This window comes from Myotis nattereri (assembly GCF_964212035.1).
Source record: "Myotis nattereri genome assembly, chromosome: 9".
NCBI lineage: Eukaryota > Metazoa > Chordata > Mammalia > Chiroptera > Vespertilionidae > Myotis > Myotis nattereri.
The window spans coordinates 3,728,112-3,784,016 of record NC_138084.1 but is presented as its reverse complement, the minus strand read 5'-3'; the positions used below and the strand labels follow the sequence as shown (position 1 = coordinate 3,784,016).

General features: G+C 53.6%; 2 protein-coding genes across 4 annotated transcripts in view; one reads left to right on the top strand and one right to left on the bottom strand.

Moving 5' to 3' along the window:
• LOC308525046 (phospholipase A and acyltransferase 3-like) overlaps positions 1 to 10,794 on the top strand; it is an 18,005-nt gene extending 7,211 nt beyond the window's left edge. For 2 of the 3 annotated variants that reach the window (XM_081099749.1, XM_081099751.1), the window contains exons 2-5: positions 3,502 to 3,610; positions 5,188 to 5,456; positions 10,209 to 10,369; positions 10,542 to 10,794. In XM_081099749.1, the coding sequence (XP_080955875.1) occupies positions 3,502 to 3,610; positions 5,188 to 5,456; positions 10,209 to 10,352 (522 nt within the window). In that variant the 3' untranslated portion in view covers positions 10,353 to 10,369; positions 10,542 to 10,794. Of the gene's footprint in view, positions 1 to 1,845; positions 1,985 to 3,501; positions 3,611 to 5,187; positions 5,457 to 10,208; positions 10,370 to 10,541 lie in introns of those variants that run through there. The other variant, XM_081099750.1, reaches the window with a different exon arrangement.
• Positions 10,795 to 18,218: 7,424 nt separating this feature from the next.
• LOC308524735 (phospholipase A and acyltransferase 3-like) lies at positions 18,219 to 37,090 on the bottom strand (the record flags this gene model as incomplete). Its single annotated transcript, XM_081099288.1, has 4 exons — positions 18,219 to 18,446; positions 23,203 to 23,471; positions 25,177 to 25,288; positions 36,992 to 37,090. The coding sequence occupies 4 exons, from the start codon at positions 37,088 to 37,090 to the stop codon at positions 18,219 to 18,221; spliced, it is 708 nt and encodes a 235-aa protein (XP_080955414.1).
• Between the last annotated feature and the right edge of the window lie 18,815 nt (positions 37,091 to 55,905).

Here is a 55,905-nt window from a genome sequence, read left to right as displayed (position 1 = left end):
CTGATTGGTTGGTTTCTATGCCAGTCAGCATCTCTGGGCCTATCTCTGGGCCTGATCATAGAGGCAGGGCTGATCAGCAGCTGCCTCAGGCTGCTGGCCAGCTTCTGAACTGCTGACCTCTGGGAGAGAGAGAGAGGCTTGTCTGCTGGCAAGGGAGAGAGAAGCAGGGTTTGAAACCCAGGTCTGTCTGACACGGCTCTTCATGCGTGTTAAAGGCTCTGTTCTCAGCCCTGCTGAAACCGCCAGGGTCAGTCCAGGAGGTGCCAGGGCATGCAGTCTTGGTCATTTTCTAAGTTTGATTTTTGCCATGATCCCTCTCTTTAGGAATTTCTTTTTCTCCTGGGAAGCTAACTTCTTTCCTGTTCCCTCTCACTCCTCCTCTCCCTTCCTGCACCTTCAGGACCATTTATTTTTTATGTGTGAAAACATTGGAAAGGTTCTAAGGTGCATGTTAATGCAAAAGAGTATATTCCACCCCCCTCCCCCCCCCGCCCCGCACCCCAAATTTGGAGACATTGCTTCATTGTCAAATAACGAATGCTCTTGTTGTTGAGAAGTCTGAAATGGTTCAGATTTTGGATCCTTTGTATGTGACCTATGTTTTCTTTCCAGAAGCTATAGAATCTTTTCGTTACCTTCAGTGCTCTGAAATCTCACGACGACATAGCTGTGTGGATCTCATTTCTGTATTGTGCTGGGCACTTGATGAAGCCTTTCACTCTGGAAACCCCTTTCCCTCAGTTCTGAGAAATCTCCCATTTTCTCTTCTCTCATTCTGAAACTCCAATTATTCCAGTGTTGGACCCCCAGACGGCTCCTATGATTTTGTTATCATCTCTGTCCTATTTTTCATTTATTTATTTTAAATGAGAACACTAACATTTATTGATAGATTTGGGTATAAAAGAAGTTTTTCTAAAAAGTAGCAATGACACTATCACATAAAAAAAGAGAAACTTATGCTCAGTAAGTCTGTTTTCATGATTGGTGATATTGCCTAACAAGTGAGGTCCTCACTCCCAGGTGGCTTTTACTTCAGGTAAATTTCCATACTCCTATGCAGCAATAAACTTGAAGTAAAAGTCCCTCTAGAAACTTGAAAGCAATAAGATACTCTATAAGTTCAGGGTGCTGCATTAGGAAGATTTGGTAGATTTATAGAATATCTCCTAGTCATCTCATTTTTCATTATTTTCCATTGATTATTAATAGACTAAAGAACAAACAGGTTTATATAAATGAAGAATTATGTGCCAATACAAAATTGTTACATAATTTCATATGTCACTAGGCATGAATAATATTCAGGGCAATTAAGTATAATTCCAACTTTGAGAGTAAAATAACTAAGAAATAGTTTACTCTATAGAAACAATAATTCAACTCTTCTTGCAAAATGAAGCATTGGAAATTGGACACGTCACACTTTTCTTCCTATGGCTTTAGCCCTATGCACTACCCACCCACGGGAAAGACAAAACAATGACCACACAGCAACAAAAAAACAGCATAAACAATTCTATTGGACCCCTTACAAAAAAAAAACAAAAACAGAATATATTACAAAACAAAAAGAGGTGCCATCTATACTGTTTTCAAAGATCCCCTCTTTCATTTCTTGGCGTAAAAATGAGGGTTTATCAACCTCAGTACTACTGACGTTTTGGGTTATTGACAATGGAGACAATTCTTCATTGTCATGACTTGCTCTGTGCATTGCCAGGTGGTTAGCAGCACCTGTGGCCTCTCCCCACTAGGTGTTAGTAGCACTTCCTCACTGCCAGGTATGAGGAACAAATGTCTGTAGCTGTTGCCAATTTCCCCCAGAGGGCAAAGCTCATCTGTCCCCAGCTGAGAACTACTGGCCTAGTGAGTAACGGTCACAATACATGATGTGAACAAACTAAATGTAGCTTCCACACGTCTCCCATCTCGTGAGGGTGGTGGTTTAGTGGACGCTGGAATGTCTAGCAGTGTTTCCTTGGTAAGTGCTGTCCAAGTGGCAGTCCCCTTTCCATTTCGCCCACGAGGACATTTTTGTTTGTCTTTAACAATCTGGTCAGTCATTATGTTTACTTGTGCTTTGCTCTTTGAAATAGATTAGATTTTCCTTCAACGGAATATTTATGACATTTAATTTACCAGTTAGAAAGGGCAGTAATGGCCCTAGCTGGTTTGGCTCAGTGGATAGAGTGTTGGCCTGCGGACTGAAGAGTCATGGATTTGATTCTGGTCAAGGGGACAAGCTGGGGTTGTGGGCTCAATCCCCCGTAGGGGGCGTGCAGGAGACAGGCGATCAATGATTCTGTCTCATCATTGATGTTTCTATCTCTCTCTCCCTTTCCCTTCCTCTCTGAAATCAAATAGCAGTTTTTGAAATAATATGGTGATTCTTTCGCAACCTCCAATGGTGACTAATGCATTTTTAAAAGTGTCATTATGAGCACATTGATGTCATTATTCACATACCTGCTATTTCTTTTTGATGCTCAAATTGTTCGATATTCGGTCAGGTTGACACGTGATGCCTGTAGTCAAGAGCTTTTCTCTCAAGCATGTCTCCCCAGCAGACTTCCGGTTGGCAGCCATCCTCACTTCACCCAGCAACAGCCACCAACTCTGGTCATGGTGGTCTGGCCCCAGTGACCCTTTTCAGCTGAGTCAGGGGAGGAGAGGTGCTGGCTGGCCTGGTTGGATCCTAAAATAGAACCTGTGTGATTCGGGCGTGTCTCACATTCCCAGTGGGATGAGGGCAACATACTTCCTGCTCATGCAAACTCCAGAAGGGCACTGCCCTGCCACCAACTCCAGTCACACCCTGGGGTCCCAGCTGGGTCTTGGCCAGGCGCCCAGACTTCAGCTGCCCCCGCCCGCCTGGGATGCTCTGGGATTTTAAGGGCGCAGCGTTGGTAACATGCAGACTAGGTTTGATCTTCCTATCTGTTCACTGGGTAAGGAGCTTTGCATGTTACCTAACCTTCCTGACAATCTTCTCATCTGTCAAATGGGGTCATGACAGTTTGTGGTCAAAGGAGTGATGGATATGAAATGTGGGCCCTGGTGAGCACCGTGTCTGGCTGTGCAGGTCGGGGCTCTATCACTCAGAATCACTCAGGCCCGGCGCAAGGTGGGGGTCGTTGATGGGGCATTTGAGACTTCCTGGGAATCATATACTCACTCACTGACACCAATATGCTCTGGCATAAAATGTGCTCATGCCCATGTCGGCCCACCTCTCGGCCACACCCCCGTGCTGCACACCCGCCCAAACCTCCCCCCCAGCCACCCTGCCGATCTCTTCTTTGTCCCCCAAAGAGCTCACTTCCAGCTCAGCAGCCCCAGTAAAGGAGGCGCTTTGCATCTGTGAGAGGAGAGCACCCTCTTGCATTTCCTGCAGGAGATGATCAGAGGGAGCTTGCAGGCTGGGCTGGGGCTCCTTACAGATCAGGTTCTAGAATGTTCCCTGTGAGGACTAACCTCAGTCTGTCTCTGATTTTTCAGTCACAGGCCGAACCAAAACCTGGAGACCTGATTGAGATTTTCCGCACTGGCTATGTGCACTGGGCCGTCTACGTGGGGAATGGCTACGTGGTGCACCTGGCTCCTCCAAGTAAGGATGGTTCTCCGCTGAAGCTCAGGGCAGAGGGGGGAGTGTCAGCGGCTGCACACTCACGCCCTGTTCTCACCCAGTGCCCGGATGGTGAGCTCTCCCTGGCCATTGGCTGCATGAGGTTCCCTGGTAGGTCTGCAGCCGCTCCTCTTCCTCAGCAGCGAGTTCGTGGAGGACGGACTGTTGGCCTTTGTTCCAGGTGATACTGGGGTTCACTTCCAGCCAACCCACTGTCCCAGGGAAGCACCCCGTTGTGTGTGCTCCATGTTCTGGGGGCAGATTAGTAGGACACAGCGTACAGCTGGCTCAGAGGCATGGAAGGAGCGTGGCCTCCCACTTAGCAGCACCCGTTTGGGGTCCTGGGGCCTCCGCTTGTGGAGCTGGTACTTGCCTGTGTGACTTGCCCCCTAGCTCAGCTGCACCCTCTGTAGAGCAATGAGAACCCCACCTCCCGGTCGTGCAGGGAGGGATGCAGGACAGCACGGGGGAGCCGGGCAGGGCCTGGCGGGTGCTGGGCCAACCTCCCTTCCCTCCCAGAGCTTCGTGGCATTAAAGCAAAAGCCGAAAGCCTGGGAACCACCAACAGCAGGGAACGGGCCAAATAAAATCGTTGGCTGCGTTTCATGGCGGAAGGTGCCACCGTTACAAGCAGCTGTACAGCAGGTGTGTGCATACACATGTGAATTTTAAAGCCAAAAGCAGGCTTTAAAAAGTGAAGCTTATTGAGGAAAAACTTACTGTTTTATTTTATTGTTAATCCTCATCTGAGGATATTTTTTCATTGATTTTTAGAGAAGGGAGATATCCGCCACACACACCCCCAAACACACACACACACACACACACACACAGCCAGTGAATGTAGAAGCTGGTCATTGGATGAAATGGCTGTTCAGAGATTGACGTCATACCAACAAGGTTTCTTGTGAGCCCAGCTACATCCGGCAGGTCCACTGGCTCCTCCCTGAGGGCTCCAGGGCCCATCACTCACCTTCTCCTGTCAACTTTCCCAGAAGCCTGGGTGAGGCAGGAGGTGGGCGTCCTGTTAGGGGCAAATCTGAGAATTCAGAGCTGGGAGAGTGTGGCCACCACCTGACCCAGGCCCTTCCATCTGTAAGTGATGACAGCCCCTGAGAGGAGAAGGACTGGCCTGAGGCCACACGGTGGGTGGGGCTCTGTGTTGCAGGTCAGGCCTGGGCTTGCCCAGCAGCCTCCTTTCCTACTATTGGAAACATGTCACCCTGGCCGCTGAGGGCCCACCCCGCTCTGGCTGGGCCGCACCTGGGGTCTTTGCCCTGTACCCTCTGCCCCTCCTGCATCTTTCAGGGACGTCTGTGCCCACAGGGGCCTTTAGGAGAATCCACATCCTCGGGTTTAGAAATGAGGAGCCAGAGTCCAGGGGCAGCTGTGACTTCTCCAAGGGCACCCAGGCGGGGTCGGCCTGTGTTTGAGGTTGAAGCCAGGCAGGGCCGGCCTCTCCCCAGCTCATCCTCACTGATGAAGCCCAGGGCGTGGGGCTGCCTGCTTGCCCGCTCTCAGCCCTGACCATCGGCCTCTTTCCTCTTTGGGAACCACAGGTGAAATCGCAGGGGCGGGCGCGGCCAGCCTAGGGTCCGTACTGACCGACAAGGCCATAGTGAAGAAGGAGCTGCTGAAGAAGGTGGCCGGGAACGACGAATACCGTGTCAATAACAAGTATGACCAGAAGAACAAACCGCTGCCTCCCGGCAAGATCGTGCAGCGGGCGGAGAAGCTGGTGGGGAAGGAGATGTGCTACAATCTGACCAGCGACAACTGTGAGCACTTCGTGACCACGCTGCGCTACGGAGTCTCCCTCAGTGACCAGGTGCGTCCTCACCCGTGTCCCTGTCCCCAGGAACCAGACCATTCCCTCCGCTGACAGTGGCCAGGCATCCGTGTGGGCGGCCGGGGCTGAGGTGGAGGCACAAATGAGACAAAATAGCAGGGACAGAATCCCTGCCCTCAAGGGAGTGACAGTCGGGGTAGGGATGAGGGTGGGGAGAAGTGCCAGTCGCTGTGCAGACCAGTGAGGTTCGGGGGTGATGTTGCAGCCATGACAGTCACCCTGGCCCCTCCCATAGCTCCAGAGGAGGGTTCACAGATGGGGAAACTGAGGCTCAGGGTGCTTTACTAGCTCACCCAAACTGATTCCACCACTAGGCATTGAGTCTCTAGCACCTGACAGCCACGTGCAGAGGTGGGATTTGAACCCAGGTGCCTGATCCAGGAGGCATCACAGAACAGGCGACGCCTGAGCTGAATCTGATTTAATTGCTTTGATTAAATTGAAGCTGGAAAATGAGCTGGAGATGACCAGGGAGTAGGGGTGACATGGACTACAGGCCGAGGGAGGAGGACAAGTGGGAGCCAGGAGGAGGAAGAGCCACACAGACGTTTTCTGGGAAGGGCCGGGGGGGACACCTTTTGGGCTCTGGACCACATGGGCTCTGTCTCTCCACTCCACTCCGCAGCTTTGTGCAGGAACGCAGTCGTGGACAATCCCTAATGGAGTGGGTGAGGCCGTTCCTAAAAAAGTGTTGTATGGAAACAGTGGTGGGTGTTAGAATCACCAAAGGAGGAACACACGAGGCCAAAAGGGGTAAAGAATCATGAGTTTATTAGGTCACCTGGAGACCAGATGGGCTGAGCCCCAAAATGGCGCCCCCACCCAGGGATGGGGGGGTCAGAGGTTTTAAAGGACTCCAGGCGGCTTTTCCTGGGCGGAGAATTTTCTAGGCGGGTCCTGAGGGGAAGGATAATGGTCTTAGCAAGTGGAATGTGGTCTAAGCAAAAGGGAATGTTGGCTGTGAAGTGGCCTAAAGGTCAGTGCCCAGGGCAGGGGGTATCACCTCAATCATGTGATCAGACCTGGCAGTGGCCTCGCTTGGGCCCCTGTGCCATAGTGTGTGGACTCCTGGTCTCAGATAATTTGAAAAACCACATACCCTTCACACATTCTTAGCTGACATCAAACATTTAAACAGTTTATAAATACTAAAGAGTTCAGAGGACGGCATTTTTGGTAGCTGGTACACGTGTCTATTTTCTCTACGTCCTTGGCGTTGCACAGTTAGCTCACGCAGTTAATGGAAAATGCCTGCATGTCATTTAAATAGTCAGAGCAGGCATTACTGCCAACCAGTCAGCCAAAGCAGACCTAATGTCATTCATTTATTTACATTTATTTAGTGTTAATCCTCATCTGAGGATATTTTTCTATTGATTTTTAGAGAGAGTGGAAGGGAGGGGAGAGACACAGAGAGAGAAACGTTGATGTGAGGGAGACACATCGATTGGTTGCCTCCTACCTGAGCCCCATCCTGGGCTGGGAATGAGCCTGTAACTGAGGTACGTGCCGTTGACCTGAATCGAACCTGGCACCCTTCTTTCCACTGTACCCACTGAGCCAAACCGGCTAGGGCCAGACTTCACTTCTTTTAGGAAAAAAGCTGGCTTCCCCCTCCCCCCAACTCAAATGAATACATTACAGCACGTTTCCATGGCACCTGTCTGGGGTGGGAATTCCCATCTAAAGTAACAGAGGTGGAGGGAGCCTCCCAGGGGGGATGTGGTCTCCTGGTTCTTCCCTCAGCCGGTCTGTCTGGAAGCAGCGGGTGCCCCATCCTCGCTGGAACCTTACGCCTCGGCCAAGGCTGTAGATCCCGGTCGGGGAGGACGGAGCTCCTCTTCTGTGAGGGGAGAAGGGCTGTGGTGAAAGGGGAGGGGCAGGGAACCCACTGGGAAGTGTCCCCTGGTGCCCCCGGGGACCCTGCTGTGGGGTCTCCCTCCTTTGAGCTGAGGTGGGAGGAGTGACAGCCTGAGGTCGGGGCTGCTTATCATGCATTTTTGCTGGAACCCCTAAGGGCCAATCTGGGAGACCCCAGCCTTTCAGGGGTGGTTGGCCGTCTGCTGTGCTTCCGAGGGACTTGGGGAAGTCTCTTCCCCTGAGCAGCTGGTCCCTGGCGCCTCCCTTCTCAGCTCCTTCCACGGCCGGGAACTCGGCCTTGTCTATCTGTCTCCCTCTTACTCCTTCCTGCTCCCTGACTCTGTCTACAGAGACTCCTTCCATCTCCCTCCTTAAGCGAGTGGGTGCCCCTAGGCCGGCCCCAGCCCCTGAAATGCCTGCGGGAGAAGCAGAAGACTGCCAGGAGAAGGGACTGTCCAGCCAACCTCTGAGCTGGGCCCTGAGCGCCTCTCAGAGCGCTTACTGACAGGGGCTGCCCCTGGGAACCCCCTCTGCCCCGGGACGGGCATGTGTGGCCTGCAGCTCAGGAGTGTCGCTCTCAAGGACCTGGGTGCCGTCCTGTCCTTTGAAATATCAGCCCTGGCCCAGTGGCTCTGTTGGTTGGGTGTCATCCTGCGCACCAGGAGGTCACCAGTTCAATTCCTGGTCAGGCACAGGCCCGGGTTGTGGGTTTGATCCCCGCTAGGGTATGAGCAGGAGGCAGCCCATCGATGTGCTCTCACACGGATGCTTCTCTCTCTCCCTCTCCCTTCCTCTCTCTCAAAATCAATAAACTATTCTTAACAAAACATGTAGAGAGATGCTGTTAGGGCAAAGTAACCAAAGGCGGGACACAGACCACCAAGCCCTCGGGAGATGCAGAAATGCCCCTTTATTCCCAAGGCAGGGCTGCTGGCTCAGGCGAATCAGTTTCCCAAAAGCTGAGCAAAACCTATTCTGCTGAACCCAGATACATGTATCCCTAGGTTCTCTTTCTTGTTTCTTGGTCTCTGTGTGCCTTTTTCTAAAAGCTATTTTGCTGCAAAGTAGGTTATAAGAAATCTTCTAGCTGACACCTGACAGGTTCAGAGTGGGCCAGGGTCGCGCACCTATGACATGAGGCCATAATGGATCCAAAGAGATTTGATTCCCGACACCTGGGTGCAGGTGGGCCGAGACAGAGAAAGGCATCATCCTAGAGAGCAGGGAGAGACAGGTCTATTGATCCTTGGTGGCTGCAAGCCGCTCTGCTGACGTGGGGGTCTGGTCCGTCCTTGGTTCCTCCCATGCCAGGTGTCCCCTGGTTATCTGAGCTGTGCTGCGCTCAAGGCTGCAAGCTGTCTGCGAGATATCTGCAAAGCACAACAAGTCTTTCTCTGCCCCGTTTTATTCTCTGTAAACCTTTCATTCCCACTGCAAACATCTATGTCTGGGTTTCAGTTCAGGCCTCTGCAAACTTACTATTCCAGGATGTGGGTTTGCACCGTGCAGCAGTGCGGGCTAGACTGATTATAGATCAGCAGCATCCTATCATGGCTGGGGGTTGGATTAAGCTGTCTTCACACTGTTCCTATCATCACGCCTGCTGTCCTTATCCATCACAATGCAGTGTCAGGAGGGCCCGGCCTTTGCCTCCACTCCTGTGGGAGCCTGGGAGCCTGGCTTCCATCCATCCAGCGGGCTGACACCGGGCCCAACCGCACTGATGCTCACCGGCCCTTTGCAAATTCTCATTTTTCGGACTCCTGAGCCCCCGCTGTCCCCCTCCGTTGCTCACACTTTAAAACACCCATCAGCTCTGTGCCAGTCAGAGTGGAGCTGAGGAAAGTCTGTTGATCGCCGACACGTGGGAGCGTGTCTGAGTGTCTCTGAATGAAGTGGGCGGTGCGGCTTTTCCTTCCCCAGCCGCTCACGTGGCGCCCAGTCACGATCTTCCACAGAAACCTGCCATGTGCTCTGTTTTGAGCATTTCCTTTTGGCGGAGGAGGCTTAGGTGGCCTTGTTAGGACACCAGGCGTCCTGGTCCCTGTCACTGGGCATGGGGTGGCTTTGGGGAGTTCTTTCCCCTGTCCCCCCTCAGTCTTCTCCTCTGTACAGTGGGCATCTAACACGGGTATCAGTAGGGTTTGGGGCAGATGGAGATGATTGAGAGCCGGGGGAGTCCCGCCCAGTGTTGACGCCTGGAAAGTAGCTGCTCTTGGGGTCTTCACCCGCTTCCCCAGCACAACAGTGTGGGCAGGGGTGGCTGACATGGCATTGCCAAGTGCATGACCCTCAGGGACCATCCTGACGTCTCCTCTGCCTCATCGCTGCTGTCTGAGTATCTGCTTCCTTGTCCAGAACCCTCCCTTGTCAGTGCAGAAGCAGGTGATCTCGCTCCATGAGCCGCTGCCCAGTCACGACATGGGATCAGCAGCTCCTCCCCCAGCGCCCACGCTGTGCCTGGGCCGGGCTCAGCTCCTGGGCCGCCCAGAACCATCCCGGCCCAGCCCTGGGTCCTGAGAGCTCACAGGGGGATTTCCCAAACTCTGCACTGGCTTCAGGCTCCCAGTGGCCAGCCCTAACCTAGACCGTCCGGGCACTGCCTGTGTCCTTCCCACGGCACCCCCTGTGGCTCTCTGAGCCTTCAGCACCTACAGGGCCGCTGTCTTGCTCACACCCACAGCTCCTTCCCCCTCCCGTTCTCTCCCCGCCTGTTCTCCGCTCTCCTGGTGGCCTGTTGCCCTGCAAACACCCACCCCTTCTGTGGTTCCGTTCGAGGGGACCCGGGTCTCTCCTGAGTGAAGATTCTTGGTGGGTGTGTCCGTGGCCAGGCCGCTGACGTGGGTGTGACGTCCTTCTCTTGTGCTGCAGGTCAAAGAAGGGTTCGTGGCAGTGGGCTTGGTGGCACTTGGCGCAGCAGTCGGCCCATCAGTCGGCATATCATCTTTAGTGGCAGCAGGCTTTGTCGGAACAGCCATTGTCATCAGGGGTGCCATCGGGTACCTATGGAAATGAGGCCAGCAGAAAGAGCGGTGAGGTCAAGGCATCATCGTAGCGGCAACCAGTTAGTCTGGAAAAGACTAGCGTAGCCAGCGGGGGTGGGGTTTGATTTATAGATTCCACTCAGTTTTATACTCATTTAGGCCATTGTTTTTAAAAAAATATGTTTTTATTGCCTTTTTTTTTTCTTTTTTTTTTTTTTAGAAACAGAAGAAGGGGCCGGGAAGAGAGAGAAACATCAATGGGAGAAATTCATCAGTGGCCGCCTCCTGCACGCTTCCTACTGGGGATAGAGCCTCCGGGAATTGAACCTGAGACCCCTTGGTTCATGGATCAACACTCAAGACACAGCAGCCAGGCCATACAGGCTGCTTTCAATGGAGCTATAAAAGCACAGGAAGATTTAATTGGGGAAATACGGCTGGTGTGAATGCTATTAAACACACAGTTGGGCTCTATCATGGACTCAATGCTTGTGTCCCCCTCGTTCCCCCCCCCCCTCCCATTCACGTTGCAGCCCTAACCCCCAATGTGCTGGTGTTTGAAGGTGGGCCTCTGGGAGGTCATGAGGCTCAGAGGAGGTCATGGGGTGGTGGTGAGGGTGCGGGGTGGGCATGATGGGATTGGTGCCCTTACAAGACAGACCAGAGCCCTCTCTCCTCCATGTGAGGACAGAGTGAGAAGGTGGCCATTTGCAAGCCAGGAAGCGGTTCCACCAGGAACTGGATCTGCCAGCACCTTCGCCTTGAACTTGTCAGCTTCCAGAACGGTGAGAAATGAATGTCTGTGCTGAGCCCCAGCCGGGGGGATGGCCATGGCAGCCGGGCTCAGTGCCGGGCTCTTCCCCAGCCGCCAGAGTGCGTCCCGGCCATTCTCTGCTTTTCTCAGGTTTCCTCTTGGAGGGCGAGGACGGGTGAGGGGCGGGAGACACACCTGTGAGGGCCAGAGCAGGTCCCATTGGCCCGCCAGGGCCGGGGCTCAGCAGCTGGAATTGTGTTGAGGATTCTCGGCCATGAATGTGGTGCAGCCCCAGTGGCCGAGGCTCCTTTCCTCCTGCTACTCTCTCCTCCTCTTGGATCTGGAACTATTAGTACCGTCCTCTCCCCAGCGTCACTGGTCCCCTGACTCCTCACTGCACGGCTTTCCTTTCCGCATCAGCTCAGCAGCATCTGTCCTCAATGCTTGTAGTTTTTGGGTTCCCTGTTCAATTTCCTGAGAGAGAATCTGATTGGCTCAGCTTACCACAACCTAGATAAGCCTCCTGATTGGCTGCTGTTGGGTCAGTTCTGACTGATGGGGCCAGTCCCATGGTTTGAACCTGACCCTGGAGGCAGAGGCAGTTTCACTTGAAGGGAATGTGGATGAACCAAACTCCATGGTTTGGCACCGCTGGTCCAGGGGCACTCAGAGGAGGGGGCGGAGCTGGCACCACCCTGGGGTCCCTCCAGAGCTGCTGGGAGCCTGGGGCTGGTCCCAGGGGAGATTTACTGCCTAGAATTAGAGCCCGGAGCTCACATCTCCCATTAGACCCGAGTCCCCGGATTCCCCGCCTCCCACGGCTATGGGGGAGCTTCGTCCCCGCCTGGAGTCTGTGCACCGAGGGCATCGGGGCCCAGCTTTCTCCTGCCGGGAAGGCGCAGCCCAGGGGAGGGGGCGCCCCAGGTCTCCAGTCAGAGTGTCAGGGGCTGTGCAGCCACCACGGAGAGTGGCCATTCAGTGGGGCCACTGGTGGCAGAGGCCAGGCGAGGAAGAGGAGGGAAAGGGTACCCGCCCCTTTAGAGACCACGCCCAGGGCACACTAGGTGCTAGCGGAGGGATATGCTGAGGAGGTTAATTTTTTAAAAAGACTTAATTTAATTTTTAGCGAAATTTTAGGTTTATAGAGAAATTGAGAGGAAGGCACAGAGATTTCCCATATGCCCCCACCCCCCACTCACACAGAGCCTCCCCCATTATCATCCTCCCTGTCCAGAGCGTGTATTTTTGTTATAACGGATGAACCTACATCGGCACATCGTAATAACGCACAGACCTTAGTTTAGCCCCAGATTCGCTCTGGGTGTGGTGCGTTCTATGAATCTGGACACGTTATAATGACATGTATCCATCCTTACAGTGTCACACAGGAGTCTCACTGCCCTCAAAGTGGGGGTGACCCATTTTCAATATTTAACCAGGGGCAGCTTGAGCCATGGCAAGTTGCGCATGGGAAGATGATTTAATTCCATGTGGTCGTCACAGATGGGTGAGGACTTGACCTTTGAGTTAGAAAAGAAAAATAAGCCCCATGGCTCAGTGGTTGAGCGTTGATCTATGAACCCTGCGTCACAGTTCGATTTGTGATCAGGGCACAGGCCCAGGTTGCGGCTCAGTCCCTGGTGTGGGACGTGCAGGAGGCAGCCGATCAATGATCCTCTCTCATCACTGATGTTTCTCTCTCTCCTTCTCCCTTCCTCTCTGAAAAAAATATGAAAGAAAAACAAAACTTCTAGAAGGAGGGCTGGCTGGAGGAGGTAGGAGGCACTGGAAAGACGCTGGGAGATGTTTACGCCTCATCAGGGGGTTCACAGACAGACGGCGGGGCTGCACGGGAGGTCATCGTGTGTTTCTCTTTGCACCAGGAGAGTAAATGAGTGACGGCTGCTGAGCACAGTGGTCAGTCTACAGGGAACAAGGAGACAATCCATGGAGCCCCTGCCACAGGCCGGACAGGGGCTGGGGTCCTCCACCCACCACCTGATCTGATCCTCACGGTGCACCTTCGAGCGGGTCACTTCCCCGGCTCAGAGAGGAAGGGACTGAGGCTCTGAGAGTCCAGAGCTTCCCCAGGTCACACGGACAGAAAACGCTGGGTCCCCACCAGGTGCCCAGGTGCTTCAGTTCAATTTTGGGCGCCACAGAAGCAGCGGGACCCCTCCCTGGAGGGTAGATAGGTTCACGTATGAATTCCTCAGTCTTGGCACAGTCAGTCCATCCTTCAGCCAGTGAGAGAGGGACAGTGAGAGACAGAAGGACAGGTTGCCCGAGAGCTCGGGTTAGGGGGACAGGACTGTGCGAAGTCACCTCTACAGCGGCTTCTAACGCTGGGTTTTATGCCCCTTCAGGCTGTCACTGGCGTTGGGATGGCTTCTTCATCACAGAACAGGCCACACTAGCCATAAATATGGCTCCAAGGCTCACACTTGCTCCGGTCACGAAGTTTTTTGCCTGAAAGGGAGCAGCCCAGGTTCAGAGTCCACAGCAAGTCCAGGCAGGTTCTTCCCCCTGCCTAAGGGCCTGGAGGTCACACTCATGCTCCCGCCCTCCTCAGGGGCCTGGCCTCTCAGAGATGCTGGCCTTGGCCCAACAACCCTTTTCCTGGGAAGCGGAAGGTGTGACCACTTGTTAGTGCTGGGCTTGTCCGGATGTGTCCTGACAACTGGCCGGATGGAGTGTTGGGATCCTTCTGTGAGAGCCTCCAGGGTGGGGCAATTTGGTCCTGATCAGGGTGAGTAGGGGAGGGGGCTTACTGCCTGGGCTCCTGGGGCCAGAGCTCTGGAGGTGAAAGTGGGAAAGGCTCTGTGGTCTGGGCTCTCCCTGGGCTCCAGCTCTGCAGAGGGAGGTGGTGGCAGTGCTGCGGGGAGACAATGGGAAGCCATGGCCTCAGGGATCACTGTGCTCTGTGTACTGTTCCTAAGTGCAGCCTGGAAACTTCTATCTCCACCCCCACCTCAGCCCTTAACTCCAGAGTCACACGTCCAACTGCTACTCAACAGGTCCACCTGGATGTCTAATGGTCACCGCAACACCCCACCTGAGCATCAAATCCTTAATTTCCCTCCCAAACCTGCCCCTCCTCCCCTCAGCTCCTCCATCCAGGCTGCCCGTCACCCAGTCACAGGGGCTGTGAGCCCTGGAGGAGCTGTGGTTCAGCAGAAAGAGCTGCGAGCACTGGGGATTCAACCCTGCTTCTGCCTCTTGCTCACTGTGTGGTTGGGACAATGAACTCAGAAGAGGGGCAAGGGGATGGGTTAAAGCTGTGCCCAGACCTCACAGAACATGTTCTTGAGCTCTTACATGGGCCACAGACCATGAGCATCTCCTGCCTGAGGGCTCTCTGGGGCCTTAGGAGACCTGTCATGGTCCCGGGTTGGCCCAGACTTTCCCTGACAGCAAACAGGGCATCGGGAGCTGCCTTTAGGGTGGATCTTAGAGGTGAAGGATCCTAAAGGGATAGAGGTGGCCAGAACCCCAGAGGTTCTCCAAACGCCCCTTCTTCTGCACATGGGGAAACTGAGGCCAGAGAGGAAGTACCCTGTTCAAAGCCTCCGAGTGGATTAAAAGCAGATGTGAGATTTGTTCTCAAACATCCTGACTCCCAGCCAACAATACCCTGAGAGCTCCCCTTTGAATTATTCAGGGTAATTCTTTCCACTGCCTTGTCACCCCCACCCCAAGCAGACCTCCAGAAGGAAGAGGGAGCCCCCCAGTGAGAGCCTTACCTGCGGCTGCGGGCCTTGCCGTATCTCAGATCGGTGACCAAGTGCTCACAGTTCCTGCTCAGAACACTGTACGCCAACTCCTTACCGACCATCTCCTCCGCAGAACCGATAATCTTGTTCACGGGCAGGGGTGAGTACTCGAGGTCCACGTGGTTATTGACCCGGTAGCGGCAGCCCCCCACCACGTCACTCAGGAGCTCCCTTTTCACCTTCCCTCTGCTGCTCAGCACGGAGGACATGCTGGTGGAGCTCCGCACATCTGTGACGACCACATGGAATTAAATCATCTTCCTGTGCCCAACTTGCCATGGCTCAAGCTGCCCCTCGTTGAATATTGAAAATGAGTCGCCTCCACTTTGAGGGCAGTGAGACTCCTGTGTGACACTGTAAGGATGGATACGTGTCATCATAATGTGTCCAGATTCATAGAACACACCACACCCAGAGCGAATCTTGGGCTATACTTAGGTCTGTGGGTTGTTATGATGTGCTAATGTCATGTCATCAGTTATAACAAAAATACACGCTCTGGACAGGGGAGTTGATAATGGGGGAGGCTCTCTGTGAGTGGGGGAGCATATGGGAAATCTCTGTACCTTCCTCTCCATTTCTCTATAAACCTAAAATTTCTCTAAAAATAAAATTAAGTCTTTTAAAAAATTAACCTCCTCAGAGTATCCCTGTGCTAGCGCCTAGTGTGCCCTGGGCGTGGTCTCTAAAGGGGCGGGTACCCTTTCCCTCCTCTTCCTCGCCTGGCCTCTGCCACCAGTGGCCCCACTGAATGGCCACTCTCCGTGGTGGCAGCACAGCCCCTGACACTCTGACTGGAGACCTGGGGCGCCCCCTCCCCTGTGCTGCGCCTTCCCAGCAGGAGAAAGCTGGGCCCCGATGCCCTCGGTGCACAGACTCCAGGCGGGGACGAAGCTCCCCCATAGCCGTGGGAGGCGGGGAATCCGGGGACTCGGGTCTAATGGGAGATGTGAGCTCCGGGCTGTAATTCTAGGCAGTAAATCTCCCCTGGGACCAGCCCCAGGCTCCCAGCAGCTCTGGAGGGACCCCAGGGTGGTGCCAGCTCCACCCCCTCCCCTGGGTGCCCCTGGACCAGGGGTGCGGAGCCATGGAGTTTGGTTCACCCACAGTCCCCTCCAAGGGAAACTGCCTCTGCCTCCAGGGTCAGGTGAAAACCATGTGACTGGCCCCATCAGTCAGAACTGATTGGCTCAGTGTGGTCACCTGACCCAACAGCAGCCAATCAGGAGGCTGAGCTAGGAATAAGCTGAGCCAATCAGATTCTCTCTCGGGAACTGGAACAGGGAACCCAGGAGCTGCAGGCACTGAGGAGGGAGGCTGCTGAGCTGATGCGGAGAGAAAGGCCGGGGAGCGAGGAGTCAGGGGACCAGCGCCGCTGGGGAGAGGACGGCACTGATTGTTCCAGAACCAGGAGGAGGAGAGAGTGGCAGGAGGAACGGAGCCTCGGCCACTGGGGCTGCGTCACAGTCATGGCCGGGAATCCAACCCAATCCCAGCCGCTGAGCCCCGGCCCCGGCGCCAATGGGACCTGCTCTGGCCTCACAGGTGTGTCTCCCGCCCTCACCGTCCTCGCCCCCCGAGAGGAAACCTGGGAAAAGCAGAGAATGGCCGGGACGCACTCAGGCGGCTGGGGAAGAGCCCGGCACTGAGCTCGGCTGCCATGGCCACCCCCCCGGCTGGGGCTCAGCACAGACATTCATTTCTCACCGTCCTGGAAGCGGACAAGTTCAAGGCGAAGGTGCGGGCAGATCCAGTTCCTGGTGGAACCTCTTCCTGGCTTGCAAATGGCCACCTTCTCGCTCTGTCCTCACATGGAGGAGAGAGGGCTCTGGTCTGTCTTGTAAGGGCACCAATCCCATCATGCCCTCCCGCACCCTCGGCACCACCTCATGACCTCCTCTGAGCCTCATGACCTCCCAGAGGCCCAGCTCCAAACACCATCACATTGGGGGTTAGGGCTGCAACGTGAAAGGGGGGGGGGGGGAGGCGAGGGGGACACACGCATTCAGTGCAAGACAGAGCCCAACTGTGTCTTTAATAGCATTCACACCAGCTGTATTTCCCCAATTAGATCTTCCTGTGCTTTTATAGCTCCATTGAAAGCAGCCTGACTGTTCTGGCTGGTGTGGCTTGAGTGTTGATCCATGAACCAGGGGTCTCAGGTTAAATTCCCAGAGGCTTGATCCCCAGTAGGAAGCGTGCAGGAGGCAGCCACTGATGAATTTCTCTCATTTTTGTTTCCCTCTATTCCTTGCCCCTTCCTCAATTTCTAAAAAATAAAAAAAAAGAAAGAAAATTTAAGAAAAACATACTTTTTAAAATTAGCCTAAATGAGTGTAAAACAGAGTGAAATCAATATAGTAAACCCCACCACCGCTGTCTAAGTGCCAGAAGCCAATTCCAGCATCGCAGCCGGCCTGAAGCTGGAGTGATAAGGGCATTTCCCCAAACCTGATAAGGATGCATTAAATTGATGGTTTGCTGCCAGACAGCTCAGGGCATCTTAACCTGCATATTACTGCCTCCTACTGGCTGAACACCTGAACAGCCGTAAGCTAATTCTTCCCATCTGACAATGGATTGTGTACAGGAAACCTGACCCTTTGAAGTGTATATCTCCGCTTCGCCTCAGACAATTTGTGTTAACAAAAAGCATGGGGTCCTGAGAGGAGATCTTAGTTTCTTTAGCTAGGCTCCTCTGACCCCCAAATGCCTTTCAAAATTATGCTTCGTCTCTGGATTAAGTTAAGCACAGCCCTTCTCCCGGTTGCTGAACCCTTCCTAATGCTGGGACAAGAACCCCGGCAGCCAAGCAGGTCGTCTCCATACCAACTGGCTGCCGCTAGCATGATTGCTTGACCTCACCGCTTTTGTGCTCGCCTCAGTTCTGCAGGGTCCTGTGGATGCCCATGATGACCGCACCCGTTCCGATGATGCCTGCTGCCATGCCAACTGGTATGCCCACTGCTGCGCCTGCTGCCACGCCAACTGGTATGCCCGCTGCCACGCCAGCTTGTATGCCGACTGCCATGCCGAGTGTAATCAGGCCGACTACCCTCAAGGCGGCAAGGAGCGCTTCGGTGACCTGCAGCACAAGAGACAGGCGTCACACTCCACGTCAGGGGCCCGGCCACAGACACACCCACCAAGAATCTTCACTCAGGAGAGACCTGTGTCCCCTCCAACGGAACCACAGAAGGAGCGGGTGTTTGCAGGGCAACAGGCCACCAGGAGAGCGGAGAACAGGCGGGGAGAGAACGGGAGGGGGAAGGAGCTGTGGGTGTGAGGGAGACAGCGGCCCTATAGGTGCTGAAGGCTCAGAAAGCCACAGGGGGTGCCAGGGGAAGGACACAGGCAGTGCCCGGATGGTCTAGGTTAGGGCTGGCCACTGGGAGCCTGAAGCCAGTGCAGAGTTGGGGAAACCCCCCTGTGAGCTCTCACGCCCAGGGCTGGGCCGGGATGGTTCTGGGCGGCCCAGGAGCTGAGCCCGGCCCAGGCACAGCGTGGGCGCTGGGGGAGGAGCTGCTGATCCCATGTCGTGACTGGGCAGCGGCTCATGGAGCGAGATCACCTGCTTCTGCACTGACAAGGGAGGGTTCTGGACAAGGAAGCGGACACTCGGACAGCAGGGATGAGGCGGTGGAGACGTCAGGATGGTCCCTGAGGGTCGTGCACTCGGCAGCGCCGTGTGAGCCACCCCTGCCCACAGCGCTGTGCTGGGGAAGCGGGCGAAGACCCCCGAGAGCAGCTGCTTCCAGGCGTCAACACTGGGCGGGACTTCCCAGGCTCTCAATCATCTCCATCTGCCCCAAACCCTTCTGATACCCGTGTTAGATGCCCACTGTACAGAGGAGAAGACTGAGGGGGACAGGGGAAAGAGCTCCCCAAAGCCACCCCACGCCCAGTGACAGGGACCAGGACGCCTGGTGTCCTAACAAGCCCGCCTAAGCCTCCTCCGCCGGAAGGAAAAATGCTCAAACAGAGCACATGGCAGGTTTCTGTGGAAGATCGTGACTGGGCGCCACGTGAGCGGCTGGGGAAGGAAAAGCCGCACCGCCCACTTCATTCAGAGACACTCAGACCCGCTCCCACGTGTCCGCAATCAACAGACTTTCCTCAGCTCCACTCTGACTGGCACAGAGCTGACGGGTGTTTTAAAGGGTGCGCAACGGAGGGGGGCAGCGGGGCTCAGGAGTCCGTGAAATGAGAATTTGCAAAGGGCCGGTGAGCATCAGTGCGGCTGGGCCCGGTGTCAGCCCGCTGGACGGATGGAAGCCAGGCTCCCAGGCTCCCATGGGTGTGGAGGCAGAGGCCCCGCCCTCCTGACCCTGCATTGTGATGGATAAGGACAGCAGGGCAAGTGGTCTGAGGTCCTGTATGCCCAGGCTTCTTACACTCAGGGACACCGCCTTCTCTCTGTCACAGCTGCTCTCCCTCACGATTTTCCTTCTTCACTCTGAGCCCCCAGAGGATCTCAGATCCTCCTGCTCCTTCACCGCTTTTGATCTCGCCGACCATCCCCCGGTCCCCTAGCTTAGGGCTCCTCCATCTCAGCAGCCTGAGAGCCCACCACCCTGCCCAGCAGATCCCACCGCCACCTCCCCATCTCACACCCGCTCCGAGCAGGTTTCACTCTCTTCCTCCCCCACTCTGGCACGAGCCTTAAAGTGTCCCCTTGGGGAAATTGCTGGCGCCAAATCTGGCTTCATGCCAGGGTCACCCAGATACCCTCCACCAGCAGGCCCCTGCCCCCTGAGCTGGAGTGGGTGCTGTCCCTGACAGGGACCCACTGTAAACCTATCAGGAAGGGCAGGCAGGTCTCAGGTCTCAAGACCACACTGTTCTCTGCCTAGAAGGATTGAGAAATGCAGCCCACAAAGCAGTTAATTACAAAAATCTAGTGGCCCAGTGCACAAAATTCCTGCACAGGAGGGGGCGGGCGTTCCTCAGCTCAGCCTATACCCTCTTCAATCAGGGACCTCTTGGGGGATGTCTGACTGCCGGTTTAGGCCTGATCCCACCTAAACTGGCAGTTGGACATCCCTCTCACAATCTGGGACCACTGGCTCCTAACCACTCACTTGCCTGCCTGCCTGATTGCCCCTAACTGCCTCTGCCTGCCTGCCTGAATGCCCCTAACCCCTCTGCCTGCAGGCCTGATCACCCCTAACTGGCCTCCCCTGCTGGCCTGATTTCACTCCCAACTGCCCTCACCTGCAGGCCTGATTTCACCCCCAACTGCCCTTCCTGTTAGCCTGATCACCCCTAACTGCCTCTGCCCTGGCCCTCACCACCATGGCTTTGTCTGGAAGGAATTTGGACATCCAGAAGATGGCCAGTCGATTCGGTCTAATTAGCACATTGCCCTTTTATTAGCATAGACTAGAAGTCCAGTGCAGTTCAATTGTGCGCAGTTAGGATCCCTAGGCCTAGCTGGAATCAGGGCCATGTCCACCGCCCAGCATCACTCCTCCACCTCCGTGGCCCCTGCCTCGTGAACCTCCATGCTCACAGCCCCTGCCCTGCAATGCTCCTCGGCCTCTGCTGCCCACGCCCCACGATGCTCTTCTGCCTCAGCAGCCCCATGAAGCTCCATGCTCATAGCCCCCGCCCCACCACACTCCATGCTTTCCGCCCCTGCCCCACAATGCTGCTCTGCCTCAGCCACCCCACAAAGCTCCACGCTCGCTGCCCTTACCCCGTGATGTTCCTCCACCTCAGCCACCCCGGGAAGCTCCACACTAACAGCCCCCACCCCACACAGCTCCTCAGCCTCAGCCACCCCCATGCAGTGACGCTCCTCTGGCTCACTGCCCCACGAAGCTCCATACTCACAGCCCCCACCCCATGACGCTCCTCTGCCTCAGCCACCCCGGGAAGCTCCATGCTCACAGCCCCCACCCCATGACGCTCCTCTGCCTCAGCCACCCCGGGAAGCTCCATGCTCACAGCCCCCTCCCCTGCAACCCTCCCTTCCCTACTCCCTCCCCACTCCCCACCCCCCACCCCCGTGAGGCTCGTCAGCCTCTGCAGCCCTGCCCTGCCCTGCCACACTGTGAGAGCCAGACTTCTCCTTTGGTCATTTGGGCCTACAACTCCCTCCTCCTGCCACTGCGCCATGGGCGGCCGGGGGCCCACAGCTCAAACTCCCTCAGCCCCCTAGCCTGCTGTTTGGTCATCCATCTGGTCATTTCGGTTGTGGTGGCACCTGGCTTTTTATATATTGTGATAGGTTATATAGGATAGGATTGCTTAAATTGGAGCGGGGAGCCTTTTTCAGCAGGAGGAGATGCTCTTGGCAGACAAAAATACATAATCCCTTTATCTGGACTGATAGCCAGCCATATGCGTTATACCGCCAAACCAGTCATAAAATTCTTACACTTTACACCAAACAGCTGTTACCTTAAAACCCCTCCTCAGCCCCCACCTTAGGTTCTGCTTTCGCAATTCACCCAGATTAGGTTCTGATTGGTCGGTTTCTATGCCAGTCAGCATCAGAAACTCCGCCTCCTAGGCAGCCATTGGCTCCTCGCAGTTCACCCAGATTTCATTCTGATTGGTTGGTTTCTATGCCAGTCAGTGTCTCTGGGCTATCTCTGGGCCTGATCAGAGAGGCAGGGCTGATCAACAGCCACCCCAGACTGCTGGTGAGTGGGCTGAAGTGCTGATCTCTTGGAAAGAGAGGCGCTGCTGCTGACGAGCAGCCATGGTAGCTACTGATCAGCCCCGCTTCTCTCTCTCCCCGAGAGGTCAGCAGTTCAGGCTGCTCGCCAGTCCCCGCCCACTGGAGCCTGCTGCAGGCACAGCCTGGCATTTGTTTGAGCCTTTGGTCATTAAGGACCCTGGGATTTTATATATTAGGATTAGCAGAGGTCACCCAGGAAAGTCATGAAAATCCGGCAATCTTCCTCTCTCACCTTACACAGGTCATGAGAAAATATACCAATCTTGACTCAAGAAGCCTAGAAGAAACAATCAATTTAAGATTCAAATTATCAGAGAGCAGGAGTCAGCAAGCTATCGCACAGGGGCCCAATCGAACCCACTGCTAGGTCTGATCAAATGATTGAATCGATATCCCCTCCCCTGGCCACTGACCTTTAGGCCCCTTCACAACCGAATTCCCTTTTGCTTAGACCACATTCCATTTGCTAAGACCATTATTTTTTCCCCTCAGGACCCGCCTAGAGAAATCTCCGCCCAGAAAACGCCCGCCTGGAGTCCCTTAAAACCTCTGACCCCCCATCCCTAGGTGTTGGCCCCATTTTGGGGCTCAGACCATCTGGTCACCAGGTGACCTAATAAATTCATAATTCTTGCCCTGACCAGTTTGCCTCAGTGGATAGAGCGTCAGCCTGAGGACTGAAGGGTTCAATGTTCGATTCCGGTCAAGGGCATTTACCTTAGTTGCCGGAACATCCCCAGTAGGGGGTGTGCAGGAGGCAGCTGATGTTTCTCGCTCATCGATGTTTCTAACTCTCTATCCCTCTCCCTTCCTCTCTGTGAAAAATCTATAAACTATGTTAAAAAAATAAAATAAAAAATAAATTCATAATTCTTTACCCCTTTTGGCCTCATGCATTCCTCCTTCAGCAATTCTAACACCCACCACAGTTTTCATAAAAAACTCTTTTAGGAACGGCCTCACCCACTCCATTAGGGAGTGTCCACGACTGCGTTCCTGCACAAAGCTGCGGAATAGAGTGGAGAGACAGAGCCCATGTGGTCCAGAGCCCGAAAGGTGTCCCCCCCGGCCCTTCCCAGAAAACATCTGTGTGGCTCTTCCTCCTCCTGGCTCCCACTTGTCCTCCTCCCTCGGCCTGTAGTCCATGTCACCCTACTCCCTGGTCATCTCCAGCTCATTGTCCAGCTTCAATTTAATCAAAGCAATTAAATCAGATTCAGCTCAGGCGTCGCCTCTTCTGTGATGCCTCCTGGATCAGGCACCTGGGATCAAATCCCACCTCTGCACGTGGCTGTCAGGTGCTAGAGACTCAATGCCTAGTGGTGGAATGAGTTTGGGTGAGCTAGTAAAGCACCCTGAGCCTCAGTTTCCCCATCTGTGAAGTGGGGATAAAACAACCCTCCTCTAGAGCTATGGAGGGGGCAGGGGTGACTGTCATGGCTGCGACATCACCCCCTAACCTCACTGGTCTGCACAGCGACTGGCACTTCTCCCCAATCTCATCTCTATCCCGACTGTCACTCCCTCAAGGGCAGGGATTCTGTCCCTGCTATTTTGTCTCATTTATGTCTCTGCCTTCACCCCGGCCGCCCACACGATGCCCAGCATCTGTCAGCGGAGGGAATGGCCTGGTTCCTGGGGACAGGGACACGGGCTGAGGACGCACCTGGTCGCAGCGGTGGACTCCGTAGCGCAGCTCGTTCACGAAGTGCTCACAGTTGTCGCTGGTCAGCTTGTAGAAAATCTCCTTCCCCACCAGCTCCTCCGCCCGACGCACGATCTTGCTGGGAGGCAGCGGGGAGTACTTCCGGTCATGCTTGTTATGGACACGGTACTTGCGTTTCCCGGCCACTTTGGACAGCAGCTCCTTCTTCACTATGGCCCCCTCGGACCCGGAGACCATAAATTTGGCCAACGTAATTCCCGCGATTTCTCCTGTGGTTCCCAAAGGGGAAAGAGGCCGAAGATCAGGGCTGAGAGCGGGCAAGCAGGCAGCCCTACTGCCCTGGGCTTCATCAGTGAGGATGAGCTGGGGAAAGGCCGGCCCTGCCTGGCTTCAACCTCAAACACAGGCCGACCCCGCCTGGGTGCCCTTGGAGAAGTCACAGCTGCCCCTGGGCTCTGGCTCCTCATTTCTAAAGCCGAGGATGTGGATTCTTCTAAAGGCCCCTGTGGGCGCAGATGTTCCTGAAAGACGAGGAGGGGCAGAGGGTACAAGGCACAGACCCCAGGTGCAGCCCAGCCAGAGCGGGGTGGGCCCTCAGCGGCCAGGCTGACATGTTTCCAATAGTAGGAAAGGAGGCTGCTGGGGAAGCCCAGGCCTGCAACACAGAGCCCCACCCACCGTGTGGCCTCAGGCCAGTCCTTCTCCTCTCAGGGGCTGTCATCACTTACAGATGGAAGGGCCTGGGTCAGGTGGTGGCCACACTCTCCCAGCTCTGAATTCTCAGATTTGCCCCTAACAGGACGCCCGCCTCCTGCCTCACCCAGGCTTCTGGGAAAGCTGACAGGAGAAGGTGAGTGATGGGCCCTGGAGCCCTCAGGGCGGGGCCAGTGGACCTGCCGGATGGAGCTGGGCTCACAGAAAGCCTGTTGGTATGAGGTCAATCTCTGAACAGCCAGTTCATCCAATGACCAGCTTCTACATTCACTGGCTGTGTGTGTGTGTGTGTGTGTGTGAGTGTGTGTACTCTTTAGTTCACCAGTTCTTATTTTCTTTTTAAAAGGGCATTAGACCCTGGCCAATGTGGCTCAGTTGGTTGGTGCATCGTCCTGTTCACAGAGCAGGTGAGAGAGAGAAATATCTCAAATTGAATGTTTCTCTCCCTCTCTCTCTTCCTTCTCTAAAAATCAATGAAAAAAATATGCTCAGATGAGGATTAACAAAAACATAAAGCAGTAAGTTATTCCTCCTCACTAAGCCTAATTTTTTAAAGCCTGCATTTGGGTTTAAAATTCACATGTGTGTGCACACACCTGCTCTACAGCTGCTTGTAACGGTGGCACCGTCCGCCATGAAATGCAGGCACCGATTTTATTTGGCCAGTTCCCTGCTGTTGGTGGTTCCCAGGCTTTTGGCTTTTGCTTTAATGCCACGAAGCTCTGGGAGGGAAGGGGGGTTGGCCCAGCACCCGCCAGGCCCCTCCAGGGCCCCCCGTGTGGTCCTGCATCCCACCCTGCACGACCGGGAGGTGGGGTTCTCATTGCTCTACAGAGGGTGCAGCTGAGCTCAGGGGGCAAGTCACACAGGCAAGTACCAGCTCGGCGAGCGGAGGCCCCAGGACCCCAAACGGGTTCTGCTAAGTGGGAGGCCACGCTCCTTCCATGCCTCTGAGCCTGCTGTACTCTGTGTCCTACTAATCTGCCCCCAGAACATGGAGCACACACAACGGGGTGCTTCCCTGGGACAGTGGATTGGCTGGAAGTGAACCCCAGTATCACCTGGAATAAAGGCCAACAGTCCATCCTCCACGAACTCGCTGCTGAGGAAGAGGAGCGGCTGCAGACCTACCAGGGAACCTCATGCAGCCAATGGCCAGGGGGAGCCCCCCATCCAGGCACTGGGTGAGAACAGCGCACGAGTGTGCAGCCGCTGACACTCCCACCTCTGCCCTGTGCTTCAGCGGAGAACCAGCCTCACCTGGAGGACCCAGGTGCACCACGTAGCCATCCCCCACGTAGAGGGCCCAGTGCGCGATGCCTAGTATGTGGAAAATCTCAATCAGGTCTCCAGGTTTTGGTTCAGCCTGTGACTGAAAAACCAGAGACAGACTGAGGTTAGTCCTCACAGGGAACATTCTAGAACCTGACTTGTAAGGCACCCCAGCCCAGCCTACAAGCTCCTTCTGCTCATCTCCTGAAGGAAACAGAAGAGGGCGCTCTCCTCGCACAGATGGAAAGTCCCTCCTTTCCTGGGGCTGCTGAGCTGGAAGTGAGCTCTTTGGGGGACAAAGAAGAGATGGACAGGGTGTCCAGAGGGGAGGTGTGGGCAGGTGTGCAGCACGGGGGTGTGGCCGAGAGGTGTGCAGACATGGGCATGGGCACATGTTAGGCCAGAGCATGTTGGTGTCAGTGAGTGAGTATATGACTCCCAGGAAGTCTCAAATGCCCCATAAAGAGCCGCCCACCTTGCGCCAGGCCTGAGTGATTCTGAGTGATAGAGCCCCGACCTGCACAGCCAGACCCGGTGCTCAACAGGGCCCACATTTGAGATCCATCACTCCTTTGACCACAAACTGTCATGACCCCATTTGTCAGATGAGAAGACTGAGTCTCAGGAGGTTAGGTAACATGCAAAGCTCCTTACCCAGTGAACAGAGAGAAAGATCAAACCTAGTCTGCATGTTACCAACGCTGCGCCCTTAAAATCCCAGAGCATCCCAGGCGGGCGGGGGCTGCTGAAGTCTGGGCTCCAAAGATGGAACAATTTGACCACTTGACCAAAGATGGAACAATTTGAGCATCAAAAAGACACATATCAGATATGTGAATAATGATATCAATGTGTTCATAATGACACTTTTAATATGTGTTAGTCACCTTTGGAGGTTGCAAAAGAATCACCATATTATTTCAAAAACTGGTAAAGGAAAAGATTCAAGCATTTCCTAAGTGAACCGTACTCAGACAACCAAGTTAAGAATGACAGCAAAACCCAAAGCCACAAAACAACACTTAAAGGCGGCTACGCTTCTATATGCAAAGGACTAGAAAACCCCTGGCAGGACACGGACGGAGCCACACAGAGGAGGGACTGTGTGCCGGGGGTGGGAGGGGGGGATGAGAAGGGGGCGTCCAGGGGACTTTAGCCTCAATGTTAGGTTTCCATTTGGGTTTGGGGGAGGGGGGAGGAGGGCTAACAAGGAAGATGTGCTCACATATGTGTAGCAGAGATTAAATAACAGCCTTTTGCGTGGTGTCGGGATGCAGCGAGAGTTCGGAAATGTGACTGTTACGGAGCCAGAAGGAAGCAGCAACACATGGAAGGGAAAGAGAGGGATGGAAAGAAAAGCAGAGGGAACAGGTAAGCAGTTTGGAGAGGAGGGTGGACAAGAACACTTCTTTCAGCTCCTGCCTCCACCCCACACTGCTGGGAGCCATTCTCCTGTCCCTCCCTCCCCAGCTCCTCCCAGCCACGCAGGACAGTGTGACTGAGGAGGTGGGACTGGGCAGTGGGCAGAGGCTGCCCGCCCTGAGCCCACCATTCCTGCCTCCTCAGGAAGCTCTGGGGAGCCCTCCCACCCTGGGTAGCAGACCCTCAGGCCTCAGCAGGCCCCGTGCCCCTCGGTGCCAGCGCTGCAGCCCAGCAAGGAGACCCACATCATCACCACTAACAGGATTGCGGTGTTTGAAATAAAAGCTTTCGGGGCACTTACCGGAGCCATCCTCCTGTGCAGCTGTGTCTGTGTGCTGCTGCCTCGGGGCCCAGCCTTCTATGATCAATAGTTTTGTTTTCCCTCTGACCCTTTCCTGGAAGACAAATACGTATATTTAAAGCCACACATTGTGGGCTGTGCTCCTCTGTGAGACATGTGCCCAGGTGACCTGCGAGGTATGACTCAGTGAGAGGAGGGTCATGTTCTTCACATTTAGGTTTAGCATGTATTACCATATGCTACTAATAAATACATAACTTTTAAAAAATAAAAATGCAAATCAAAGGTCACACAAAATCTGCTCTTTGTTCAATGCAGGGCCAAGGTACAGGCCAGGTAGACACATAGGCCTGGAAACCAGCCAGAGAGAAATCGAAGTCCATATGCAGAGTCAGAAGGATTCGGTGGCGGCCGCAGTTAGCGCCACGGCCATAAGTCACCAAGTCTCAGGGCCCAGAGAAGAGGAGACAGGAACAGCAGGGTCAGGTGGGTGTGGGGTGAGGAGGGATGGAGAGACAGAGGAGGGAGGAGCTCCCAGGAGACCTGAACACCGGGACTGACCATGAGCAGAACACACTAACAATCCCAGCAACCTCTAAGCAGATGGAACCAGACAAAACATGTCATCAGAAGCGCATGCCCCACACTGGGAACAGGGCGCCCGCTCGCTCCTCGCCCTCCCTCTCCCCCTCTCCCTTCCCCCAGTTCAGAAACACATCCCAGACCAAATGGAAACCCAAATCCACCACTGCCTCGGTGTGGAGAGGCCCATTTTTTGGCACCAGCGACCTACCCCCTCCAAAGCCCCAAATAAGATTCTCTCACTGACACCGCCTGTGGCTGTAACATCCTGGGCAAAGGGGTGGGTGGAGTGGGGAGGGCCCTTCGCATCCTCATTGTGTGGCATGGGGAGTTGTAGCCAATTTCCTGAATTTTGTGTCTATGATTGTCTTGCTCTTAGATAATATTTCCTGCATATAAATGTGTCCCTTAAACAACATATACATATTTTGTTTGCATTTTTTGAATGTGGTAAAATCAGAATCAAGTGTCTCACATTGCACAACTTGATGATGTTTGCCCAATATTAGGTTCCTATGGATTCATGTTCATTCCCATCATGTGGAATGCAGCACAGTTTGATCATCCTCTCCGGTGAGTGGACATTGGGGTGTTCCCAGGGGGTTGCATTACAGACAAAGTTGCCATGAGCATCCTCACACAAGCCTCCTAGTGCACCTAGAGTCTTCTCTAAGCAGAGGCTGTTCCACCTTTTTAACCAAGATCCACGGTAAGAAATACATTTTATAAGGAACCAGGAGACATAGAGACTTCAGGCATATTAATAAAAGTCTTACCAAAATCTAGATGAGATACACTCTGATAAATTCTGTTCTTTATTTTTTCTAACATACTGACTGTGACTGACTAAATTGAACTTATCACTGACTAAAGCAGTGGTTCTCAACCTTCCTAATGCCGCGACCCTTTAATACAGTTCCTCATGTTGTGGTGACCCCCAACCATAAAATTATTTTTGTTGCTACTTTATAACTGTAATTTTGCTACTGTAAACAATATGTAGTTATATATGTGTTTTCCGATTGTCTTAGGCGACCCCGGTGAAAGGGTCATTTGACCCCCAAAGGGGTCACGACCCACAAGTTGAGAACCACTGGACTAAATGGTCACAACCCAAAGTTGTTGGGTTGTATGGTATTGTTAGACAGGATAGATGGCTCCTAGGGCAGGAGGAGAAGAAGGGGTAGGGAAAGAGGGCATTTTTCTCACCCACTGAATGAAGAAGTCAGCAATCTTGGGACTTGCCAAGATAAAATTGCCAATTGTTCTCATAAATTTGGGGGAAAGCCACAACAATGTAAAAGGTGGACCTGGAAATCTAGTCTCTTGCCCAAGATATCCAGCAGGGGAATCTTGAAACCTATAAGAAGGGAAAATATAAAACCCTTGAAACCCCACCAGCTGGGGTGCTGAGACTAGCTGAGTTGTCAACTTGTGCTTTATTCCAAGTGTATTTTTAATAAATGTTCTTGCTTTGCTTCAACACTGCTTTTTGTCGCTCCCCTGAATTCTTTCTCAAAAGCGTGACACTATCCAGGGTGGGGTGTGTGGGGGGGAACCCCTCCAATGCAAGCAGCTCTGGAGTACCCTAACACAGTGCCCCTTCCATTTATTAAAAAACAAAATTCAACCTAGTAAATTTGAAGATCTACTTGGCTTTATTAAGGAATTAATGAATGGCACAACATCTCGTCTAGCAAGTACAAGGGCAATGTTAACATAAAAACGTTCAAACCTGTAAAGAATTTTTGTGAGTTTGAGCCCAACTGTCGACAATTGCCGGGAAGCAGAATCTAAATGGACTGGAACAATGCTCCAGAGAATGGCGGTTTTTCATCTAATTTTATACGTGTAATCAAAGGAGGGGATATGGGAAGGTTACAAGAAATCCACTGGTGATAGATTAGGGAGGCGGGAGAAAGCAAAATGGGGAATCCTCTGGGATTGGATAAAAAGTAAAAGATAGACACATACTTAGGTGAGTGCAGATTAGTTAACAGTCAACAATGAACATGATAACAACAACAATGAAGGAATCTGTGGTCTCTGTCCTGGCAACCAGGCACATTTGGTTGTGCCCTGAGGGGTCCAGAAAAAGGGAAGTTACAAGTTACCCAGACATTTCAAGGACATGTTAGCAGAGCTGCAGAAAGACAGATAGGCTCAGTTAAGGTAAAGGTTGACCTTGTCAGTGAAGATACCAGCCTAGGAGGTGACTACCCACCATCACTGCTTTTAGTTAAAGTTTAATTTCAGACCATCCTTTGTGGTTACTTTAGGTCTCTGAGTTTGCCAGACTGCCGTACAGGCCACCCCTGAGCTTGTCAGGTTAGCATGTGGCCCCTTTTGTCCATAGCACTCTGAGGGGTTGTACAAAATGAAAGGTGTTTTATAGGGAAAAGGGTAGGGCAAGAGAGCTCTTCACCAAAGAAAAGAAAGGATTATTTTTTAGATTAGGACCTGGGTTTGGGGGAAGGGAACAGCAAGGCTTTTTGTCATGCAGGTTGCCTCTTCTTTCTATGGGGAGGAGGACGGGGAATGAGCCCACAGGACAGATTGCTTTACCGGTGCCCGACCAGAAAATTCCAAATTGGTTGATTATGATTCAATTTCCGGAAGAGGTTGAGACCACAATCAAATCAGGTATTAAATCTAGGGTCGGTATCATGGGATTTTAGCACAAGCCATGCCATTTGGGCCTAGAGGTTTCTCTGTACAGTGTGTCAATACAAGAAAAATTCAAACTTGTAAGAATTTTATGAGTTTATTTCATCCAAACTGATAACAATTACTGAGAACAAAATCTCATCAGATTGAAAAAATGCTCTAGAAAATGGCAGTTTTACCACTTTATACATCAGAGAGAGAGGAAAGGAACCAGAGAAACATCAATGTATTGTTCCACTTAATTGACTGGTTCATTGGTTGATTCTTGTATGTGATTTGACCAGGGGTCAAACCCGAAACCTTGGCATGTCAGGACAACACTCTAACCACTGAGTCACTTGGCCAAGCCTAATGTTTGTGTTTTACTTGGCAAGTTTAACCCATTTACATCTATGGTGATTACCAATATATCTGGAATTGGTTCTTCCATCTTTTTTGGTTAATTCTACACATTCCAGTATTTTATGTAATTTGTTAATTTAATTTTTAATTGAACTGGGTGTTACTTTTTTGCTTTCTTGTGTTTTGAGAATGGAGAGAATAAAATGGAATAAACATTGCTAAGAGAGTCACTTAAAATGGAGGGAGTTGAGCCGGGTCGGTGTGGCTCAATTGATTGAATGTTGTCCTCTGCACAAAAAGTGCATTAGATTCCCAGTCAGGGCACATACCCAGGTTGCTGGTTTGATCCCCAGATGTGTGCCCAGCAGGAGAAAGCTGGCATGGAGCCACCTGTAAGTCCTGAAGAAGGGAAAGGGTGCCTGAGCTCCTCTGTTTCATCAGCAACCAGGGAAGAACCAGGGGCCTTACTAAGATTCTTTACTAACCGCAGGGCTAGTCACACACAGACCCTGCAATGCTTCCCCACTAAGGGCCACTGATTACCAGAGAGAGTGTCCGTCCTCTCTCCATCCTGATCAAAGAGTCATCTCAAGAGTCTCAAAGCAATTCCATTGTTTCCACAGCAGGAGGTTCAGCAGCGACTCAACCTCCTCTTTTCTATGCGTCCCTTCCAGCTGATGTCAAACAACCATGGAAGCTTATGTACCGTAGTCGTAACTTCTAGTGTCAAATGTACCTTCACTTACTTTTCTGCCTTCATAAGTCCCTCTCTCTCCTCCCAAGTCAGAGCACTGTTTCAAAGCCAGCCCTCAACAAGTCTTCAATAAAACTCTTTTCTTACATTTACAGAGTCCGTTTTCTTTTCCTTGACAGTCCTGTCCAGGATTCCAACAGACACATGGTCCCTGACACCAGGGCTGACAAAGGAAACATTCGCAGCACGAGTAGAGTGTCGCTGAGGAACCCACAAAAGCCCCTTTTAGAGAAATGGCCACTTTGAACACCTTCTAAGCCAGTGATGGCAAACCTATGACACGCGTGTCAGAGGTGACACGCGAACTCATTTTTTTGGTTGATTTTTCTTTGTTAAATGGCATTTAAATATATAAAATAAAGATGAAAAATATAAGTCTTTGTTTTACTACGGTTGCAAATATCAAAAAATGTTAAGTTAGGGTTTTTCAAAATGCTGACACGCCGAGCTCAAAAGGTTCGCCATCACTGTTCTAAGCCCAGAGAGCAGAAGCAGACCTCAAGGGACTCGCCACAAGGGGTCATTCCCTCCCCCAATCCCTCCCAGGAGGGTTGGGCAGCAGAGAGGTCAGGCTTGGGGCCTGCCACACCCCAACCCAGAAGGTGTGAGAAAACCACCATGTGACCTGGCCCCAACAGGAAAGAGCTGATTGGCCTAATATGGTCGGTCACCTGACCCAACAGCCGCCAATCAGTAGGCTGAACTAGGATTTGGTGAGCTGATTCTCTCTCAAGAATTTGAACTAGGAGCACCTGACAGACAGGCAGTGGGGCGGGACAGAGCTGAGCTGATATGGGGAGGAGGGGCCAAAGGAGGGGATGTGGGATCAGAGCCCTCGGGATTGACCCAAGCCCAGTGGTGAGGAAGCAGGAGTTCTGGGGATGGGGTGGGGGAGGGTGAAAGCAACAAGGCAGAGGAAAGATGTGAAGAGCAGAGGGGTAATAAGCTGGTTTTTAGATTGGCAAGAGCATGTATTGAGTTTCTTTATGGCAAAGGTTTGGTTTGGTTTGAACTCCAGTGAACGTCTGCAGACTCCGGCTGCTGAACCTAGAAGCCATCCTGGGTCTAGTTCCAGGCCACGGTCCTGACTCTCCCGTGGTTCCTGTTCTTGTATGTCCACCAGGTCTTGCTGTCCAGTGTCTCCTCACAACCAGAAACGCCCATCACTTGAGGTAACAGGAGTTGCGGCTGAGCCCCACGGCTACATGTCCTGCAAGGCACAGGCACCCAGCAAGGATTGATCTGGCTCAGGACGGCATTGGTGCTGAGGCGGAGAGTCTCTGCCCTAAAACCCTCACTAAGATCACAGAAGAGGAGGCCAGGCTGATGAGTCCATAACTGGGGTAAATGGAAACAAAAAATACTCAATTAAGATAAAAATCAGGCCAAAGCCGGTTTGGCTCAGTGGATAGAGCGTCGGCCTGTGGACTGAAGGGTCCCAGGTTTGATTCCGGTCAAGGGCATGTACCTGGGTTGCGGGCACATCCCCAGTAGGAGATGTGCAGGAGGCAGCTGATCGATGTTTCTCTCTCATCGATGTTTCTAACTCTCTATCTCTCTCCCTTCCTCTCTGTAAAAAAATCAATAAAATATATTAAAAAAAAAAAAGATAAAAATCAGAAGTAGAAAGAGAAGGGAATAGAGAAATTATAGGACAAGTAGAAAACAAACAACATAGAAAACAACATGTTTCTAAATAATTCCTGGGTCAAAATGAAGCCCTAAAAAAAGTGTTAAATTGAGGTGAGTTAATACACACAAATAAATATCCATAGATAAAAATCCATGCGATGCAGGTACAAGAGCAGTGACCGGGAAATGTGGATGGTCACCTGGGAGAAGAGGAAGTCCCCAATTACTATTAGCTCCACCTCAAGAAACAGGAAAGGGGGGGAGAAAACCCAGGCCAGGGCAAGGAAGGAAATAACACAGACGCCAGTGAAACTGAAACACAGACAGAACAGAGAAAATCCAACAAACAAACGCTGGGTCTTTGAAAACATCGCTTATGTCAACAAACTCCTAAAAAGATGACAAAGGAACAGAGAAAACACTGATTACCAGGATTGGGAAGGGAAGTGGAGCGGGGGTACTCGGGGTCATGGGGGTCATGGGGTCATGGGGGTCATGGGGGTCAGGCTGGGAGAGGCGGCGCCTTCCCGCGCCCCTGCACACAGAGCTTCCTGGTGGAGGGAAGGGCTCTGCCAGGTCCTCCGCTGGCTGCCCCCCTCCTGCCTGCCCTGCGGCTCCCCCTGAGGCCTGAGAGCTGGGCAGCCTCCCTGTGGCTCCAGCAAAGCCGCGTGCACAGGGGGAGGGAGGGGGGAGCACAGCTTAGGTGCTGGTTGCCTGGCCCATAGCCACCCCCCCTGCCCGCTCCACCCCACACGCACCGCACGCGCACGCGCATATGCATTGAATACGCACGCGCACGCGCATGCGCACGCGGATATGCATTGAACACGCACACGCACCCGTCACTCATCTCCTGGCGCCACAGCCCTGCCTTCCCTTCATTGGGCAGCACCGGCCCCTCCACAGACCTGGCTGAGCCCTGGGGAAGCCCCTGCCCGCTGCCCAGGACGGGTTCCCATGGAAACGGGCGCAGCCCTGCACAGGGAAGCGGGGCCGGGCCGCAGGGGGCTGTGGGTGAGGGTCTCCCCGCTCAGAGGGGACCAGGGAGTGAAAGCAGCTCTGATGCCCTTGGGCGGGGCCGGTGAGAATGTGCCCTGGAGGCTGCTGCCACCACAGCCACCATCGCAGCAGAGCGGGACCCACAGGATGGAGAAGCCTGGGCCCTGGTGCCCGGGAGCTGCTGGGCTGAGCCTGCGCCCCGCCCCCGCCTCCTGTTCCAGGGACAGCGCGGGCCAGGCTGGGGGGCCGCTCTCAGGGGAGCTCTGCTTCTCCCGCCACATGCACCCCGAGGCCACTGAGCCCTGGGCTCCCCGAGGGCCAGGCTCCCGCCTGCTGAGGCCTCCCCGTGGGTCCCGCCCCGAAGGCTGCCCGTGGCTCCTGTCCTCGTGGGGCGGGTCTAAGATCAGGGCCCACGCGGGCCTGGGGCTGACCGCTGGGCCGCCCATGCCCCGTCCTGCAGTGGGAGCCCGTGTCCAGGGCAGGGCAGGGGTAAGGCTTCCCTCCGACGCTCACCGCTTCCGGGCGGCTCCCAGGCCCAGCCATTCCAGGCCTTGAGGTGGGAAGTCATGGGCCGGTCCCCTGAGAAATGCTGACAGTCCCTTTAACCATTTAGTGTTCAGTTCTTCTGAATAAATAGGAAAATGAAAGCGAAAGTGTCCACTCGGGTATAAAACCTGTTGCCCTAGAAGCAGAAAGCAGACCCTGCCCTGGTGAACAATGGCTTCGGTAAGTCCCCAGAACTTTCTAGAACCGGCTCTGCAGGGGAGGGCAGCTCCCTGCATTACATGAAGGCCTGGGGCTGTGCTCCTGCTGGTAGCTCCAGGCTGTCTCTAAGGCTTCCATGGAGACCTGTATGTTGTTTAAGTCTCTTTCGCTGCAGGACTGGGAGGTGTTCGGGCAGAGGGAGCCCCGCTCTGGGTCTGGCACCGTGTGGGGTCGGGCGCCATGTGGGAGGATGTGCGGTGTCTGTGCTGTGCCCGCCTGAGCTGGTGAAGGAGCTGGAATGTGGGCTGATGAGGGACCTGGGACTTGGGGAGCAGTGGGTCCCGGCCTGTGGGCCTCAGCTGCTGCTGGGGTTCATGCCTCCTCAGCCCCTCTGTTCTCGCTCCTCCTTCCTCCCAGGCATGTGTCTGCCTGATGCCGCACATTCCACTCTCAGGGTCAGACAGGGACAGCTCCCCGCCCCCATTAGCCCTGGTGTCCGGACTCACACAGGGTCCCAGGAGGGACTGGCCCAGCGCCTGGTGTGCAGGGAAAGCAGCCAGCTGGGCGGGGCACTGACAGGAAGTGGGGTGCTTCCGGGAAGGCGCCTGCACCCTCCAGAGCTCAGTCCACCTGCTTCACTGCTCCTGGGAACCACTGCCTCCCCCAGACCAGGCCCCAGTTCACTGCCCTGCTCCTGGGACAGTGCCCAGGCCTCACCTTAATCCAACATTTCCCTTCAGAGTGAGAAATGCCCTTGTTCTCCCCCAGATGGACACCAACTCTGGGCCTGCCTGGCCTGAGCCCTGGTCCCCTGGCCCTCCAGCCCTCCTGCCCTCACAGGTCCTTCCCTCCTGTTCCACACCAGGCCCCTCTCAGGACCCAGGAGATGCAGGGAGGGGGGGCCGAGCACACAGGACCCCCTGATGGAGCTCAAAGCCCAGAGGGGGTGAGACAGGCACAGGGACCACAGCAGAGCATGACCACGTGGGGGGAGGTGGCGGTCCCGGGGCTGGGACCCTGAGAGTGGCAGCTGAGCCAGGCTGGGCCTTCAGGGCAGCTCCTCACAGGAGGGGTCTGTCTGGGGGGAGGAGAGGAGGAATGGGCGTGGGGCAGGGGCTGGGGGCAGAGAAAAGGGGGGTGCAGAGGAGAAGATGCCAGAGGGAGCTGTGGGGAGGGAAAGGCAAGGCCTTCAGCCAGCCCGGGGGGCCGAGGGCAGGGAGGGCGAGGAGGGGGAGGAAGGGTTAGGAGGAGCTGTGGCTGCCCAGGGGTATCCTGTGCCCTGAGGCCAGAGGAGGGCCATGGACAGATGGGACATGTGGGAAGGACACCGGGGGTCCTGGGGACTGGATGTGGAGGTGGATGAGGAAGTGAATCAGGAGAAGCGTCCAGGGTGAGTGTGGGCTGCTGGGCACCGGCTTGGAATGGGGCAAAGGAAGCGGAGCCCTGGCCTCAGGCTGGGCCGCCTGGGGTGAGCGCTGCAGGAGGTTCCTCATTGGCAGAGGTCAGACACAGAGACACAGAAAAGCTGAAAACTTCTCTAGTCATGAAGCAGAGGTGCCCTGGGCGGGCACGGAGGAGCAGGACAGAGGAGCTGAGCAAGGCAGGGAGGGAGGGAGGTAGCAGAACCAGGACGGGTCGGGGCAGAGAAGACCTGGCGCAGCCACTGCCAGCTGAGTGTCCCTGGGCAATTCCTTCTCCATCTCTGATCCTCAGTTTCCCCAGCTGAGCAAGGGGTGCTGCTTCCTGCCCCTGGGCTGTGGGAGGGTGGCAGTTATGGGGGAAATGTGCCAGCAGAGCCTGCTGTGTGAATGTGTCGGGCCACCTGCCCTCCCCCCACCTCCGGAAGCTGGGCAGCCACACTGGGGTCCCCGGGAAAGATCAGGTCCTGGTAAGTTGCTGTCAGTTCCTGTCCCTCAGGTCGGCATCTCAGAGAGTGGGTGACCCAGGGCTGGAGGGCAGAGTGTGAGGAGGCTCCTGATGGCATCATGGACACGAGGGTCAGTGTGAGGGCAGAGGACCTCGGACTCCCCTGGACAGTGTTGCGGGGGTTTGCCCTGGGCCCCAGCCTCAGGGAAGGAGGTTTACACAGGTTGTTATGTCATCACCCTCCGGACACGTGCACAATACACCTGCACACGCATGTCTGCATCCTAGCTGTGTACGTGTACACGCAACACAACATACACATGCACAATACACACCGACAGACAGCACACACACACACATGCATGACACACACACGCTGGACAAATACTCACTCTCCTGATGCACAAGGTCCCGATTCCAGGCTCCGCCCTTTGGGAAAAGATTCCCAACCCCCGGGTCCCCCAGGGCAACCTCTGGAAGCGGCAGGAGGGGGAGGACCTCACAGGGGACGGGAGTCCCCACCACACGCTCACCCACGGATGAACGTCCGTAAGGGTGTCCCCAGCCAAGCGGCAGCGCCACCACAGGGCCCTTGAGGCTTCCTGCAGTTTGGTCTGCACCCTCTTGGCCATTTCTCTTGCAGTTTGTTGAAGATCCGGAGCTGGAGGCCTGATTGAGATTTCCCGCATTGGCTCCTCACACTGGGCGCTCTAGGTGGGTGATGGTGATGTGGTCCACCTGCTCCCCCAGGTAAGGGGGGTGGAAAGTGTAACTCTCCAAAGCTTGGTTAACATAATGAGAACCATTTAAAGCCAAAGGCCACCCTGGAAACCCGCATGGGCTCTCCCTGGGCAGGGCTTGTGCTCACTGTACTTCCGTGTCCATTGGGAGCATCTCAGTGGTCCCTCAGGTCCTGACCCAGCAGGGAAAGAGGTCATGGGACCAAGGGAAGCCGAGCTGCACTTGCATTTGACGCTCTCCAGCTCGGGCCCATTAGCTGGGCGTGCAGACAGATTTCCCTAAACCAGCAGCGTCTCTGGGGGTCCCGCTCTCAGGAAGGGACTGCCTCTCAGTGCTGTGTCCTGTTGCTCAGAGGATGTCACAGAACAGGGCGTCCTGAGAGGGTTTCCTGAACACCCTCCACAGAGCAGCTCTCCCAGGTCCCACATCACAGAGAGTCTCACACAGACGCACACGAGCACCTGGAACCTGGATGGACCGCAGGGACAGCAGAAGCAGGATGACAGCCGGTCAGAGGAGCAGGCAGGCCCCACACTGTGTATCGTCCCTGAGAGAAAGGTGCTGGGATGAGACCGCGGGCTGGGAGCACAGGGGCTGGGGGCCTGCAGAGCAATGGCACCCACACCTCGGACAGCAAGCATTTGTGGTCTCGCTGGACAGAAACCGTCTCACGATCAGAAGAATCTGTTTGTCACTGACCAGGTTCTGTACGCTGTCACCTACACTGACAGAGTGGAAAACTGTCAGAATGGATGGCAAATAGTAAGCGAAACCCATCTAATGCTGTTATGGGTTGGCTCAGCGAGATAGACCCCCGACTCAGAATTTAAATTTAGGAACCTTTATTAAGCTGGCCAGCTGTCTGCAGTCCCAGCACTCCGCCAAAGCAAAGGCTGAACTGCAGCCATGACTGCAAGCATTACAGCCTATTTATTTGCAAAAACTACAAAGTTACAAAGCCTTGTTTACACAATTTGTTCCCGACACAGTATAGCATTATCACCTTCCTATCTATGTTTTCCGGGAACAGAGAGCACAGTATATTGAGGAGGGACCATGAGACCATATCTCAAGGCCTGACCTGATGTCAGTACCTTCCTATCTGTTCCAGGAACAGACAGTACAGTGCGCCCCAATATGCAGCCCAGTACAATGCAGACGGCACTTAGGAGGCTGGGAACAGGGAGCGTGAGTGTGAGGACCAGGTCCTGCTGTGTGAGTGCAGGTGGTGTTTCCTCAAGGACGGGTGCTGAGTGCAGCCTCAGCCTCGAGACTCAGCACATACAGGGAGCCTGCTGGTTCGCTTGCTCTTTAGCTCCCTCCTCTTAGACAGCAAAACCCGGCTCCAGGCTCAATGGGATTTGGACGCCACCAGCTGGAAGCGCTGTGTGGACTCTCCATGTGGCCAGAGCTGCCAGAAAAGCCTGATGATGCCTCAGGGTCCAATATCGGTTGTAAAATGGAGATGAGAGTATTTACCATAAAGTTCAAAAGGAGAATAAGTGAGGGAATATATGAAATTTGCACAGCAGAGTCTGAAACACAGTGGGTCTAGAACAACTTTGATCTCTTTCTGAAACACACACGTGCAAAAATGAACAAATACAATTTACTACCGTTGTTTACAATGGATAAGCTATGGACCAGCCCATAATAGGGACTTGGTCAACTAGATGGTGTCCATTCATACAATGGAACACAGTGGCAGCCACTGACCATCACAACATTGATTAACATGAAATGTCTTCACAGCTCGTTAAGGAAAAGAGCAAAATCACTGAATCCTCCAATCACATTGGTGAAGGGACAGAAACCAAAGCTCAATAGTGGATTCCCTTCGCCCTTCTTTCTTGGCTTCTGATTTCTCTCTCCCTCCCTGGCCTCCCCCTGCAGTTCCTGATACTCCTGTGTCTGATTCAAGGGAAGAATTCTGCGTCTGGCGCCCCCACCGGTTTACGGGTTGTGAAAAGGCAGCTCTGGTGAAGCGATGGGAAACTCCTCCGATAAGGTGGACAGCCAGGTGGACCACCTGTACGAACCACGGCCCATAAAGCAGATGATCAGTGCTGAGAAGGAGATGGTTGGTGAGGAGATGGAGGACAGTGATCTGAGCACGCACCCTAAACTCTTTGTCACCAACCTGAGATATGGCAAGGCTCATTTGCGGCAGGTAAGGCCCTCTGTGGGGGGCTCCCTCTCCCTTCTGGGGTTCTACTTGGGGTGGACATGACAGGCCTGTGCAGCCAGAAGAAAAAACTACCCCGAATGATGCAAAATTATGCTCCCTGCCTCCTGCTGGCTGGGAATTAGGATGTCTGAGCTCAAATATCAGGTCTGTTCCTGATCCACTCAGGGTCTTTGAACAGGTCCCTTCCTCTCTGGCCTCAGTTTCCCCATGTGCACAAGGAGGGGATGTTGGATGCCCTCTGGCATTCTGGCCACCTCTATCCCTTTAGGATCCTCTGCCTCAGTTTCCCCATGTGCAGAAGCAGGGGATTGTTTGGAGGACCTCTGGCGTCTGACCCACCCTAAAGGCAGCTCCTGATGCCCTGTGTGCTGTCAGGGAAAGTCTGGGCCAACCCCGGACCATGACCGGTCTCCTAAGGCCGCAGGGAGCCCTCGGGCAAGAGATGCTCAAGGTCTGTGGCCCATGTAAGAGCTCAAGAACATGTTCTGTATGGTCTGGGCACATTCTTACCACTCTCCTCTTTCCCTCTTAGCGAAGCACAGCTAGTGAGAGGCAGCAGCAGGATTCAATCCCCAGTGCTCCCGGCTCTTTCTGCTGAACCACAGCACCTCCAGGCCCACAGCCGCTGTGATTGGGTGATGGGCAGCCTGGATGGAGGAGATGAGGGGAGGAGGGGCAGGTTTGGGAGGGGAATTAAGGGTTTGATGCTCAGGTGGGTGTTGAGGTGACCAGTTAGACATCCAGGTGGACCTGTTGAGTAGCAGTTGGACGTGTGAGTTTAGTGTTTCAGGCTGAGGTGCGGGTGGAGATAGAAGTTTCCAGGCTGCACTTGGGAACAGTACACAGAGCACAGTGATTCCTGAGGCCGTTGTTTCCCATTGTCTCCCCTCAGCTCCCACCTGATGCAGAGGTGGGACCCAGGGAAAACCCCGGCCACAGAGCCATTCCCTCTTTCACCCCCAGAGCTCTGTCCCCACGAGCCCAGGCAGGAAGCCCCCTCCCTTACCCACCCCCATCAGAATCAAATGGCCCCACCATGGAAGTTGACACTGGATATGTAATGGTAGGGACAGAAGTCTAGGGCTGGTCGGGAAAACGTGGGGTCACATAATTATAACCGGGCCGCCCTTAACCAAGGTCATGGGCGGGAGATGAAGGAGGAAGTGAATTCAGGAGAAACTTCCAGGGTGACCATTGGTGTTGGATATTGGCATGGAACAGGGGCAAAAGTAAGCTGACCCCTGGTCTCAGAATGGGCCGTCTCAGGTGAGGGAGGCTGAAGGTTTGTCATTCCCTGAAATCAGGAACAGAGAGGAAGTGAACTGAAAAATTATCGAACATGAAACTGTGGTGTGCTGGGCGGGGACACTGAGGAGCAATTGGGGGTGTGCAAAGGGAAGGAGGAAAGGGGACCGGGAAGGGTTGGGGCAGAGAAGACCCCATGCAGCCACTGCCGGCTGAGTGTCCCTGGGCAAGTCCCTCTGCCTCTCTGATCCTCAGTTTCCCCAGCTGAGCAGGGGTGCTGCTTCCTGCCCCTGGGCTTGGGCGGATGGCAGTTATGGGGGGAAATGTGCCAGCAGAGCCTGCTGTGTGACTGTGTCAGGCCCAACCTTGCCCCTGTCCCTGCAGGAAACAGGCAGCCGCTCTAGGACACGTTGCAATCTCAGGTCCCTCATGAGGCTTCCCCTGGGTCTCAGGTCAGCGGCTCAAACAGGATCAAACTCCCGTGTCTGATGTTGCCTGGTCACCCAGCCTCAGGAAGGGGTTGATACACCGCTGCGGTGTCAACACCCCCCACATGCACAGTACAGCTACATGGGCATGTCTGCATCCAAGTGTGTGTGTAGGCAACACACTCACGTTATGTATGCACAGAGCAAGGCGTTCCAGGCTTCAACTTCCACACAGGGCAACCTCTAGAAGCTACAGCAGGCTGAGGAGTTCAAGAGACCAAGAGTCCCCCCGCCCCGTACCCCCCGCCCCCAAACACACACACACTCACCAGGTGATGAACATATTAAGTAATCATGGACTGCACAGGCCTAGCTACAGCTCCCAGCCCGGGCCTCTGCAGCTCCCTGACATCTGTCTCACCTTCCTGGCTGTTTCGTTGCAGATTCGTGAAGACCCCAAGCCTGGAGACCTGATTGAGATTTCCCGCATCGGCTCCTCACACTGGGCCCTCTATGTGGGCGATGGTTATGTGATCCACCTGGCTCCCCCAGGTAAGGGGTATTGAAAGTGTAACTCACCAAAGATTTGTTAACATGATGAGAACAATTCAACGCCAAATGCCACCCTGGGAGCCCTGCATTGGTTTCTCCCTGAGCTGTGCTTGAGTTCACCCTACATCCGTGTCCCTTAGAGGCAGCTTAATGGTCCCACAAGTCCTGACAGAATAGGGAAAGAGGTCCGAGGGGCCAGGTGACGCCGGGCTGGGGCCGCTTTTGGGGCTCTCCAGCTCCGGCCCTTTAACTGGGCGCGCTGACAGATTTCACTAAACCAGCCACATGTCTAGGTGTCCACAGTGTCATAAAGAAGGATCAGTGACGGTGGATGGTCAACTAGACGATGTCCGTTCATATCATGGAGCACAATAGCAGCCACTGACCACCAGAATGTTCATTAGCTTGAAAAGTATTCACAGCTCATTTAGTAAAAAGATAAAATCCGTGAATCCTCCAATCACATTGGTGAAGGGACAGACAGCAAAGCTCACTAGTGTCATCCCTGGCCCTTCTCCCCTGTCTTGTGTCTTCTCTCTCCCTCCCTGGCCTCCCCTGCAGTTCCTGATACTCGTGTGTCTGATTCCAGAGGAGAACTCTGAGGATGGTTTCCAAAGCGGCTTAGGGGAGGTGAAAAGGCAGCCCCTCATGGAAGTGGTAGAAAACTGCTCCTATGAGGTCAACAACCACTTGGACCACCTGTACAAACCACGGCCCTTAAAGGAGATGCTCAGATCTGGGAAGAAGATGGTTGGTAAGAAGAGGGAGTCCGGTTTTCTGAGCTGGACCTGTAAGTGGTTTGTCACCGATTTGAGATACGGCGAGGCCGGCAGCCGGCAGGTAAGGCCCTCTCTGGGGGGATTCCTTTCCTCCTGGAGGTCTGCTTGGGGTGGGGAGGATGGATAGTGAGAGGACTGTGCATCCAGAAGAAAAACTTACTCTAAATGATGCAAAATTATGCTCCCTGCCTCCTGCTGGCTAGGAGTCAGGTTGTCTGGGAAAAAATCTCAGGTCTGTTCCTGATCCACTCCTGGGCCTTTGAACAGGTCACTTCCTCTCTCAGCCTCAGTTTCCCCATGTACAGAAGGAGGAAATGTTTGGTGGACTTCTGGGGTTCTGGCCACCTCTATCCATTTAGGATCCTTTGTATCTAAGACCCATCCTAAAGGCAGCTCCTGATGCCCTGTGTGCTGTCGGCAAAGTCTGAGCCAACCCCGGGACCATGACAGGTCTCCTAAGGCCCCAGGGAGCCCTCGGGCAAGAGATGCTCAAGGTCTGTGGCCCATGTAAGAGCTCAAGGACATGTTCTATAAGGTCTGGGCACGTCCTTACCGCTCTCCTCTTTCCCTCTTAGCAAAGCACAGCTAGTGAGAGGCAGCAGCAGGATTCAATGCCCAGTGCTCCTGGCTCTTTCTGCTGAACCACAGCACCTCCAGGGCTCACAGCCCCTGTGATTGGGTGATGGGCAGCCTGGATGGAGGAGATGAGGGGAGGAGGAGCAGGATTGGGAGGGAAATTAAGGATTTGATGCTCAGGTGGGGTGTTGAGGTGACCAGTTAGACATCCAGGTGGACCTGTTGAGTAGCAGTTGGACGTGTGAGTCTGGAGTGGGCTGAGGTGGGGGTGGAGATAGAAGTTTCCAGGCTGCACTGGGAACAGCACACAGAGCACAGTGATCCCTGAGGCCATGGCTTCCCATCCTCTCCCCTTAGCGCTGCCACCACCTCCCTCTGCAGAGCTGGAGCCCAGACCACAGAGCCATTCCCACTTCCACCCCCAGAGCTCTGGCCCCAGAAGCCCAGGCACCAAGCCACCTCCCCTATCCGTTCCCTTCAGGACCAATGGCCCCACCATGGAGGCTCACACAGGCCCTGGAGTGGGTGGGACAGAGGTCTGGGGGTTGGTCAGAAAGACATGGGGTCACATAATCGGGAACAGGATGGCCCTGAATGAAGTCATGGGGGAAAGATGAACAAAGAAGTGAATTCCAGAGAAGCTTCCAGGCTAAATGACCACTGTTGGATGTTGGCATGGAATGAGGGCAAAGGGAAGCTGGCCCTGGTCTCAGATTGGGCGGCCTGGGGTGAGCGCTGCAGGAGGTTAGCTGAGGTCAGACACAAACAGGAAGATAAACTGAAAAATTCTCAGATCAGGAAGCTGTGGTGCCCTGGGCAGGGACACTGAGGAGCAGGGAGGAGGTGGTAAGGCAGGGAGGGAGGGAGGAAAGGGGACCAGGAAGGGTCGGGGCAGAGAAGACCCAGTGCAGCCACTGCCACCTGAGTGTCCCTGGGCAAGTCCCTCCACCTCTCTGGGTCTCAGTTTCCCCAGATTAGTATGTTGATGCTGCTTCCTTCCCCTGGGCTTGGGAGGGTGGCAGTTATGGGGGAAATGTGCCCACAGAGCCTGCTGGGGGACTGTGAGCCCTCTGCCCAGGTCAGGAAACTGGGCAACAACAGGAGGGCCTTCGCCAATGCTCAGGTGCCCTCAGGGTGCTGTCACCTGCTGTCTGTCAGCTCAGCATTTTCAAGGGTCCGTGTGCCGGGGCTGGGAGGGCAGAGTGTGAGGTGGTGGGTGTTGGGGCCATGCACAGCCAGGCAAACACATGATGGAGACATGAGGGTCAGAGTGTGATGGGCCTGGTCCCCAGCCTCAGGGAAGGGGGTTTACATACAGGCTGTGTGTTAACACCTTCCAGGCACATACACAATACACCTGCATATTCATGTCTGCATCCTAGTGTGTGTGTATGTACACACAACACAAAACATGTCCATGTACAATACACACAGACACACATGTACTACACACACATTCTGAACAAATCTTCACTCTCCCAATGCACAAAGACATTTTTCCAGGCTTCCAGTTACTCACAGGGCAACCTCTAGAAGCAACAGCAGGCTGAGGACCCCACAGGGGACTAGAGTCCTACACACACACACACACACACACACACACACACACACACACACACGCTTCCCATGGGGTGAGCATCAGTAAGCAAATCTCCAGGCGGAGCGCAGCTCCCGGCCTGGGCCTCTGCAGCTCCCTGACATCTGTCTCACATCCTGGCTATTTTCTTGCAGTTTCATGAAGAGCCCAAGCCTGGAGACCTGATTGAAGTTTCGCACTTTTTCTATTCCCACTGGGCCCTCTATGTGGGCAATGGTTATGTGATCCACCTGGGTTTTCCAGGTAAGGGGTGTCGAAGGGTTAACTTCTTCGAGATTTCTTAACATGATGAGATCAATTCAAAGCCAAATGCCACTTTGGGAACCCATGTTGCTTTCTCCGTGACCAGTGCTAGGGTTCCCCCTTTATCCGTGTCCCTGGGAGGAATCTCGGTAGTTTCAAGCCCATCACACAGCAGGGAAAGAGATCCGAGGGCCCCAGGGAAGCCGGGCTGCTGCTGTATTCAGAGCTCAGCAGATGTAGCTGGGCACGCAGACAGATTTCTCTAAACCAGCAGCGTCGCTGGGTGTCCACAGTCTCTTTAAGGAGAAGGATCAGTGACAGTGGATTGGTCAACTAGCTGATGTCCGTTCTTATAAGAGAGCACAATAGCAGCCACTGACCATCACAACATTAAATACCATGAAAAAGCATTCACAGCTCGATAAGGAAAAGAGCAAAATCATTAAATCCTCCAATCACTTTGGTGAAGGGACAGGCACCAAGGCTCAATAGTGTAATCCCTGGCCCTTCTTCCCTGTCTTGTGTCTTCTCTCTCCCTCGCTGGCCTCCCCTGCAGTTCCTGATACTCGTGTGTCTGATTCCAGGGAAGAACTCTGAGGCTGGCTTAGGGAAGGTGAGAAGGGAGCTAATTGAGGAGGTGGTGGAAAACTGCTCCTATAAGGTCAACAACCACTTGGACCACCTGTACAAACCACGGCCGATAAAGGAGATGCTCAGATCTGGGAAGGAGATGGTTGGTCAGGAGATGGAGCACAATGATATGAGCAGTAACTGCGAGCGCTTTATAACCAATCTGAGATACGGCAAGGCCCGCCGCCGGCAGGTAAGGCCCTCTCTGGGGGGCTGCCTCTCCCTTCTGAGGTTCTGCTTGGGGTGGGGATGAGAGGCCTGTGCACTGAGAAGAAAAACTTACACCGAATGATGCAAAATTATGCTCCCTGCTTCCTGCCGGCTGGGAGTCAGGATGTCTGAGATCAAATCTCGGGTCTGTTCCTGATCCACTCAGGGGCTTTGAACAGGTCACTTCCTCTCTGGCCTCAGTTTCCTCTTGTGCAGAAGGAGGGGATGTTTGGAGGACCTCTGTCTGGGGACCTCAATCGATTTAGGATCCTTTACCTCTAAGACCCACCCTAAAGGCAGCTCCTGATGCCCTGTGTGCTGTCAGGAAAGTCTGGGCCAACCCGGGACCATGACAGGTCTCCTAAGGCCCTAGAGAGCCCTCGGGCAAGAGATGCTCAAGGTTAGTGGCCCATGTAAGAGCTCAAGGACATGGTATGTAAGGTCTGGGCACATCCTACCGCTCTCCTCTTTCCCTCTTAGCAAAGCACAGCTAGTAGGAGGCACAAGCAGGATTGAATGCCCAGTGCTCCCGGCTGTTTCTGCTGAACCACAGCACCTCCAGGGCTCACAGCCCCAGTGATTGGGTGATGGGCAACCTGGATGGAGGAGATGAGGGAGGAGGAGCAGGTTTGGGAGGGAAATTAAGGATTTGATGCTCAGGTGGGGTGTTGAGGTGACCATTAGACATTCCAGTAGAGCTGTTGAGTAGCAGTTGAATGTGTGAGTTGAATTCGGGGCTGACATATGACTGGAGATAGAAGTTTCCAGACTGCACATGGGAACAGTACACAGAGCACAGTGATCCTGAGGCCATGGTTTCTCATCATCTTCCCTCTACTCTGCCACCACCTCCCTCTGCAGAGCTGGGCCCAGGTACAGCTCCAACTACAGAGTCATTTCCATTTTCACCCCCAGAACTCTGGCCCAGGAGCCCAGGCACAAACCCCCTCCCCTATCCACCCCGGTGAGGACCAAATGGACACACAGGCCCTGGAGTGGGTGGGACAGAAGTCTGGGGTTGGTAGGAAAACAGGGGTCACATAATCGGGAACGGGATGGCCCTGAATAAAGTCACGGGGGAAAGATGAACAAAGAAGTGAATTCCAGAGAAGCTTCCAGGCTAAATGACCACTGTTGGATATTGGCATGGAATGAGGGCAATGGGAAGCTGACCCCTGGTCTCAGATTGGGCGGCCTGGGGTGAGCATTGCAGGTGGTATGCTGAGGTCAGACACAAATAGGAAGATAAACTGAAAAATTCTCAGATCAGGAAGCTGTGGTGCCCTGGGCAGGGACACTGAGGAGCAGGGAGGAGGTGGTAAGGCAGGGCGGGAGGGAGGGAGGAAAGGGGACCAGGAAGGGTCGGGGCAGAGAAGACCCAGTGCAGCCACTGCCAGCTGAGTGTCCCTGGGCAAGTCCCTCTGCCTCTCTGATCCTCAGTTTCCCCAGCTGAGCACGTGGGTGCTGCTTCCTTCCCCTGGGCTTGGGAGGGTGGCTGTTCGGGGGGAAATGTGCCCGCAGAGCCTGCTGGGGGACTGTGAGCCCTGTGCCCAGGGCAGGAAGCTGGGCAACAACAGGAGGGCCTTCTCCAATGCTCAGGTGCCCTCAGGATGCTGTCACCTGCTGTCTGTCAGCTCAGCATCTTCAAGGGTCCGTGTACCGGGGCTGGGAGGGCAGAGTGTGAGGTGGTGGGTGTTGGGGCCATGCACAGCCAGGGCAAACACATGATGGAGACATGAGGGTCAGTGTGTGAGAGCTTAGAAGCTCAGACTCACCTGGACAATGTTGTGGGGGATGGGCCTGGGCCCCAGCCTCAGGGAAGGGGGTTACATACAGGCTGTTGTCTTATCACCCTCCAGACACATACACTATACACCTGCATATGCATGTCTGCATCCAAATGTGTGTGCATGTACACAGGAAACACAATATATCCATGAACAGTGCACCCATGCATCATACACATTCTGGACAAATCTTTACTCTCTGAATCCACAAGGTAATTTTCCAGACTTCCAGTTGCTCATAGGGCAACCTTTAAAAGCTCAGCAGGCTGACGTCCCCAAATGGGACAAGAGTCCTCCCACCACACACACACACACACACACACACACACACACACACACACACGCTTCCCATGGGGTGAGCATCAGTAAGCAAATCCGCAGGTGGAGCTGCAGCTCCCAGCCCGGGCCTCTGCAGCTCCCTGAAATCTGTCTCACTCTCCTGGCTGTTTCCTTGCAGTTTTGTGAAGAGCCCAAGGTTGGAGACCTGATTGAGATTTCCCGCATCGGCTCCTCACACTGGGCCCTCTATGTGGGCGATGGTGATGTGATCCACCTGGCTCCCCCAGGTAAGGGGGGTTGAAAGTATAAATCTCCATGGTTTTGTTATCATGATGAGATCAATTGAAAGCCAAATGCCACCTCGGGATATCTGTGTCAGTTTCTCCCTGAGCAGTGCTGGTCCCACACCCATGACACAGCGGGAAAGAGGTCCGTGGGCCCTGAGGAGTTTCGATGGGGCCGCACTTGGAGCTGTCCAGCTCTGGCCATTAAGCTGGGCATGCAGACAGATTTCATTAAACCAGCAGCATCTCTGGGTGTCCTGGTCTCATAAAGGAGGAGGATCAATGACGGTGGATGGTCAACTAATGATGTCCGTTCATATCATGGAGCGCAATAGCAGCCACTGAATATCACAGTATTCATTAGCTTTAAAAAAGTATTCACAGCAGAAACTAAGGTGGCGGCATAGATAAACACCGGGAAATTGCTGCCTCCCACAACAACTTCAAAAATACAACAAAAAGACAAAACGGGCATGATCCAGAACTACAGGAAGGCTGGCTGAGTGGAAATTCTACAACTAGAAAGATAAGCACACTGAGAGCCAGAGGAGCTGCGGAAGTAAAGTGCCAAGGTACGGAGGCTCGAGCGTGCACGGCGCGGAAAGGGGCTGGCACCTGAGGACGCGGCTGTCTTTTTGAATCGGGAGGGAGTCACAAGCTCCCGACTGCTCTGAACTCCGGTTCCGGGAAGTCTCTGGGGACCCAGGACTCATACGGGAGAAACTGGACTGTCTGGCAGCAGGCAGAACTCGGAACTTGAGGGCGGCTTTCCCTCAGAGGTGCTTGCAGCAATTACCGGGACACTGAGACGCAGGGCCCCTTAGGGCAGGGCTGAGAATCCGCCATAGCTGCTTGCTCCGCCCTTTGATTCCCTGAGACCCCGCCCCACCCAGGCTGCAGCAGAGGCTTTTGCATATGAATGCCCTGGCCCTTTGCAACCTGAAAATTACCTAACTGCAGCTGGGCCAGACAGCCCCAGCACTTCCAAGACAAGGCCCAAGGCCCCACAGCAGCTTGCATTGCTTCACAGCTGGGCCTCATCAGGGCACCTTAAACTCCAAAAAAGGAAGGGGAATCTGCATATCTCTCCATAGCTCCTGCTGTGTAACCTCAGGCAGAGGCTAAATTAGCACCTCCTTAGATCCAAGAGCCAGTGTACCCAGTGGTCAGAGTGGGATCATCCAGATTACAACTCCTCAGATCCATAAGGGACACACTCAGGGTGCAGACTCAGTGAGCACCAAAGCCCCACTGAAGCAGGTCTTGCCCCAGAAGGGTGTCTTTAGCACAGAAGTTCTCCCACCATAGACACAGCTGATTCTCACTGCCAATTGGCCTGGGGGTCAATTCCTCCCAGTGATCCTACAACAATCAAGGCATAACTACAATAAGACTGTGCAAAAAGCCCACAAGGGGGTACACCAAGAGTGTCCACCTCAGGTAACTGGGGAGGCTGAGCCACTGGGCCCTACAGGACACCTAGCACACAAAACCACTCTACCAACACAGGGAAGCATAAAAAATGTGGAGACAAAGAAACAGGTCACAAATGACAGAAATGGAGGAAAGCAAATGACTGGATATAGAGTTCAAGACCACGTTTATAAGGTTTTTCAAGAATTTTATGGAAATCGCCGATAAATTTAGTGAGACCCTGGAGAATATGAAAAAAGACCAACTAGAAATTAAGCATACACTGACTGAAATAAAGAATAATATACAGAGATCCAACAGCAGACAAGAGGATCCCAAGAATCAAGTCAAAGATTTGAAATATGAAGAAACAAAAAATACCCAACCGAAAAAGAAAAAAGAAAAAAGATTCCAAAAATATGAAGATAGTGTAAGGAGCCTCTGGGACAACGTCAAGCGTACCAACATCAGAATTATAGGGGTACCAGAAGAAGAGAGAGGGCAAGATATTGAAAACCTATTTGAAGAAATAATGACAGAAAACTTCCCCTTCCTGGTCAAAGAAATAGACTTACAAGTCCAGGAAGTGCAGAGAACCCCAAACAAAAGGGACCCAAAGAGGACCACACCAAGACACATCATGATTAAAATGCCAAGAGCAAAAGACAAAGAGAGAATCGTAAAAGCAGCAAGAGAATGACAGTCAGTTACCTACAAGGGAGTACCCATACGACTGTCAGCTGATTTCTCAACAGAAACCATGCAAGCCAGAAGAGAGTGGCAAGAAATATTCAAAGTGATGAATGCCAAGAACCTACAACCAAGATTACTTTATCCAGCAAAGCTATCATTCAGGATAGAAGGTCAGATAAAGAGCTTCACAGATAAGAAAAAGCTAAAGTAGTTCATCACCACCAAACCAGCATTATATGAAATGCTGAAAGGTATTCTTTAAGAAGAGGAAGAAGAAAAAGGAACTCTTACCATTTGCCACAGCATGGATGGAACTGGAGAGCGGATAAATACCACATGATCTCACTCATTTGTGGAATACAATGAACAACATAAACTGATGAACAAGGACTGATCCAGAGATGGAGAGGCATTGATTGGACTGTCGGGCCTTGGAGGGAAGGTGGGGGAGGGTGGGGGTAAGGGGGAAAGATCAACCAAAGGACTTATATGCAAGCATATAGGCCTAACCAATGGACATAGACAACGCGGGGGGAGGGGGGGGGGAGGGCATGAGCGGGGGGGTAGGGGGGGGTAGGGGGTAACGTGGGGATAAGGACACATATGTAATATCTTAAGCAATAAAAAATATATTTAAAAAAATGTATTCATAGCTCTAACTGGTTTGTCTCAGTGGATAGAGCATCAGCCTGCGGACTCAAAGGTCCCAGGTTCGATTCCGGTCAAGGGCATGTACCTTGGCTGCTGGCACATCCCCCATAGGGAGTGTACAAGAGGCAGCTGATCGATGTTTCTCTCTCATCGATGTTTCTAACTCTCTGTCCATCTCCCTTGCTCTCTGTAAAAAATCAATAAAATATATATATTTTTAAAGTATTCACATCTCATTAAGTAAAAGAGTAAAATCCATGAAACCTCTAATCACATTGGTGAAGGGACAGGCAACAAGGCTCAATAATATCATCCCCTGGCCCTTCTTCCCTGTCTTGTGTCCTCTCTCCCTCCCTGGCCTCCCCTGCAGTTCCTGATACTCGTGTGTCTGATTCCAGAGAACTCTGAGGCTGGTTCCCCCACCAACTTAGGGGAGGTGAAAGTGGAGCTCCTCGTGGAAGTGCTGGGAAGCTGCTCCTATAAGGTCAACAACTACTTGGACCACCTGTACAAACCACGGCCCATAAAGGAGATGGTCAGATCTTGGAAGGAGATGCTTGGTAAGAAGATGGAGTACAGTGATCTGAGCCGGAACAGTGAGTGCTTGGTCACCGATCTGAGATATGGCAAGGCCCGCATGCAGCAGGTAAGGCCCTCTCTGGGGGACTCCCTCTACCTTCTGGAGGACTCCCTCTACCTTCTGGAGGACTGCTGGGGTTGGGGATGCATCCTGGTGTGAGGGCTGTGCATCCAGAAGAAAAACTTACCAGAAATGATGTAAAATTATGCTCCCTGCTTCCTGCTGGTGGGAGTCAAGATGTCTAAGATCAGATCTCGGATCTGTTCCTGATCCACTCGGGATCTTTGAACAGGCCACTTCCTCTCTGGCCTCAGTTTCCCCATGTGCACAAGGAGGGGATATTGAAGGACCTCTAGGGCCCTGGCCACCTCTATTTCTTTAGGATCCTTCGCCTCTAAGACACACCCTAAAGGCAGCTCCTGATGCCCTGTGTGCTGTCAGGAAAGTCTGGGCCAACCCGGGACCATGACAGGTCTCCTAAGGCCCTAGAGAGCCCTCAGGCAAGAGATGCTCAAGGTCTGTGGCCCATGTAAGAGCTCGAGGACATGTTCTGTATGGTCTGGGCACATCCTACCGCTCTCTTCTTTCCCTCTTAGCAAAACACAGCTAGTGAGAGGCAGCAGCAGGATTGAATGCCCAGTGCTTCCGGCTGTTTCTGCTGAACCACAGCACCTCCAGGGCTCACAGCCCCTGTGATTGGGTGACGGGCAGCCTGGATGGAGGAGATGAGGGAGGAGGGGCAGGTTTGGGAGGGAAATTAGAGATTTGATGCTCAGGTGGGGTGTTAAGGTGACGATTAGACATCCAGGTGGACCTGTTGAGTAGCAGCTGGACGTGTGAGTCTGGAGTTCAGGGCTGGGGTGGGGCTGGACATAGAAGTTTCCAGGCTGAACTTGGGAACAGTAAACAGAGCACAGTGATTCCTGAGGCCATAGTTTGCCATCCTCTCCTCAGCTCTGCCACCACCTCCCTCAGCAGAGCTGGAGCCCAGGTAGGGCCCAGACCACAGAGCCATTCCACTTTCACCCCCAGAGCTCTGGCCCCAGGAGCCCAGGAAAAAAGCTCCTCCTTTATCCAGCCCCGTCACCACCAAATGACCACGTTACAGAGGTTTACCCAGGCCCTGCAGTTGGTAGGACAGAAGTCTGGGGATGGCTCAGGAAAACATGGGGCAACATAATCGGGAACAGGATGGCCCTGAATGAAGTCATGGGAGAAAGGTGAACAAAGAAGTGAATTCCAGAGAAGCTTCCAGGCTAAGTGACCTCTGTTGGATGTTGGCATGGATGAGGGCAAAGGGAAGCTGGCCCCGGTCTCAGATTGGGCGGCCTGGGGTGAGCGCTGCAGGAGGTTAGCTGAGGTCAGACACAAATGGGAGGATAAATTTAAAAATTCTCATATCAGGAAGCTGCGGTGCCCTGGGCAGGGACACTGAGGAGCAGGGAGGAGGTGGTAAGGCAGGGCGGGAGGGAGGGAGGAAAGGGGACCAGGAAGGGTCGGGGCAGAGAAGACCCAGTGCAGCCAATGCCACCTGAGTGTCCCTGGGCAACTCCCTCTACCTCTCTGGGCCTCAGTTTCCCCAGCTGAGCACGTGGGTGCTGCTTCCTTCCCCTGGGCTTGGGAGGGTGGCAGTTATGGGGGAAATGTGCCCGCAGAGCCTGCTGGGGGACTGTGAGCCCTGTGCCCAGGGCAGGAAGCTGGGTAACAACAGGAGGGTCTTCTCCAATGCTCAGGTGCCCTCAGGGTGCTGTCACCTGCTGTCTGTCAGCTCAGCATTTTCAAGGGTCTGTGTCCCGGGGCTGGGAGGGCAGAGTGTGAGGTGGTGGGTGTCAAGCCCATGCACAGCCAGGGCAAACACAGGATGGAGACATGAGGGTCAGTGTGTGAGAGCAGAGAAGATCAGACTCACTTGGACAATGTTGTGGGGGATGGGCCTGGGCCCCAGCCTCAGGGAAGGGGGTTACATATAGGCTGTTGTGTTACCACCCTCCAGAGACACACAATACACCTGCATATGCATGTCTGCATCTTGGTGTGTGTGCATGTACATGTAGCACACAACATATCCATGCACAATTCACACAGACACAGATTCATTACACACACATTCTGGACAAATTTTCACTGTCCTAATATACAAGGTCATTTTTCCAGGCTTTCAGTTATTCAGAGGTTAACCTCTAGAAGTTACAGCAGGCTGAGGACCCCACAGGGGACAAGAGTCCGCCCCCTCCCCCTTCCCCCCCCCCCCCACTCTTCCCATGGGGTGAGCATCAGTAAGCAAATCCCCAGGCGGAGCTGCAGCTCCCAGCCCAGGTCTCTGCAGCTCCCTGACATCTGTCTCACCTTCCTGGCTGTTTCCTCGCAGTTTCTTGGAGAGCCCAAGCCTGGAGACCTGATTGAGATTTCCCGCATCGGCTACTCGCACTGGGCACTCTATATGGGCAATGGTGATGTGATCCACCTGGCTCCCCCAGGTAAGGGGGGTGAAAGTGTAACTTTCCAAAGATTTGTTAACATCATGAGAACAATTCAAAGCCAAATGCCACCCTGGGACCCAGTGTTGCTTCTCCCTTTGCTGTGCTTGTGCACATGGTACATCCGTGTCCTTTGGGAGCATCTCAGTGGTCCCTCAGGTCCTGACCCAGCAGGGAAAGAGGCCCATGGGCCACAGGGATGCGGGGCTGGGCCTGCACTGGATGCTCTCCAGCTCCGGCCGGTTAGCTGGGCGCGCAGACAGATTTCCCTAAACCAGCAGCGTCACTGGGGGTCCCACTCTCAGGAAGGGACTGCCTCTCAGCGCTGTGTCCTGTTGCTCAGAGGATGTCACAGAACAGGGCGTCCTGAGAGGGTTTCCTGAACACCCTCCACGGAGCAGTTCTCCCAGGTCCCACATCACAGAGAGTCTCACACAGACGCACACGAGCACCTGGGACCTGGATGGACCGCAGGGACAGCAGAAGCAGGATGACAGCCGGTCAGAGGAGCAGACAGGCCCCACACTGTGTATCATCCCTGAGAGAAAGGTGCTGGGGTGAGACCGCGGGCTGGGAGCACAGGGGCTGGGGCCCTGCAGAGCAATGGCACCCACATCTCAGACTGCAAGCGTTTGCGTTCTCGCTGGACAGAAACCGTCTCACGATCAGAAGAATCTGCTTGTCACTGACCAGGTTCTGTACGCTGTCACCTACACTGACAGAGTGGAAAACTGTCAGAATGGATGGCAAATAGTAAGCGAAACCCACCTAATGCAGAGGGCACTTAGGAGGCTTGGAACAGGGAGCGTGAGTGTGAGGACTGGGTCCTGCTGTGTGAGTGCAGGTGGTGGTTCCTCAAGGACTGTTGGGCGCCAACCCTAGCAGGTCCAGGGGTCCCCAAAGGTGTGGACGGAGTCGGTGAAGAAGGAATGACTCGGAGACAGCCTTCAGTTGATCAGCAGCCTAGCCAGGATCTCCAGCCAAGTTTTGGTCAGGATCTTCAGGGAAGTTCTGGTGTTTATTGTCTTGTTAAATCTGTATTTATACCAGTTCATTTTAATCCTGTCAGTTTCTATTGCAAAGGTTAGGGCGTTTCTTATCTCCATTCCAGGGAGTAAAGATTATGTAGCTTAAGTGTGATTGTTTGTAGTTAAAGTGATTAACTACCCACCTGACACTTAGTTAAGGGGTTTTATCCCCTCCCTAACTTCAGGGAAAAAATCCCTACCTGTGGAAACAACCTTTCTCGGAGAGGTGACTTGGTTAAAACACACAGCGCTAAGGGGAGCAAACATATTAAGAACAGTATACTATATACGCCAGGTCCCTTGATACATATGCTGTGCAGATGTTTCTTTCCTGCAGTGACTGTGTCAAGCAGCAAGGATGGACCGGCTTCTGGCAAAGGACAGGTGCTATGTGCAGCATCAGCCTCGAGACTCAGCACATAAAGGGAGCCCGCTGGTTCACGTGCTCTTTAGTTCCCTCCTCTTAGGGAGCAAACCCCGGGCTCCAGGCTCAATGGGATTTGGACGCCACCGGCTGGAAGCGCTGTGTGGACTCTCCATGTGGCCAGAGCTGCCAGAAAAGGCTGATGATGCCTCAGGGTTCAATATCGGTTGTCAAATGGAGATGAGAGTATTTACCATGAAGTTCAGAAGGAGAATAAGTGAGGGAATACACTGACCGGCCAGATTATTATGACCACCCCATCAGTACTTCATTGACACTTCCAAAAATACTGAACATTGAAAACTTCCTAAGCAAATACTCTCAAGGTTTTTTTATTATTATTATTATTTGCATAACTAATTCACTTCATTGTACTGATGGGGTGGTCATAATAATCTGGCCGGTCATAATAATCTGGCCGGTCAGTGTATATGAAATTTGCGCAGCAGTGTCTGAAACACTGTGGGAACTAAAACAACTTTGATCTCTTTCTGAAACACACAGTGCAAAGATGAACAAATATGATTTACTACCGTTTACAATGGATAAGTTATAAACCAGCCAATACTAGGGACTTGGTCAACTCGATGATGTCCATTCATATAATGGAACACAGTGGCAGCCGCTGACCATCACAACATT